The sequence below is a fragment of the Ammospiza caudacuta genome, chromosome 3, assembly GCF_027887145.1.
Source record: "Ammospiza caudacuta isolate bAmmCau1 chromosome 3, bAmmCau1.pri, whole genome shotgun sequence".
NCBI classification, from domain to species: domain Eukaryota; kingdom Metazoa; phylum Chordata; class Aves; order Passeriformes; family Passerellidae; genus Ammospiza; species Ammospiza caudacuta.
Genome location: NC_080595.1, coordinates 53,402,373 through 53,474,461, shown reverse-complemented (window position 1 = coordinate 53,474,461; position 72,089 = coordinate 53,402,373). Strand labels below are relative to the sequence as shown.

Here is a 72,089-nt window from a genome sequence, read left to right as displayed (position 1 = left end):
AGGCCTCTGGTCACACTGCCCCAAGCAGGACAGGGGTACCCTTGGATTTCAGGACAAGTGAAAGTAAAACAAAGATTTTTTTTTTCTCAACCACTCTTTAAATTCAGAGCCAGAAGGATTATGAGTCCACTTGCAGAATAGGTAACACCAAGAGACTGAGAGATGGGCTTTGTTCCATCCGAGTTTTTATACTTTTCCCTGAACTGCTTGTGAGTTTAGTAAAGACTCAGCCAGAAAACTGTCCATGGTGCAAAAAGGGAATCATGTCACTGAGAACTTATATGAAGCAAATCATGTCACTGAGAACTTCTTATATGAAGCAATCTGTTGAGGGTGAAAAAGCACATGCAGAATTACAGGTCAAAGCAACTGCAATATTAAGGACTTGGTGACTGCCACATTTCAAGGCTTTTGCAGTAATGCCTGAGAGCATCAAAAGAACACATTTCTAATGTAAACCTGGACCCTAACCCTAAGCAGAGAAGGAAAAGAAGCCTTTTCCTGAGGTTCTCACCACATGGGTGGTGCCAAGGACCAAGATGTGGAGGGAGCAATGTTGTGGCAGTGCCATGCTCCCCTTGGCATGCCTTTTGCAGTTATAATGTCCCTGGAGCTTTAAATTTTGTGGGTTTTTTTCAACCCTAATTGTAACCCTAAGCCTAAGCCCAAACACCTCTGAGACCTGGCATACATAACTTCAAGGACTCCTTGCAAAGCTTTTCCTTTCTTCTTTTTGTTACCTACATGAGAATCTTTCTCCAGGCTTCCCAACAACTTCCCCACCAGCACATTCAAGGGAAGAATTAAACCAGCAGCTGGCAGCTGGACTGACTTACCTGTCTAAACCCACAAGTCAATGACATCTCCTGGGGCTCCACAATTTTGCAAGCCAGGCTGATGGCAAGCTTTTAGCTGGGGTGACAGCTTTCTGCATTTCAGTACTTTGGTGTGCCAGTTATTTAGGAGCAGATGAGGGCACTGAACCCACCAAACTCCTGGAACCCATTTGTCCCCCCCACACCTCTGCTGTGGCACACAGAAAGGCCTGTTGGTGCTCCAGCAGTGCTGTGCTTCCCCAGCTCCTGCAGGCAGGTGGGAAAGGATGAGGAGTTTCCTTTGTATTTCTTTCTTTAAAAAGGAGTCAATGTATTTTTGCTTGCTAAAGTGCTTAGTGTGGAGAATGTTACCCTCGATCAAATTGTGGAAAGTGATAGTGTTATTTTAGCACATACCCAAAATACATATTTAGCTTGTTTGGGATGCCCTGAAAGGCACAAATAACCACAGTCTCCGGTGCCTATCTGGAGCATTTGTCACTGACAGCTCTGTAGCACAAGACGTCTTTTCCTCCGAGCATCGCACGGATTACGTTTCCCAATTTTTCCCGTTCCTGATTTTAAGGCGGGGCTTGGCGCCGCCTGGAGGTCACGGTGCGCCCGGCTTTGCTGCGAGGCAGAAGTGAAAGAAAAAAGAGAAAAACGTGATTCCTTTCCCCCCAGTTTCTTAGTTACGTGCACTCGTGTAATTTTTAACACTTCACTTTAAAAGTTCTTAAATACAGCACCAGCTGTGCATCCTTCAAGTGAAATAAAATATAGTCTCCCCGTCCTGATTTCAGCTGGAATAGAGGTAGTTTTCTTCCTAGGTGGCTGGTAGAGTCCTGTGTTTTGGATTTAGGATGAGTGCTAACACACTGACATTGCTGAGTGCAGTGCTTGCTCTAAGTCAAGGACTGCTCAGTTTCCCATGGACTGCCAGTAAGGAAGTGCACAACAAGCTGGGGGGGCCCATGGCCAGGACAGCAGATGGAAACTGGCCAGAGGGACACTCCATCCCAGGGAACATCACGGCCAGTATAAAAACTCTGGGGAATTGGCTGGGAGGGACCAACTGCTGCTTGGGGCTGGGCACATCATTTGCTGGTGGGTGGTGAGCAACTGTATTGTGTTTCTTGGGATTTGTATCTGTCTTCTTCTTATTACTATTATTATCATTATCATCATCATTATTATGTTTTACTTAGTTTCAATTATTAAACTGTCTTAACCCAGCATTTTTATTTTTTCCCCCTGATTTTTCTTTCCATCCCACCGAGGGGGCAGGGGGAGTGAGTGAGCAGCTGTGTGAGACAGTTGCTGCCAGTGCCCCCAATACACTGGAGTTAAACCACCCACTCCTTTTGCAGGTATTTTAACTGCATGAGTGCATCTAGGTTCAAACAAACCTTAGAGAGGATATTTTTCTCTTTATTCTTTTCACAGAAAGGATTCTGCGACAAATGTCCTCACATCAACGACATTTTGGAAAGGGAAGCAGGTTAAATGCAGCTGTTTAAAAGCCATCATCTCTGCCCAAAGTTACACACAGTAACCACCAAAATGCTGGCCACAGAAAGGCAGGCTCTGTAAAGGAACATGTATTGTGGCTCTTTTCATGTGTCTAGAAGCTCCCCATGAGGCTCTTCTCTGAGGGTTGTCCTGTCTTACTTTTTCCAAATTGTGGAGTTGTAGCCCAAAATCTTTCTAGCAGTTCCAAATGCAGTTGATCCTCACAATTCTCTCATTATTTCTGAAATGTATATTTCCCAATTTTTCAAGAAATGGTGAGAGCAAAGCAAAATTCAAGAAAGATTTTAAGTGCAGGAACCTGCTGTGTTAGTGCATCACCACCCTCCCCTGCGCTGGCCTGTCCCTTCTTAAAGAAACCTAAAATATTAGTTCATCACACCAGCCCCAGAGTGGACTCCAGGCTCTGAATTGGTGCCCAAGTTTGTTACTGAAGGACAAAATAGGGACAGTCAGACATCCCATGAAGTGCCAGAGCATTCAGGGTTCAATGGATCTTATGTCACCAAGCCTAGCCACCAAACAGGAATGTGCAGATGGAAATCTCGTGCATTTCTAGGGTGTCAGCACCTTGTGCTAAGTGAAAAGACAGGAAGCTCCTACACTCAGTATCCGGAGCCCTGAAATAATACCTTTTGAAACCAGGTATTCTCAGCAAGAAAGGCTCAGTCTTCTCTTGAGCATGATCACTAGATGGTGAGGGGATCACCAGTAAATTTGAAAGGCTGGATCATCCACTCCAGAAGTGGGTCACAGAAATTAACCTCTTCCTCTGCCCAAGGAGCGATCCAAATCCATGTCAGTTTGAATATCCCCCACACCAGGAGCTTTTAAGCCTATATAGAAATTCAAGAAGGAAGACATTCCACCTCTCTTGAAGAACACAAGAGGAAGCAATTGTATCTTTTCTTGTTAGTAATGGGAAGTCATTTATACTTGTCTCTGCTCTCAATCCCAGTTATCTAATTTATGCACAAATGTAAATGCTGCCTACAGAGGAGAAAATGACACCTCCTCTTGATGTCCTGTAGGAGAACACTGCTGCCAGAATAAAACTCGTACAGAGATCAGACTTGTCAGTGTCTATGAGACATTCTCAGGGTAGACAAATTGATAAAGCCCTTAGGGGGATTTAGGGGAAAAAGTTATTTCTGAATCCTAGTCAGACTGAGACATAATTGAGATGTATCTCCTGCCAAGACTCAGATACTGCCAAATCTGAATTACCTTTATCACTATTTAAATAACCGAGTTCCACACACCCCAAACCTCCAGATACTGAAGAATTCTTTTCCCCAAATTGTTATTTTTGTAAAAAAACCCTCCATACTATTGTCATTTGAGAGACTAGAAGCACTTGGATAACTGGGCATAAACTCAGGACTAATCCAAGGATGGTAGCAAACTTTCAGCTTCAGTTGTTACCAGTGAACATGATGAAGGACAGGACGAGCAGGTGGACACAGAGGCACAGAGATGCTAAACTGTAAATTGCTATCCATGATTTGGAAACAGAATTTAATTACTGAGAGAGAAGAAGGGGGGAAAAAGCTAGAAATGAGAACAAAGTTTCTCATAATTGGAGACCTGAAGCTCTGAAAATCATTTTGGTAGCAGCAAAGAGCCCAAACCTGGAGCTTCATAAATTAGTGAAGGGGACTAAGGACTAGACTGAAATAATCCCAGATATCCTTAGCAGTTCCAGATTCATCTTTTTAAATCGTGGAACAGAGAGTCAACAAAATCCCTTAGAGCTAATCACAGTGACCCTTCTGTAGAACTAAAAATACTGTTAGAATACAAAAAAAAAAAAAAAAAAAAAAAAAAAAAAAAAAAAAAAAAAAAAAAATCATCCAGATCAAATAATAAGGCAGATGAAGCCAAATTTTGCTTCCAGTTCTTCAGATTTCACATTATCTATGAGTGAAGCTTCCAGTCTTGGCTGTAGTCTATAATTGACATGTTTCAAGCAAGTTTTGGACCATCTCCTCGTTTCCTGCATGGTCACATAGAGGCACAAGTCCTCAAAATAAATGGGAACATTTTGTTACATCTTACTAACAAATGGATGCTTACAGGAATCCTCCATGTCCTGTCCTGCCACTCTTACAAGGAGAAGGCATGAGGCTGCAAAGCCAGGGAAGCAGGGAAGTCTCACAGGCAGGGATGAGAAGGATGACTTTTCTGCAGTGAGTGCTTCCTCTTTCTGCCGAGGCAATGCCAAAAAAAAAGCATTTGAAACATAATTTTCCTTGCACCAGCACTAAGGCACGTAGCCAAAATGTGGTTCTCTTGACTTCTGTTCTGGTCCATCAGGAAAAATGAATTATGGTGTTCCCATCTTTTTTTTTTTTTTTTTCATAGAGCTGCTAGAAAATGGCAGATTTGTTCCTGGAAGGGCAAGTGTTCTGAAAGATAAAGCTGGTACTGCCCAAGCTTCCTGGAACATTTTCAGGTCACTGTAAACAGCCTGATAATACTTTGAATCAATGACTCAAGATTAATAAAATTTCAGCAGGTAGGAACATCATAGGTAGAATGACCATGTGAACCTGGTAGCAATCCTGCAGGGATAATAATACCAGAAATTTGTATTGTGCTTTGAATTTATTTTCTTTTTTAGAATTGCTTAAATAATAGCAAACCCTTTTACAGGGAAAAAAAAAAATCAGGAGATCTGTCAAGGCTTCTTGATTTTCTCTTTGAAGATAAATAAGGTGCTTTTATGGTCATATATAGTCTTCTTCTAGGTAACTTCAGCCCATTGGAGACACTGACAGTCTCTGGAAACATCCAAAGGGACAGGAGGCCAGCTTTAATCATTTGCAGATAATACACTGTGCAACATAGAGAGACTGGGGAGAGCAATTCTACATGAGAAGGAAAAAGTACTGTATTCCTTACAATTACCCATCTTCAAAGGAAATAAAGGCTTTGGTGGTATAAAAAAACAAGTAAGAGCGGTGCTGTAGTTATGCCATATTTGCTGTATCCTGTGTGAATTAATTTCATTCAAGTATGAACTGTGCTTGTGGCTCTCTAATTTACATGATGTTGCTGAACAATTTTCTATAGCGCCTTTTGAGAAGAACTTGGGGTTTTGGACAAATTGAATATTGTTCTCTCTTCCATGGAGACCATCCAGAGCCAATGACGCAGTTTTTTATAGCCCTTTTAAAATTTCATCTTATTTTTAGAGTGTAGAACTTTTTTTTGTTGGTTGGAACCTATTCTTTTGCAGAGACACATTGTTTGAGAAATCACAAGTGGCTTCACATAAGCCACATAAATCAGGAAGGATCAGAGACTGGGGAAGCTGTAGAGACTGTAGGAAAAGCTGAGGCTGGAGCATGGCACCATACTGCAATGCAATAGATTGCAGCACATATCAGATGAGGTGGAAGAGCTACCTGCGGTTCAATATACCACATGCTTTTGCCTTGCTTGTGGTGGAGGGAAGGAAGGGAAGAGCTGGGAGCTGCATTTGCTGCAGAACACAGCAGCAACAGCAGGACACAAAGAAACAAATTGGCTGCGCCCAGCCATGACAGAGCAATACTGCTGCTTCCCTGGGCAGAGGACAGCCATCTGCTGCCTCTCACAAAATGCAAGCCCTCCCATGTGGGCTCCAGCTCCAATCTTTAAATTCCCAAACCCTCTGACTCTAAGGACTGGGAAATAGAAACCTTAAGCCTGACTCCACTGAGGTCAGGCTTTTCCTCTCTCATGGACATCCCCAGATGAGGACCACAGAGAGAGTCCCTGGAGAAGGCAAACTTGGTTTGTTTGTTGCAACTTTCTGATGGCCACTATCCCATCACTCTCCATCTACAGCATATGGTTCTCACATCCATTTTCACTTGCTTCTCGAGAATAAACCATTCCCTGCTGTAGAAGCAGTTGTCTGTGGCAAGGACAGCAAGTGTACTGTAATAGGTGTCTGGGTAGCTGCTTCTACAGGTCTTACAGCATGCCCTCTGGTGTCAGGAATAGTAGGTTCCTGGTACCTGATTTAAAAATAAATAAATAAACACATTACAGAGGCACAGAAATCTGCCTTGCCAGGGCTTCTGAGGCCAGACATGTGAGTTGGGCAGCTCAGGAGAAGTGCAGCTCTGTTCACATGGTGCTACACCCATGTATATCAACCCAAGTAATCCAGTCTGTCTCTGCACCTAAGGCAATCTGTACCTGTGATAATCTTCCTAAAAACAATAAGGAGCTATTGAGAGTAACTCATACACTAATCCCCAAAGGAATGTTACAACCCAGTTTGTGGAGGAGGAGCAAAACTTGAAAGCCCTGCAGAAGGCTTTGGGCAAGGCAGTACCTGTTTCCAAGGCTCCCTGCTGCCTGTGGAGCCCTCTGCCCCGAGGAGGGCTGCAGGCCTGGAGACAGCTCGGGAGAGCAATGGATGGAGCTCTAAGGGCAGGAGCTGGAGGGTCAGGCTGCCACCGTGACCTGCTAACATAGTAAATGCTAATCAAGGCAGTGTTTCTGAAGACACTGTTGTTTCAGCTCTTTTGTTTGTTTGGTGCCCATGGTAATTTGTCTAAAGTCTGAAGTTTGGCATTTGGTAATTTTTGCATAGCTAATGAGAATGTACCCAAGTCCCCAACATCTTGTAGCTCTCTCTCTGTGTTTAGTCACCCCAGAAACTGTCTTCCAAATGTAGATATTAGCCTCCAAAACACAAGAGATTTACAGTATGTGAATACAGCATAGGCTTATACTTACCAGTGAAATGAGTTAAACATTTTTTAGTGAAGCATGAAATTCAGATTTCTTCAAATGACCCCTCATTGTTTGTCTGTTTGATCCCATTGGAGTAATCTATAAAACTCCCATAAACTAAACAAGAAGCACATAAAAAAAGCTGCTTACCACTCACTCTCCACTTATCTTCTGAAGTAAGTCATGCTCATACATGCTCAAGCCCATGTCATCAGTAGCTCCACAAGCAGGAGTGTTTCTCCAAAGCATGTTAAAGAACACCCCACACTTTATTCTCTCTTACTTGGTTCACAGTCAGAGGCAGGTTATTTTTTTTCCTCTACCAAAGAGTAAAAGGAGCTGTCAGAAGTCCCAGCACCATGTTCTATTTGCAATAAATTTGCTCAATTCCTTGCAGCAGAACCCCAGGCAGTACGAACCTGATCTATGGCTCAGCTGAGCCTTTTGCTGCAAACAATACCCCATGGGCTGGGAGGGCTTTTCTGCACAGAGTAAAAGAACATCTGGTGGCTGCTTTACAGGGCGACTCACTGCACCTTCTTTATCACACTTCTACACCTGTGATCTCTCTTCATTACTACTTCTTCCTCTCTTCAGATACGAGTTATTACGAATTGTTAATGAGTATTGCATAATGTCTTCTCCTAAGAAGGATTTACCCACAGATGGAACCTGGTATTAGATGAGGCAATGCTATCTGTCTGCCCTGACAGGTTTGTGAAGTGCAAGCACTTCTATTATGCACTTGATGCAGTTTTATCTTCTAGCAGCACATACAATTGCAGAGGATCATTCAGCGTTGTATTTTGATTGCCAAGTCTTTGGCCTGAGACCATCTCTTTTATAAGCAGAGCCTCATGCACTAGGGACCTCTTTTTGTCTGTGTCCTCCAGATACTTCTGGGATGAAAATTCTAAATATTATCAATCCACGAGACTGAACTATTCCTGAGCCCTTCCACTCCATAAAGTTGGCATAATCCATTTGGTGTTGTGCCAATTGCTTTACAAAGTTAAATCTTTGTACTTTTACTACAAAAGCACAAGGAAAATGTTAAAACTACATGTCCAAGGACAAACACAAACACACAGACATAGTATTTACAGAAATCCTGAGCTGATAAAACTCAGCTGCTGCCTGTCTCTAAAGTCCACAGTCTTTGAATCTTGTCTCATCAGATCACCAACCACCTATAGAACTCCAGCCCTACTCCCAGTTTCCATCAGTGCATCCAACCGTTGCAGCACTCAGAAATTTGTCATATTGTCCCAGTTCTCTTCAAGGCACAGGAGAAAGGGTTGAGCTCTGAGCTGGCTGGCCTAGCCAAAGGGGGGAGGATTGAGCTCCTAACATCAAGCCACAGATGCAACACACACAGCCCCCATCCTGCTTTTCACAGCCCTGCTGTCTACACACAGCTCAGGGAAATCTGTACCCCAGCTACTCAGCATAGATACTCCTTGGGCTCCTGGGAGGGGCTGGTCACCTTAATATAGGGGTGGAGAGCTCTGCAACTGGAGGAATAACTAAAACCAGGTTTTGTACCACTGTTTTTTTTTTTTATGCCTTTGGAGTGTTCAGCCCTGCCTCTGTTCAGCTGTTAGTGCTTTAAACAGATATTCCAGCCATGTGAATGAAATTATCATTGAATGCAGTGATTTCAAATCAGATCAAGCATGAGTCATTAAATTAAAATATATACAATCAATAGAAGTATTTTACTATTGTACTCTTGGGATTATTTCAGAGATGCAGTTACAGATTTCCATTAGATGTGGCTAACCTGATTTACTAAAGAATTTTGCTGGTTTAAAACTCTCCTCTGTTGCCATGCATAAGACCCAGCTATAAAATCCTGCAGATCCTAATTTTCATCAACTTCAGAGTACCTTCTGTGCCACACCCTGAAGCACATCTATCATCCTGCAAAGCAAAAAGGTGATACTTGCAAAGGATGTGGAAGCAGAAAACAAATGGTGGATACAGCAAAGGAGAAGCATTTAAGACCACTGCCTCCTATAGCTGCAAGCATCTCTTAGTGCTGCACTGCAAGACATCAGCCCAGTTCCACACAAGTTTCATAGAAATGATGGATGGAAGTAAAATGGAGGTTTTGATGACTATCTGCTGACACAGCTTTGTACTGTGCTTGTAAACTGGAGTTTGTCTAGTAGCTCCCCGAGAGAGTTGGACCAGGTACATTATTCATTTATAGGGAATACTTGCTCACTCTTAGGGGCACGGTGTAAGTGGGCATTGCCTGTAATAATGACAGATACCACGTGTCCCTTTGTGATTACTGTGGTGTTTTATAGCAGAGGAGGTGAGAGAATCCAGCAGGTCATACACTCAAAAGCAGTCAGTTCTGGTGAACTTTTTCAGCAGAACTCAAAGCCTTTGCAAGGACCTTTCTTTACTTCTAACTGTGTTGAGTCACTATTTTGGTGCAGCAGGGTAAGCAATTTTCTGAAGGATAGGATTTATAAGACTTTTGAAGATGGAGTGTATCTTGAAGAAACTTTTATTAACTGCTCCTCCTCAAGAATGCATTAAAGAAAACATACAAATTACCAAAGGTTTATCTTGCCTGGTATCCCATTCTCAGCAGCACCACAAGCAGGTTCTCGGGATGAGAGCAGGGGGCTGTGCATGGTACACCCTCTGAATACTCTCCCAGGCTGAACATATTTCAATTTCAAAGAACTTCTTGATGTATATGAGGTTTTCTGTATTTATTGACCCTCAGGTACCTGGAGTACATGGGTGCAAGGAGTTCTCTTCACTGTGCCTATGACATAAAGGAAAGTTTCAGCTTCCACTGCATCCTTTGGCAGCAAGTGCCACCAGTCTAATGCTTCCTGTGTCAAGGACATGTCTATTGCTTTGAACCCAGAACTACAGCACAATCCTCCCATTATATCAGATAATTCTTCTTGGAAAAAAAAAATATAATGAGAATTACAGTTGTACATGAGACCCAGAAAAAACTCAGGGCCAAACATGGAAGAGGCCAGTCTGCCCTAGATGGCACTGAGTGGTCATGATAATTCTGCACCACTTGCAGTGTAAATATGGCTGGAAGGGTCAGCAATGCAAAACTAGCCTGGGATTTGACATTATGAAATGCAGCAGAAAAGTGAAGGATAAAAGAATGTAACTTCTAGCTAAAGATTAATAATTTCAGATGCTGCTACAAGGAAGATGGGATGAGGAACCTGTCAAAGGACAGTCAGAAGTAGAAGGGCATTTATTGCCTCAAGTGGTTCTGGCACAGACTGCGGAAGTTTTCAGCCCCCACTGAGTTCATCCAATCCCCATTTCCTGTGCTGGACATTCCTGCCCCTGAATTTTGCCAAGTAGCAGATTCATGACTTGCAGACTGCATCTGAACTCAAGAGGAAGGTATCTGCACAATGTTTGTGGACACAGATAGTGGGGTGAAAATTAATGTCAAAATCACAGCAAGCCATATAGCACCAAGAGAAACAACAGCCAGTTCAGTCTCTCAGTTTCTGACATCCCTAAATGCAGGTAGACAACAATTCCTACAAGGAACAGTTCCAGAACGTGGGACATATGCAACAAACAAGGCAAAAATCCTGAGCTGCACCTCAGAAGCCCCTAAGACAGGTATATAAAATCACACTCCCCTCACAGGAGTTTTTATGCTTCTCTCTTCTGCCACAGCAGAAAAATGCAGTTTTATGTGCAGCATTTCCTGATCAGGAGAGATGCTTATAGATCATGAGGGACCTATTTGTCCTGAAACAGCTTTTTGCCAATCAATTTCATTGGCATCATTGTGGGACCATGTCAGTGTAGCAGAAGACAGCCAGCTCTTTTCTTGTTTTGAAGACCATTGATCTCTGCAAATATACAGAAGTAACCCACAGTCCAAAATCGATGGATGAAACCCCCAAGTACTCATGTGTCCTCTCACAAGAGTGAGTGACAGCAAAATTTCAGAGGGAGTGCAATTCTATATACAGCTGAAAAGGTCCCAGCAATGAAAGACCTGGCTATAGTCCAAGTCTGGTGGACTTTGTTTAAACATAGACACCAGCCCTGGAACACAGCAACTCTTGTCACAAGTGGTGTAACAAAAATGCCAAATTTGATGGATTGTCTAATCTTTATCTCACATATCAGATAGACCAAAAGCAAATGGAGTGGTTCATCTAAATCTTCACCTTTAAGAAAGCAAGTTAGCAGAAAAAAAAAAAAAAAAAGATGACTAAATTAACCTGGAGGCTGTGGTAAAAAATTAATCTACACTTCTGGGTTGTTCTTTTCTTTTTTTTTTCCTTTTTTTCTTTTCTGCTATTGTTTTGGGGTTGGTTTTTAATTTCCCCCCACCCCCGGCAATACTGTAATGTGAATGCCAGTTGAGGCATTGTCACAAATAAAAAATCTGGGTAGGGAGACATTTGCTCCTGAAGGAAAACAGTAAGCAAATGAAATGGCTGTAAAGTTTTAAATTTTAAAATTTAAAATTCTATACAAAGACAAAACAAGGCAGCAGATATATTTATTTCCAGCCTCACAGATCCCTGTATGTGGTGGGTTTCTCCAACCTTGAAAGTACTGTGATGCACTGGTATGCTCATGGCTCAGACTCTGGTGAGCTCCCTGCACCTGCATTTGGATCAGATAGCAGCACTGGATTTAAAATAATCAAAATTATTTATGTTCTTCTTGTTATTACTCAAATGTTTACTCATTATTCTGATTGAAAAAGGCTGAGTAACAGCACTGTAAATCTTTGGAAATGTGTCTGTGGGACTCTAGGTTTCTTTGCTTCTTTTGGCTTACCTTCTTCCTAGATAGCTTATAATACTTTATAGCTTATATTGCGACTCAAGCTTAGCATTTTTAGTTAAAATGAGAGCAGTTTTTTGCATGAATCTGCAAAACTGCTCCTGTGTGTCTCTACTGGCAGCCACCCACAATCAGACTTTATGCACCCTAATGCTGGAAATGCACTTACCTAAATTAGATGTCCCATTGCAGCAGAGCTCACCGATGGCAGGGTAGATCAGCGCTGCCTGCACCCTGGGAATCAGCTGGCCATTCCTTATCTAGCAGCAGATTGAATTTGTGGCATTTTTTATTCTAAGGCTCAGCTGTCAAGATGCCAGAATTGTTTGTCAAGTCAGCTTCAAGAATAATGGCAAATCCCTGACATTCTCAGACAGGCTTGAAGGTTCACTGTAGCAAAGCTGCTTTACAGAACTCATTCCTTATTACAGTCCTTACCTTCACATCTTCTTTTTCCCAGCCACTTCGAAGGCAATGAAAATAAGGCAGCCCCCAACCTAATCCATTCCATACACTGAATGATTTTGCAAGCTCAGCAGGAGTTGTACTGCCTGCAGGACCTACCTCTCTTCTGAAATAAATCTTTTCTTCTATAAAAACTATTAGTGCATTTGCATATTTCCTTTCAGAAGCACAGAGGGAACAGTGCCTGGAAAAAAAATGTAATAAAGGAAGAATTTTGCTGCAGTAATATCTGGACTTCACAGGTAAAATTTGTGCTGTTTCTTTCCCTTTCCATGATACCACTTTGCAGCTGAGCTGACCTGTTACCCTGCACGGGGAGGGACTGGGTTTTCACGTGTCAGCTCCCTGTAAGGAGCTTTGGAAAAGGGGCAAACCCCCAACCCCACAGGAGAGCACTCACCTCTGCAGCTGTAGTGTCCACAGCAACTCTCCAACAGCCTCTGCAGTCACAGCTCTTCATGTTTGAGGGTGCCAGCAGGGCCCTGGCAGCTGGTGGCCCTTCCCTGATGCCACAGAACACATCAAACTGACAGAAACTCCTTTCTCCTGCAGCAGCAGCTTTTACCGTCAGCTGTATTGCCACAGCAATGCCACCTAATAGATTTGGGGCAGAGGGGCTCTTTCTTTGGCTTTGCATTGCTGGAATTCTGAGTGGCAGCTTTTCAAGCACAGATCTCTGCTTGGCAGGATAGAAAATAATCCTAAAATCCACCTCTAACACTCTCCTTGGCTTGGGGAGGTAGAACACCAGACACTAGTGAGCCCCTAATACAGCAAAATGCTTTCATTTGGGCTCATGTCCTACTGAATGAAGGCATGGTCAAGGCAAAAAATGCAGAAATGTTTTAGTGCAATGAATGAGAGCATTCCTGAATGCAAGGAAGGGCTGTGGTGACTGCTCTATATTGCCACCTAGGAATCTGTTCACATCACAGCTTTTCTTTAAAGTTTGCCAATTTATGTGCCAACATGTTGGATCTATACAAAACACAAAGAGGAGCCCCACTAAAAAAATAATCTCCGTTTTCATACCATGCTTTAAATGCAGAGATGCAGCAAAGACTTCTTGGCTGTGAAGGTCTTACTCACTGTGCTTTTCATGATGAGTATGAATCTCAAGTACAGAACAAAGCGTCCTTATTTTTGACCCTGAAAGTGGCATCTGACATTTTTCGTCCACTGGCTACTAGTGTGTGCCAGGCACAGGACTCTGGGTGTTGCGCCCTATCTGATCAGTGACAGGGAGACAGGCAGTGGTGAAGTTTTCAGGAAGAAAAGTAAAGAACAGAAAACTCCATCAAGACCAAAATCAGCAGATTTTGAGGAAAGGCACTGAAGTAGATAAAGATGAGGAAAGACTAAAACTTGGGTAGCAAATAACCCAAACTCCTTCTGCAAAACCTTCTGTTGTCATCATATTGCAAGGCTCCCATACCTTCTCAGTGATTTCTCAGGGGCATCTCCTCACAGCACTGACTCCTTCTTCTTTATTGTACAGCCAACAAACTCCAGCTCTCTTCACAACACAACCAACAAAGCCCAACTCCCTCCTCACCCAGCTAACCCACTTTTGTAGCACACATCTCCTTATTGGACACAGCTGTGGGCTGTTAAGGGCAGGCCTGTTCCTAATCTCTGGTGATTAGTACAGCTGCAACTCCTCAGGGGTGAGACCACCTTCTGCACTATTCTCTTACTTTCTATCCCTCCACAACCTTCCAATGAAAATGCAGCTCTAGCTGTCATTTTCCTCCCCTACATCACTTAGATATTGCTTAGCTTCTTTTCTGAACTGTGGCATTGAATATTTGGAGCAGCTATAAAAGATCTTTATGGATATACAAGCAAACTTAATCACTGTTAAGTAGATTCCCCAGACAGAAAAACAAAGTGTTCTGCTTGTGTTGGATGACAGAGCTGGATACAGCACGAATGACATTGTACTGGTTTTATCAAGCCACTGCAACATGCAGGTGTTGGATGAAGAGTTCAGCATTTAGAATGTACCCCAGGACATAACCAGGTATTACAGATGATTCTGCTCATTCATACTATCTATCAACAAAACAAAAACAAAAACAAAAACAACCCCCAAAAATAAACCAAAAACACAAAAAACCACAACCTCCCCCCCCCCCAAAAAAAAAAAAAAAAAAAAAAACAAAAAACCCCAAAACTGAGCAATATTGAAATATTGAAAATCCAACCCCATCTCAGGAATCCTGTTGGAAATGTGCTGCTGGCTTGGCAGTGATTCTTCACAGACCTGCATCCCAGCTTCCCTAAGTCAAGAAATTTCTCCCATAGCTCCAGGCAAATGTTTCCCAGTCTCTTTTCTTTCAGAAAATGTTGTAAATCCCAGAGTCAAAACTGTGTGGCTGTGCACTCAGCTGTTTTGTGTGCATCAGCCTTCTGATATTCAATGAAGAATCACTCAGTGGCCTCTTGGCCACTATGCTTAAGGAAACCTACTTTTGTTCCTGCAAAATTGTGATAAGGGAATATTTAGCTGGTTTTCATATGTTTGTAGCAACATATATTGTTGAACATTTTATCTGTTCTCATGAACGTTCACTCACTCAAGAAGATGCACTGACAAAGGGAACCTCTCTGCCCTTCAGACCCCAGGTTTGCCTGTGGCTTGAGAAACAGAAAGAAAAATTCATATTTTACATTTTAACCAGTAGCACGTTTTGGAATTAGACTAACCATAAGGACAAATTTGCAGAGATACTCTGCAGACAAAAAGTGCACTTAACAGAATTAAGACAATTCAGGACATGAGGAGTTAATGGTGATATACACAGCAGCCTTTAGCTGTTTTCATCTACTGATGATACTGATCATTATTTACAGCAGCTGGTAAACCTGCCTGGTTTACTATATGGCCAGTTCCAAATCATTATTCTGTCTCATTTGACCCCCGTGTCAGGCAAGAAATGGTCTGTGTCTTCAGAGGTTATTGCTGTTTATCAGAGAAATCCTGAATTCTGTTAATAATTGTTGGCATCTTCTTGTTTTGTCAGGAACAAAATCAATAGCACCTAATAAAACAAGTACTGTAATTTTGAGAACAGAGCTGACATTGCTTTTACTTGATAGAAGACAAATTTATTAACAAGATACATGTGCCCAGAGCAAAATTTCTTACAACTGTCCAGTAAAAAAAATAATCACAGAACCACAAAGAATAGATGCAGCCATCTTTCCCCCAGCCAGCTCGCTCACTCTGCCTCTCTCCTTCATGTCCACTGCTCTTCCAGAGTCCAAATTCAAGTGCATTCACTGCAGATTCATCTCACTTTTTGGCCATTGGTTTCTAATGCTGTCACTTTTTTTTTTTCATTCAAGAACATTTTTCCTTTCTGCAAACTATCACATATTCCCCATCCATCCTAATTTGTAGCTCACATATTTTCCCCATCCATCTTTATCCTATCCCATGTACCTCTTTGAGCACTGTTTTCATGCTCTCTACCTGGGTTTTCAATTCAGGCTGCCTCTCTTCTGTTCAAACACAATATCCAGCACTGAAGAAAGCCAGTGTGACTGGCTTTTTAAAGTCTCAACCTACAAAAAAAAACAGAGCCTGGCTCAGCAGCAGGTTTATAGCCTTATTACTTAAAATGTTGTTACTACAAGAAGATCTCCTGGTTCTGTGTGTCTAATAAATGTCCCCAAGGGCAGGCCCAGCCAGGTTTCAGTGCTGGCTGTGTGGCAAAGGGGGGGCCCTCACTCCAGAACCTGTCCCGTGCACAGCCCAGCTCCACAGGACACTGGGACACAGCCCAGTGGGCACCGCTCCACGAGAAGCTGGGACACAGCCAGGACTGAGCTATACTGGGATCTGGGATGCAGGGAGCTGGTGGGCAGAAACATGCACAAAGGTAGAAAGAAGCAATCTGGACATTCAAGATCCTGCTGGTCTATCCCTTCCTTGCCCTTCTAGAAAAGAAAAAGCAGGAGAAGCCTCTTTGGCAAGTCCTCCATCACTAGCAGTGATTTTCAGGATGGACACGGGAAAAATATTTGGGAAAAACAGCAGCAACAAAAGAAGAGAAAAGAGGGCATGTGCATGCTCATCAATTCCTGACAGAAACAGGGTTGAAGTGAAAAGCTTCCCGACGACCTTCAACAAGCAACTGAAGCATGAATACAGCAGCTCATTGAGAGCAGAGCTGATTGCCTCCACTGCACTTAGAGACTCCAGTCAGAAAAACACAGAAGAAACCTCGAAGTAATACATGAAATTATACAGGACACAGGCAGAGAGGGATAAGGTGTTAACCCTTCACCATGATTAGCAGCAAAATGCTCAAATGTTAATTTAGAAACCAGAACTGAAGGCCTTGCATCTTTTTGCCTACTAAAGCCTTTGCAGCAAACAGTCATTTTTGCAGCAAACAGAATTACAAGAGGCTATTAAAGACTGGCAATAAACTATCCCAGAACGTATGCAGGGGTCTGAATTGTTGGTTAGTAAACTGTAAAATTTCTCTCATTCTCAGATGGCTCTTCGTAGGTTGCTGCATATTTTCCATGTGGAAGTGATGGCAAATACAAGATTAGTGACGTATGCAAATTTTTAATTTATCCTTAGAAATTTTAACTGTACCTGCCTCAAAATAAACCGTCGTCTCTTTAATTTCTTAGAGAGAAGAATGCATTTCAAAAAAGACAGCCAGTCTGGCTTTTGTTGTCCTGCTGCCTGTGTATTTGTGTGCGTGCATGTGCGCGTACGTGCACGTCTAGGAGTGCTACAGCAGGTGTTACTCAAGGATGTGTTGACACTGAAATTCCTGTTTATTCTCAAAGCAGTCATTGTGCATCAGGTTCATTTATTACCTGACAACAAGGATGGTCTCCTTCTCTAAACCAACCTGCAGGCACATTTGTGTGGAGCTCTAAGATGTATTCGGCAATAACCACCGACCGCAGCCTGGTATGGCACAACCCAGTTTCAGCCACAGGCGTATTATGTACCTTCCATCCAAAGCAAACAGGTAAAAATTAATGCTTGAGTCATCTCCTAGTGCTGCCGTGCGACATAGATGATAATACAAATACTTAACATTGTAAAATGAAATTAATATTATGTCCTTTAATAATGCTGTCATTTTATAATGGAACTATTAATAACAAGCTTCATCTTACTTTTATTAATTCTAGAGTTATAACAGCTACACCAGTGACATTAAATTATCTTAAATATGTAACCAAAAAAAATCACCACTGAGAACCACTGAAATTTTGAGCTGTACCGAGGTTCCAGCACTTCAGAATCCTGTGCTCCTTTGTCTGTCCTTAGCCCCTCTGTCCGTGACAGTATTTATAGTGTGTAGTCACATGTTGAGGAAACTTGGATGGTATAAAGGCACAAGAATAACTATAAATGAAGCAAAAATGAGCACCCTGGAGTAGCAACAATAAGAAAAGCAGAAAGCTTTTGGAAAGCAGTGCATTTTATTCCCACATCTCATTCTACCGTCTTCCGCTGACGCTATTAAAATACCTCAGCACGAGGCAGTATTTTCATTTTATTGTGCGACAGTGTCTGTTACTGAAAAACTGAATTGCATTTGCCAAATTCCCATTTTAATTTAGGGAATTTACAGGTAAAAACAGAATACAATATAATCACATTTCGACTATACATGCAAATGTACAACATTGTAACAGCAGCTTTTTTAATAGTCAAAACTGTTTGAATTTCCATAGATTTCTACTAATAATTTAACAACAGTAAGTGGCAAAACATTTAACCTCCCCACAGGAAAAAGTCCTGAAACAAGAGTCCAGTGGGAGAGCTTCCTAGAGCACATGTCAAACACGGTATGTGCACTACAGCATCTAAGACTGGCATCCAGGTGGTAAGAAGATCCACATTTTTTGTGGACAGAAAACACTGAGCACAGTGAGGACAGATCAGAATTGTGTGTTTCTCTCCAGCCATCTGTATGATTACAATGCAGTTCAATATCGCAATGAGTTCGGTAACACAGCGACTATAAGTAATAGGCACAAACTTCTTTAGCCTAGGATGCATTTGAAAAACTAACAAAAGCCCGATTATATTAGCCTAGAAACAATAAATAGTACTTTTATTGAAAATCTCCCATATGGAGCTCGAACAGAAGGTAAACGTATTTTGGCAAACAGCCAGTTCCTCTTAAACACAAGCTATACATAACATGTGATGTACAGAGCTCCCTGCCCTGTCCCCCAGCTCAGCAGCTCCAGGCTTTTAGCATAAATGTCCTTTTAGCCTTCTCTTTCAAAATTCATGGGTGATGCCAGGAGAGCCAACTTCTGCAATCATTCTGAAAACACACTGCCACAGCACCTGATGTTTCTGCCTGCATTTATTGACAAGAACCTAAAGCTCCCCCAGAGAGCAGTTTTGCAAATATTCCCTGCTGGGCAAATTGCTCACTTCAGACTGAACACGCTGTGAGGCTAATGCTGCCTGCTCAGCTGGAGAGAGCACTGGGCCAGGCACTGGGTAATTAGGGCTGTGGGAATAGCTGATTTTCAGTTCAGTGGCTTAATAGATAATAACAAAAAATTATTAATAACAACAATAACAATATTGAAAACAACAACAACAACAAACGTGGTTCATTTTTTCAGAAAATGGTAACAACTTGTTTCAGTCTGTTGTCAAGGTGGCCTCAATGGCTGCAGCACCCTTTTGGGGTGAGAAGTACTCCCAATCAAATCTCTTCTCTGTCTAGTTCCACCCAAGTACTCCCACCTACCAAACGGGTATCTTCAGGCATAGAAACACTCAAACATTTTTTTCCACAGTCCTCTCAGTTAAACAGATGTGGGACAAAATACTAGTGTATTCAGCTGAGCCTCGCTGGAGTGCCTGCTTCCCGCTTCCCACACGGGCGCTTGAGTTCCCAAGGGGAAAGGCAGCTTGCCCCTCACAGCCCATGGGGACAGGGACAGTCAGGGCGCTGGGGAGCTGCCTCTGCCAAAGCCATGGGTGTCCCTGTGCCGGGCACACTGAGCATCCCGCTCCCCAAGCACTGGGCTGTGGGATCTGCCGGAGCCCCGGGCAGCTCCTGCTGCCTGCCCGCGCTTTGTTCCACAGGACAGCCCAGCACAGGGACAGCGAGGGAGGATACACACAAAGCCATGTACCAGCACGTGGCCAGGATGTAGCACAGCTGTCCTGCAAAAGCACCCCTGGGAACTTCAGAGTTGCTGTCCCCAGCTCTGCTCTCAGCCTCTGCTTGTGACAGAATGAATGGAGAGGACACCTGGGTTCCAGTCCAGGCTCTGATTCATCTGATTTTAGGGTACCAGGAGGGATAACACAAGGCACACACTTTCTCCTTAAATTTTTATAGCCCTCCCAAATCCAATCAATACATACCAACATTTCCAAACTCTTTTATTTGAGTCAAGCTAATATTCCAAATGCTACTTATAGTTAAAGCTCATAGACAAACATCCTTTTTCTGCCAGCCAAAGCTTCTCAGAAGCTCAGATCTGGTTCTGCTTTCACGTACACCACCACAAGACTAAAGGATTTCTACTGAAGACACAAAGCACCCAAGGTAAACCAGGTCCAAGGCTTAGCCCGGAGGGCTTCAATTCATCAGAGAAAAGAGTGATTTCACACCAATATAACTGAAGTGGCACAACCTCTAGCTCTGTTGTAATTGTACTGACACAGAGGAGCACAAAAAAGTACAGTTAAATACGAGTTTATATTGTAGGAATTGGTTACGTAGAGTACCTATAATTGGATGGATACAGATACAGAAGCACACTGACAGAGGCTCCAAATGTGTAAAAATCACTAGGCTCCAGACACAATCTAAGGTATAGACCACTGCTGTGTCACTGGTACTGCCAAGTATCCCAGTGGCACTGATATCCCTCATATTCCCAGCTGCTGAGCAAGCCCCTTCCCCTTCCCCAGCTCTCTCTGTGTCTGCAGCAGAGTGTCAGCACCTTAGCTGAGGTGGGTCTAAAGTGACATACTGAAAGCAGCTGAAAGCAAGCCCAAAGCATGAGCAAACTATGATCTTTTGCTTTTTGACAATGAGGTAAAGTCATCCTGAATGATCTGGATTTGTAAGCATTGATGTGGAAATGTATGCTCTGCCTTCCCCCTGTACAGAAAACCAGGTGTCTGTCCTCAAACAATAGGTTTTCGAATCTGCTTTTTAAGGGTTTGGTAGCTCTTCATTTTCTATCAAATAATCCTTCTTTATATAATTAGCACCCCTCACCAACCTCCATACTCCAAGATAGGCTTCTTTCAGCGAGCTTCTGTTCACTTCTTGTGTGACGGTGGATTTTCCCTGAGCCACAAGTGTCGTGGCTGATTTCTCAGTGACGTCCTTCTCTTCCTCTCCACTCTGTCTCTGCCCTGTGGATGGTCCTTCCACCGCTGCTTCCTCGGCCCCCTTCCCCTGGGAAATTGTCTCCATGGCAAACAGAGCTTGGTCCCCAGCCTGCCTTTTCCCCTCCTCTTCTCTAGCTTCTTTCTCCAGGTCCTCATAGTTGCTTTGCCGCCTGGTCTCAACGTACTTGGCCACGCAGTAAATGACAGACCCCAAGGTGTTGACCACAACCCCAGCTATAAATAACTTTGTGGGCTCCACATCATTGAATGCCACCATGCCTACCGTGATGGTGGCTATGCTCTTCACCACCCCTACAAAGCTGGTGGTCACAGCCGAGTTAATGTAGGTGCAGTGAAGGGTGGTGAAGTTCATGGCACAGCTAATCAGGACACAAGCAATAAAGATGCATACCATGGCAGGGTCCTTCCAGCCCGGGAAGGACCAGACATTGATGGAATCCATGCTGGCAAAGGAGCAGATGATGAGGAAAGGGGTGGCCGAAACAGCGATGGCATACTGAGCTGTCAGGGGTCCATATTCACTGTCTACACTGGTTTTCTGAATGAGCACCAGGTAGGCAGCGTGTATCAGCACGGCCAGCACGCCTGTCACATAGCCCATAGCGTCCCCAGTCAGGTCACCAGCTCCTGTCACGAGAGTCACAGAGAGAAATAAGCATAGGTGGTGTACGGAGAGAGCACCGTTCTGGACTAGAGGGATATTTAGGAAACAGGCATTACTGCACTTTCCATAACCCCTAGGATTTGTCATGCTTGTCCAAGTCTTGCCTCCCAACAAATCTCTTATGCATTTTTTAAAGCTGCAAACATACTGAGTGTTTTTTCATACCCCCTCTAAATCCCCAGCCAAAATCAGATTGCCTTCTCCCTTTTGTGAAGACACTGTGGAAGATCTGTAGCTGAAACCACACACACACACACACACACACAGAGCGACCCTGAGCATCCTCTTGCCAGCACAGACACATGGCAGCTCTGGCTGCCTGGGCTGCCTGCCCTCCAACCCACTGGCCATTCTGCACCCTCTAGTCATGAAGCTCTGTGGGATTTCTGAAAGAACACCTCCCTCCCGAGCCCCCTGTCAGTCTCTTTGCAGATTAAATTATTCACTGTGCATGTGCTCTGCTGTCCGAGGCAGCCGCCAGCCCAGGAGTGCTGTCGGGCCACAAAGTGCCAGCTTTGCCTCCCACCCCACCCACCCCTCGGCTGGACAGCAGCACGGGTCCTGCTGGCCCCAGAGGGCTGTAGCTCACCCCTAAGTTTGCACCACACTTGGCCCCAGCAAGGCAGAAGTTGTCCCACGGGCTTGCGGCTGCTCTCAGAACATTACATCTACCCCTGTAGGTTCACGCACCCGCCATAAGGCTACAATTCCCTCCATAAGGTTGCACTTTCCCTAGTAGGGTTGCAATAAGGTCGCAGCTACTCCTGCACGGGCCCGCATAAGGATGCACCTATCTCCAAAAGGTTGTACCGAGGCCTCCAAGAATGTGCCAGTCAGAGCGGGGCTGCATCCAGCTCTGCAAGGCTGCACCTGCCCGCCCGTGAGGCTCCGTGGGGCCGCAGCTGTCCCCCAGCACTGCACGCACCCCGTATCCTCGCGTCTTTCTCCCGGTCCGGCGCCCGAAGCCCGGAGGGAGCGGCTACCGCTGCGGCCGCCCGTCCCGTCCCGTCCTATCCAGTCCCGTCCCGTCCCGTCCCGCCCGGTGCCCTCGGTGCGGTCGCGGTCGCGCTCACCGGCCAGCGCGGCGCCGCAGGTGGTGATGAGGACGGCGACGAGGACGCCGGGCGATGGCATGCCGTCGCGGAGCACCAGGGCGCCGGTGACCAGCGTGACGAGGGGCAGGCAGCGCTTGAAGACCACATACATGGGGAGGCTGAGGCCGCGCAGCGACCAGAGGGTGAGGGTGGACTGCAGGGTGGCCAGGGCGGCCACGGCGGCGAAGGGGCGCGCCAGGCGGGGCCCGAAGGGCGGCAGCGCCGCCAGCCCCCGCCGCCGCAGCGCCTCCAGCCCCAGCGCCGCCGCCGCGCTGCTGAGGCACTGCAGCAGCGTCAGGAAGGCGAAGTGGTAGCGGGCCAGCAGGAACTTCAGCAGGATGTTCAGCGAGCCCGAGCACAGCCCGTGCGCCACCGCCACCGCGACGCCCCGCGCCCGGCCCCGCCAGCGGAGCATCCTGCCCGCGCCCGGCCCCGCCGCCGGGCCCCCGGCTCTGCCGCCCGCCCGGCCACCCGCCGCGGCGGCGGCGGCGCGGGGGGACGGCGACGAGCGGAGGCAGGGGGCGGGAGGAGGCAGGACGCGCTCCCGGCAGGGCGGCCGCCGCCCCCGACGTGTCCCCCCCGCGCCGCCCCCAGCGTGGCTCCCCTCCTATCCGCGTCCCCTCCCCGCCCCCGGTGTGTCCCCGCGCCATCCCCGGCGTGTCTGCGTCCCCGCTCTCGGTGTCCCCCATCCGGCCGCCCCCGCCCCCCGCGTTTCCAGGCTCGTCCCGCGGTGTCCCCCGGAGCACGCCCGGCTCGGCGGGATGGGAAGCCCCCGCTGTCCGCAAGCCCTCCCGACCCCGCTCGGGTGCAGCAGGACGGGCAGCGGGAGCGGGCGCTCAGGTGCTTTCCCTGCCCAGAAAGCCGCGGGGCGCCGGCAGATCCGCAGCCGAGTGCCACCGGCCCGAAAATAGTGTGGAAGAGCCGTGGGAAACCCCACGTCTCCCGGAGAGGGGAGATCAGTGCAGGTCCGCGCATTCCCAAGCAGGGAGTACCGCTTTTCCTACTCTCCAAAAGTATCCGGCCTCACGGGAAAAAGCATCTACCGAGCCTGCCGGCAGCATCCCTCCCACTGCCACCCTGCTGGCTCGGCTTCTCGGGCTGCGAACGGCAGAGACAGGGACCGCTGCTAAGAAAAGCAGGGAGAACCGGGTTCTAGCAGAGGGAATTGCCTTGAGAAGTCACCAAAACCTGGTAGCCACACAGGTTTCAAAAGTGATGTTTTAAAGCCTGGTAAAGCTTAAATAAGCTGATGGTTTCTCCCGACTTTACAGATGAAAGTTTTAACAGGAGATGGCAATAGACCATATCGACTCCAAGGGAAAGGCAAAAGCAAAAGCAGTTCTCACGGGCAGCCAGTCCCCTCCACCACTCTCCTGCAGTGTCAGGCAACACAAGGAAAGGAAAAACTACAATTTTATTCAGAGCTACCTTATAATCATCCATTGATTTCTCTCATCAGGGCAGGCAGGGTAAAGGACACAGGGCAAGGTTTATAAAATGAAATAAGGTACACATTAAGAATGAATGTCTGAAGATGAAAACTGGTAATGCAGGAAAAGAAAACGTAGGTACTGGAGACCAAGCCTGGTTTCAGAACCCAATGGAGAAATGTGCCAATACATTTACATCAGCCTCTATTTGGACTCACCCCAAGCCCACATGCAACACAATTTAAAGAAAAGTGGGGATCACCTTGACAGTGTTTGCACATGTGATAAAAACAACTCCTTCTGCCAGGTAAGTGCAGATGGAAAAAAATCAGACTGTGCTTTCGGGAAATACTGTAGTAATTTGGACTATACCTGAGTGCACCCTCTGGCAGAAACCATTTAGTCACCTCACTGGTGAAATTGTCACGAGAAGTGAACGTCTGACATTGCAGAGCATCAGGCTGAAAAACTGCTTTGGGGGCTAAATATTTCCTTGACTGAAACACAAAAAACAAATGTATCAGAAACAAAAATTTTAATAGACTATTTCATTTGTATGGACTGTAGAATGATCATCCTAGTCCAACTGCCTGACCAATTCAGGGCTGAACAGAAATTAAATCATGTTGTTAAGGGCATTCTACAAATGCCACTTAAACACTTAAACAAGCTTGGGACATCGACCACCTCTCTAGGAAGCCTGTTTGTGTTTGAATGCCTGCTTAGTAAAGAAATGCTTCTGAATGTCCAGTCCAAACCTCCTCTGGTGCATCTTTGAACCATTCCCACACATTTTGAGTCCCAAGGGGAAGAGATCAGCAGTTCCCTATCCTCTTGCCCTCCTTGGGAAGCATCAGAAAGTGATGATGTTTCCTCTCAGTCTCCTTTGCTCCAAACTAGACAAGCCCAAAGCCCTCAGCTTGTCCTCACAGGACATGCCTTCCAGCTTTTCATCAGCTTTGAGGTACACTTCTGGATGCATTCAAGGACCTTCAAATCCTCCTTATTGTGGGGCCCAGAACTAAATGGAGAACTCAAAGAGCAGCTGCACCAATGCTCAGTTTGGAAAGTCAATTGTTCAAAGTGCCAAATCCTATCTTTTGGATCTCACTTGTGCTATAAGGGCAGCTTCTCTTGCAATATCTCTCATGGTACTCCTAATTTTGTCTATAGACAGGAAAGGGAGGTGGAGAGGAAGCTGTTGTCCCTTGCCAAACCACCCTTTTCTCAACATGGATGGAGGCCAGGTTCATTACTAGTCTTCCACTGCCTCTCCACCACTCCACAGTCACACAAAGCGTTCTCCTGCTCTTTACTGGGGAGGAACTGAATAAAGCAACAGGGAGGTGGCATCAGAGGTGACACTGCAGTGAAGGAACTTTCCCCACACTGGCTGTTCATGTGTCCAGAGGGAACAGTGGCTGCTCAGTTCATACATCAACTCTGTTAAATTTTGGCCTGGCAGTGGGGCAGTTCATAGCAATGAATGGCTCTGTGGTTCCTTACCCTAATGAGATGATTATGATACCTTAACTCTCATTGTTTAAAGGAAATTATGCTCAGATTTGCATTTCACCTAGCTGCAATTACACAGGTGAGAGGAAAACAAAAAATGCAGCAAATTGGTGTCTTCCTAAGGGCATAGATTTTTTATAATGGCTTCTTGGATGAAAATGTTCAAGACCTCTATAAAATGTTTTATGGGAAATTTGCCTTAATTAGAGTCTAATGCAACCATCAGGTCCATCAGGGAAGAACTGTGTAGAGTTGTATCCATTCCCCATTCCATGACCCTGAGCACAGCTGAGCAGTACTACTGAAAGGCACAGAACAGCCTGCTTATGCAGCAAAATTTGAGGCCAGCACTATACTTAGCCAGAAGAAAGAGATCAGTTCATCACTGACACATACTCTGCACAAGCAGACACAAAGAATGATTTAAAATAGCTTTCCTTTATGAAAATAAAGATGGGGCACACAGCTAGGAAAAGTTGCATAAAGTATGGTCTCTACCAGTACAGGGGAAAAATGTGACCATCACCCAGTATTCATACATTAAATAAACCATGGTTACGATATTCTTCTTAGAAGATACTCTCAGTATCTTTCACAGCACTTACTTTTTGAACAACATTTCTTAATTGGGGAAGTGAACACAAGAGTATAGCCAAAGATATTGTGTGCAATTAATTTAATAGCATTATAGAACAACAAATCCATGCCTTTAGAACTTGATTAATCAAAACATTTCTTAAACCAAAGAGAAACCCAGACTTAAATAAAACAAAATCTTTCACAGGAGCAAGTTTGAAAGCAGAACACATTACAGGTTTTAGATTGTTGTTGTTAACTGTTTCAGTAAATGAAAAAAAAATTGGAAGCTAGTATTTTGGTCATAAAATAAGTATTTTTTCAAAACAACTATAACAATATTCCCTGAGAATTAAGAACCAGCAACAACTATTGCCAAATTGTTTTTTCTGTTACAGTGCAGAAATGTTACAGCACATTCTCACCATTCAAAGATCACAGAGCAAGAATAAAGGCCACAGTTTTTATTTACTATGTGCATCTTCTGGATGCGCTCAGCTTTCAAGAGAAATAAATCTGGATACAGCAACCCTCAGCATTGAAGTTAACCAAGACATAAAGGGAGAGAAGGCAGTTGAGGAAAGATTTAATCCATGTGCTGAGTGTGCATGTTCAGAATTCCTAATTTTTCCCCCTGCACTACATTTTCTACATTTTCCCTTCCAACTGATAGGCTATGGCAGCATTCTAGGATAACCCACTCTCTCTGTCCCCCCAGAACATGCATATAAAATACACACCTGCCACCAAAATGTTCCACTCAGACAAGCAACTAGTAATCAAAGCAGAAAAGGGAGATAAAACAGAAGAGTGGAGGAACTATTGAAGTTGAAATAATCAATTTTAATGCCTAAAATTAGATTTTATGGCCCATGGTACTGCTGAAAGCTGCATGCAGCACAGCTTTATTTTGCATTATTCCTCAGCACACAGAATTAAAGTGCAGTAAAAGGTTCAGATTTGGTACAGCACACTGTCATAAAAAAAAGATAAAATCTATTTTTGTTAATAATTCAACTCAAAAAGATGTAAGTCTGGGGGCAGTTTGCATTTGACCAAGAAAAATACAGGATCCAAATGGGATCCAAATTGTCATGTTGTAGAAGAAAGTTTCTTCCTGTCCAGCCCTATATACCCCATCAATATATATCACATGTCTCCCTGTGGCTACCTGTAAGTTTCCTGGCTCTTTCTCCAAGATAGAATAACGATTCTTTCCTTGCAATTTGCGGGTCTTAGCTCAGCTGAATTCTTTCCTTCATGGCTTCAAAGCACCCAGCAGATCTGTCAGTGTCTGCTATTGGCTGATCTATGAGTGCTGCAACCCAGAAGGGTACAGCATTTATTAACACCACTATGAAAACCTGAACAGAGATCTGCAAAGACCCAACCTGCAAAGAGCCTTTTGATGGTAGTGTAGTTGAGATGGACTAACAGCAGAAAGGAGACAGTTTAAAGAAGGTAAAAAAAATGGCTAGCAGGAAATGAGGAAAGGCTAACACATACCAATGAGTGCTGCAATACTAAAACACTATTCAGAGATGTTTGCATAAACAAAACATCTGAACATCTCTACTTGCCCCAGAAAACTTAGATGGAAGTACCAGCATGTGGGCTGAGGGGACAAACTGGGAAGGCAAAGTATTCAACATCCCTAGAACATGTTGTGCATATTGTAGTGACTGCAATAGTTTGGCCATGCTGGATCTGTTATGCTTATATCATGCAACTAATCTGCATGTATATAGGTCAACTGGTCTGGACATCACTTCTCACTTTGGCCAGGCTATCACAGGTCCTGAAACACTGGATTTATGGCCACTTTCCACTTCTATTTCTTGGAAGAACTTTCTAAGTGAAAATAGAAGACAAGTCTAATAGAAGAGATGGTTGCCCTATCTCTAAATCTTGAGGATTGTGATCCAATTAGTTTTGTATATATTTCATTTTTTCATAACCATTTTCTCTATTATCAGAGCATCTTTCTACATAACTTCATCAACTGTTTTACTCAAAGAGATATGAAGGAAAAATATATGAAAATAATCTTTACCATCTTTGTGAAGCAGCAATCAAAAAGGTCAAACAAATCAGCTGGCTACAAACTATGACATTTACTGTCGATCAAGAGTAAATGCATCATATTGCAAAAAAAAAATAATGCAACATGACTCACAGCAAAACATAAATGCATCTGGGTGATACAAACTTCAGTTGACATTACAGTACTTTACAGTAAAAAGTCTTTATTTTCTTTTCCTTTCTTTTCTTTTCTACAGTGACATCTCAAAACACACTGCCAATTTTTTTTTTATCTTTATAAGGAACAAGAAGATTCAGGCCTCTGCTCTCATCATTAGCCAGACAGATCACAAATTCATGCTGGTTATTCTGTTCTGAAGACACCACTGATATCTGCTATGGCCACTCTTCAGCCTCTGAGGAGCTGTGGAACATTTTGCTACTCAAGTACTACCTGCACAGCCGACCAAGCCCTGAAGTCTCCACATGTTCAAGGGCACAACACTCCATTCAAGAAGTTCTGCTTGTAAAGAGACACTGAGATTAGTGACACTGTGACACTTTAGCACAAGTCTGGTTGTGGGGGGAGAGAGAAAGGTTCCTGGCGTGTCATATCATCTCTTCTAAACAGGAACTGCCAGACACGATGGAGTATAGATCTTGACTAGTTCATCCCAAGCACAGTCCACCACCTACAAAGCAAACAAAATCTATTTAGGTCCTTCACAATTGTCATTTTTACAAAAAACACAGGGAACTTAATGCATATTGTAGATTTAGTATCAGTTGGTACTCTGACTTAGCATGCTTAAAAATTATAAAATAACTAAAATGGTTTTGGTTTGGGTCTTTTTTTTAAACTTTAACTTTACTGAAAAACATGAAAATTAACAAACTCCTATTTTTCATGCTCCTCATGAGGAAAGCAGGGAAACGTTTAGGTTTCAATTGATTGTTCCAAATAGGCAAAAAAATGTAACTGAAAATTAAATTAAGGAAGGACACACAAATGTCCCGACCCTGCCATGTTTCTTCTCTTTGCAGAGTCATAGGATCCTTTCACCATAATATCTAAATATTTCATGACCAAATCTGAAAAACCTTCTTATACTTGCAGATACAGAAATTTCTTATAGACATTTTCCTAATGTCTAGTGCTGAGGAATGGAAAACCAAAAGAGTTCAATGAAATTATACAGGAAGTTTCCTGAAGAATTAACCCAGAATTTCAGTCTCACGCTTGATAAGCCATGAGGTCACTGTCAATTGTTGAGAAGAGAGATGTGTACTTGCTGATCATTGGGATTTGGGGGCCACAGTGTTGCTTCAAGCACTACCTAGACCCCCACTAGTCTAGTAAGAAGTGGTGCCACTTGTGACAAAGGCATCTTATAAACACAGTGACTGATTTGAGTATAACCACAACTTCTCTGAATTCATCATCCCAGGCTCTATCCTAGATGAAGGCTTGAACTTAAAACCAGAAACCCAGAAGGTTAACCTGAGTCTGTAGTGCTTAAAGATCTTAATAAATAACAAGACTCCAAGGAAAAAGACTACAGAATGCTTTAGGTTTGAAAATTAACTGAAAATGCACTTTAGAGTCTGTAACAAAGTGAAAGGGTTAACCGCACTGACAATGACTCAAGAAGATGACCTAGGTATGATATATATTCACAAAATATTGTAGGAGACAAGAATTAAGGCAAATAGAACAAAGAGGAGAGCTAAAGAGAAAAACCTCAGGAGGTCCACAAATAAATGCCAGCAAATCTGGCTGAAACCATATTGCATTATCTTTACAATGTCATTTCCAGTTGGGATTACAAAAGATACAGTATTGGATCCTCTGCACAACAAGCTTCCTTCTGCTGCAGCCTGCAATTCCTGTTCTCTCCTAGAGCCAGAATGAACAGCTGCACACTAAAAATTTGGAAATCCAACTACAGTATTTGATTTCAGACTATAATTAGCCCATTTTGTGTTTACTATACTGCACTATTATTCATTTTCATTGCTTCCTTAGCTGGTTCTACTTAGTTATTTGAAGTGCTTTCCATATACATCTAAATGGGTCAAAAAAACTCTTGACAATATGTCTGTCTATTCATACAACATAATAGAGCTTTCTGTAGCAAATGTTCTTTCTGCTGCATTGCAGTCTCTCAAATCATACCAAAAAGAAAATTTGAGTTTTCCACTAAATACTGTGTAGAAGCTGGCAATCACATAAACTGCAGGTTTTTTACTATTCTCCACAGCTACAGATCAATGCTCTATAGGCAATATTTTCTATTTTTGTAAAGAAACAAGAAACAAAAATAACATTTGGAAAAAATCCCATGGGAATTCCCACCTGTTATCAATGTAATTAGCATCCCTGAAATTGCCTCTGAACAAATATAGTTATAAAACCATTTAATCTAGCAACATTAAAAATAAACAGCGGATATTAAAAGAGTTTGAAAAGGATCACATGCGATAAGTTGCCCAACTCATTGACTTAATGATACCACGTGAAAGGAGAAAACACAGCCAGCCAGCAAGAGGAAAACAAAAGCTACAGTAAGTAACAGTGAATCAAGTTCTCCTGTGCAGCAGGAAGTGTATAATGAAATGCTGATACCAGAAACCTTGATGAAAATACACATGTGAAGTACAGAACACAGGTATCTATGGGAAACTGGGACACTGCAGCATGGCAGAACATCAAAAAAGGAATGACATTGCCATTTCTCCTTACTTTCTCCAAAATACAGGCAAGACTGTCAGAGAAAGGGGCAACTGTAGGCTAGGAGTGCTGCAGCCAGTATTTTTTGATGGAGAGTGCCACGTGCCCTTTTGCTGTAGCTCAGAGATTGTCACTGCCTCCAATACAAATGACTAAGATGAATCCTAAGACGAAGAGAAGGACTTGTTCATACAGCAACTGCATTCGTTTAGAAAATGTCTTCTCCCTGCATTTTGCCTTTTATCTTGTGACCTGTCTTATACAGTGGTCTTAGAACACTTGTACAACAGTTGTGTGCCTTTCCCCAGAAGAGGAGAATGTGGGATATTGAATGTAAGTGCTTTAAAAGTATGTAGAAACGTCAGTTCTCCTGTGACATACGACCATTTGTAATATATACTTCAAAGCAATTTAGTCTTTTTTTAAAAATAAACTAAATGGTACTTCATTTAAATATTAAAATAGAGGTAGAAATTTCATTGGGATGAAGGCTCATCCAGCATACCATGGTCAATAAATATAGCATACAAAATGGGCAAGTTCCTGGAGTTTATATTTTGATCAATGAGATGATGTTACTGACAGGTGAAGAAAGTTCTTCTGTGGTGGGACGAAGACAAAGGAAAACTGAAAATGGACTCACACTTGATTTGCGAACCTGATAAAAATCCCTCCATTAGGAGCATGAAGGGATGGAAGTTTGTCATCCTGTAAAAATGTCTGCTGTTTTGTGGACAAATTTTACTCTGATATTCAAACAAATCTCACGGTATTTTTGGGTCGTTGAACTGTATAAATTGCAATATCCTTATAATATTGACTATTTTGCACGGCAAATTTTGTATATCATGCAAGTTCCATTATCATTTATGAATAGCCTTGTAACTATAGAATGCAGTTTTACCATGGAAACTTTTAACTATTGAAGAGCAGGGAAAAGCAGAATAATTAGAGCTTAACTGTAAAACAAGAATATTCTTTGTTTCACTGACTGGTAAACTATATCAAGAGAATAGCACAAATAGAAGAAGCATTCTAAGCCTGGTAATTTTCATTGTAACTAAAGCTACATGGAACAAAGGCAGTCTAACAAAATTACATTTATTAATTGTCTTTATTGCTTTTATTTCAGTAGCAAAGTTATGGCACCAGCATATACACTAAAGGTATTATACTGTTGTTACTGCAGAATAAATATCTTGCCAATTTATCTGCCAGCAAAAATACAAAAACAAGTACAAAAAATGGGGATCACTGAATTTTTTTCAAGTAAAGCCAGAAAAGCAAGCAAAGAAACAAAAAACCTGCAGTCATCCCAGAAAGCTAATTGCTTGACTATAAAATCATAGTTCAACTCCGCTAAAACAGCTATCCCGTATTTTATTGAAATGTTTATCCTTGTCCCAGAGTTTAACAATGTTTTCCACCAACGGATTTAATACTGACATCCATTCATTTATCAGAGCCATTTCCATTGACTCACTAACTGATTTACTCCCTTGACAGGCCCTCTGTTTCCTATTCATCACAATCATCTTGCCTTGCAATAGACTTAGACCTTTGCCAGCACCCCAGGGCAATCCACTCAGTCTAGTGCAATTACCTGCATGACATTCGGCCTCTTTACTCTTCAGAAGAAGCAAGAGAACAAGAGAAAACTCCCAAGTTTGCCACCAACTTTTTTATTCACTACTTGAAGACACAATAAATCTGCTAGCATAATCAAAATTAAAAATATTCAGAAGAACAGCTAAAAACTAAAGAGTTCAATTACCCTTTATGAAAGGGTTTAATCAGAACAAAGCACAGACCTCTCTAGATTAGTATCTCCAGAACTATCTTGGTGCCACTAAGTTTCCAGAGCACTCATAATGAATCATGTGATAATATGTAAATGTGCCTGAGAGAGACCCATTTCTCAGCTTCTCCCCATCCCATTTTCAAATAAGATCTGTCTTTTCTTTTTTCTGTACCGGAGCCAGCAGAAAAAAAAATTCAGTTCTTGACACTCATTAGTTGTGTTTCCTTTCCTCTTTTAGTTTCTTATCTTCTGTGTCTTCTCAAACATAACTTAATGGTCTATTTAAATCATTATTACATGTTTTTGAGGGATCCTGAACATCCTCTAAGCTTGTGGGACGGAGATTGATTGAAGATAAAGCAAGCTATTAGGTTTGCTACTCAAATGATTTTCACAGGTGAACATTAAAACTAATTGGTCAAGTCCATAATGGATCATGCATGAGTTTAAACTCATTCAATACCTATTTTCTTCTAGAAAATCTGGACCACTACTGTGGCCTGTTTGGTTAGCAGTTTCCCGAGTGAACTGCATGATGCCAACCTTCACATGAGACTGAAAGTGATGGGAGTTTGCAAATAAAACTTCTTATTTTCAATGTTCAGTAACACCAATATTTTTTAATTTACTTTTCAGAAAATACACCTTGATTTAATTATTCTTTCCAGTAAAGACAAAATGAAACAAACCCAGAACAGAACTTCTTACAAAGGTCTAGGTTAAAATTAGAGTTATCAGAAGCAGATGCCCCAAATGCTGCTTAAAAAATCCATTTATTTCTTAAGGAAAAAAAGAGATAAGAAACTTGAGGGGCATTATTTTTCACATTGCAGAGATACATCATAAAGAACTGATCTAAGAAGCCAAGAGCTGTTTCATCATTTGTTCTGTCGTTCTGACATGGGTAATGGGAAGATGACTTGGAAGTTAAGCCACACACTCCTGAATCCAAGTCTTCCAAGTAGGCTTTCATCAGTAAGTTGTAAAGGAAATGGAGATGCGAGTTGCAGGTTAGAAAATAATCCTTGAAATCTCCAGATTTGGTAGCAATTCCTCTGTACTCTAAAAATTAGGAGGAAGACTCAGACTTCCAAGAACTGGTTTAATTGATTAGTCAATTTTAAGTTCTGTAAAAGGTACACTGGAACTGCAAAATGCCTTTCTGTGCTGATACTGACCTTGGTGACCCCAAATGCAGTCAATTTCTACTAGTGAAACTGTTTTCTAATGACCCTATTTGACCTTCAAATTCATCCTACAGCTCAAAGTTCAGTTCCTTCCTTTTGGGATATAATTACAAGTAATCATAAGCCAAACAGTATTTTCAGTAACAGCTGCATCATTCTGCTGTCTTCTCCTGAGTTTCACTTGTGCAATTCCCTGGGACTTCTCAAATGTTTACTGGTCATGAGGAGAGTAACAGAATCCACTACACTGAGTAAAAGATGGGGCTCAAAGAAGTAGCAAGTATTTGTAAGCCATTGCACCAAATAAAATGCACAAGCAATACATTTACTGAGTAAGAAAGCACCGTTTCCCATCCTCCCCAGTACTTCAGTATCAAAATTTATTTTCCTCTCCAAACACTTGCAGCATTTACAAAATTGTGATGCCTGACAGAAACCTTTCCAAACACCAAGAAACTCTTGCTGATAATGGCAAATAGTGACCATTACTCATGAGTGCCTGGCTTTGACTTACACAGCGAAAGTTTAATTTTCACAGTTTGGGAAAGACATACAGTAAGCACCACTAAGAAATATCTCCTTCTTTTAGCCCCTCCAACTCAGTAAGGTGTTCAGATTGGTTTAACACTTGCAGCTGTGAAATCTGAGTGAAATCTCATATTTTATGGAAAAATCCACTCTGAAATTTGGTAAGTAGGTTCTTTTTATCTCAAAGAATCAAAGAAACTGCATAACTTCAGTAGGATCCTAGAGAAGGACCATAAGGAGAGACTAAAATGAAGTACAGATAATGTTATAATTATAGCAGTGGCTTAGCCACAACAGCTGGGTGGAAGCTATCAGGTCCTTAGTAATTAAGTGTAAAAGATAAGAGCAAGTGATCAAAAGAAAAAAAGCAGAGAGTATCTGTTCTTCTGTACATTTCCACAAGATGTAACTCCACTTTTACATGGAACAATCAACATTTCTGGGCCTCTTGAGCATCCACAATTACTTTAAATGAACAGCAAAACACATAGCCAAACAGCCTTACTAAAGACATCATCTGCATTTGTATTTGGCTATACTGGTTAAGCCAGCTTCTGCAGCCTCTCCTGTCCCTTCTGTTTCCTGTGTTGGCACAGCAAATGCAGCACACTGCAAAAGCTGCACAAAGAAAATGAGTCAACAAACCTGCACACCAAAACTTGACAATGATCAAAAATTCCCCCATAAAGCTGGATGAATTTAGAACTAGATTTCAAGCTACCTTCAGGGCATGCAGGTCAAGTGTATACAGTTTGGCCATGACCTCCCTCCAGCTAGTAAGGAATTACAGCTTTAAAATTTTAGTGACTCAGGATACCATCAGTTTCACTGGATCAGCACACCAATGCAGGCACCTCTTCTCAGCTCTAAGTACCACTGGCCAGGTGCAGGGAAGGAGCAGACAGTGGTTGTGCAGAACATGCTGGTGACACCCCACAGCTTTAGGAAGAAGAGAGTGGAAGTTCAGGAGGGCCAAATCACGAAGCCAGTGTAACACAAAGCACAAGAGCCATGGGCACCACACTGGTACCACCACTGTCTCCATGACACACACACAGCACCACTGGGGTGCTGTGTGTGTGTCATGGTTCAATCCCCACCAGCAACAGAGTACCACACTGCTGCTCACTCACCCTGACCCCACCAGGTTGGATGGGGAGGAGAATTGTAGCCAGAAGGTTAGAGAAACCAAGTTTTCTCCCAAACTTGTTGACAGAAATAGCTATTTACACAGACAGCTGCCCTTTTGTAGTGCAATTATGATCAAAACACACAGTAGAACCACAGGAGAAGCAAATCCTAAGTGATCACTATTGGTGTTGTACACATGTTATTCTAAAACCTAGACTTCAGCAAGCATTCAGGTAACAGATGATTTTGAACTAGAGAATGGACACCTGGTTCATTCTCATTTGGAGCTGAAAATTTTGAATTTCCAAAAGGAGCACCTCAGCACAGTACACTGTGGAGTCCTGTTCTGATCTGGCATGTCTCAGAAGTCTAATGTGCTTCTCACATACCAAGTGCTCCCTCCACCACTTTCCATCACTCCCACTGAAAATTACGTATCCTTGCAGTTTAGGAATGGCATTGTTCATAGCACAGAAGAATAGAGAAATTTAAAGATTCCTCTCCTGTTCCCATTAGATACTTAATCTGTTCTCAGCAGCACAACAGAAACCCTGACTCAATGGAAATCATTAATTTATACTTTCTACTGCCTGCGTTACAGAGTTCAGAACAGATGTGAGGTGTAGCTAAAGAAGATTTTCAGACAAAATTAGTGTCAGGTTTTTTTACATTTGTGTTACGCAAAATTGTTTTAGAACTGCAACAGAAAGGGCTGGGTATCTTTTGTCCATTATTTAAAGAAATTCATTATACATGTGTATTTTCCATTCTTTACACACTTATGGAAATAATTTCAGAATCGAGTCAAGAAAGGAATGTTTAAAGGATCTGTACTTTTATCTGTGTCATTAATGGATTGCCTGAAGATATTTAAAAAGCATTCATTACTTCCATATGGCATTTAACCTACAGCAGAAGAAAAAGGCTGCTTTTAAATAAAGCTGCACAAGTAACACCAAAGGAAGTAACCTACAGCATGTAAACATGAATGTAACACAGCAAAATCCCAGGAAGAGATGGCTTAAAGGAATATGATATTTTTATTATACAGAGCACAACTCCACTACATGGTCTAGCATTACCAGCCCAAAACAACGAGTAGTTTATGGCTGATAACCATTTTTTAGTCCTTACATACATCCTATGTCTATCTAGTGCATATAGAGGGAAACAAGCTTCAGTTGTTTTTCTTATCCTTAAACTTTGGAAAGAACTATCTGGTTTTAAAAACTGCATACTCTTAATGTTGCTGACAGGGTAAAAAGACTTTCTCAGTTCTTAATACTATACAACATCACAAATTTAACAGATTTTTGGTGCTTAGGGTCTTGTCACTGTTCTCATGTGTGCCGAGGTTGAAAGCTGGAGTTCTCCTGGAAAACATGCCTGGCAAACTCTCACATCAGGACTTGCAGTTTAACAGAGGAATACACTGAATATCATAAGGATCATTTCTGTTAATGCTTTGCACTGCAAAATGCACATTTTTCTATGCACCTGAAAGTTTGTTTGTTGTCTCAAATTTCTATGAATCTGATACTAACATTATGGTGGGGGGAAAAACCCCAAACCAAACAATATCTGATTTTTAAAATTCAAAGCTTTCAAAAAACACCTACTTTACATAGAGGCAGATAATCCAAAACAGATACTAGAATATTTAATCAAGCACAAAGGAGTTTACTGTTTCAGATAGCTAATACTAGTGGGTCTCTTCACATTCTTTATGACCAGATTCTTTTCCACGTTGCCTCCCTGAGCACAAGAACCAGCTTGAACCTCTCTGCCTGAGGGTTCTGTTCAAAGCTCAATCAGCTCCACAGGAATGTCTTGTAACTCCTAGATTACTAGCTACTTAATCCCAATATCTATTCTGAACACTTTCAATAATGCATATAATTTTTTTCCTTGATGCGTAAAAAAATGCTTCAAAAATGCTGAAGTTCATTGTGCAAAGCCAAAGAAAACAATCTGTCTAGACAACAAAAGATATCATTAAGAATGAAAGCAAAGGTTAATGACCAGAATGGTACTTAATTTGAGCATAAATGAATAGCTTCTCCATTATAAACAAAATACCCTGCATTCTCCCTGGATCCTTCTCTTTTTCCCTGGAGGAGAGAAGCAGTTCAAATCTGAAGTCATAACTCCTTATAAAGCAAACGGTGAAAATCACAAATCATGCAAATAAATGAAGAAAACAAATAAAGGAGGTCATCATCAGATTTATAAAGAACAGACATAAAGACAACCTACTTATTGGGAACAGCAGCATAAACTTTAAGCAAATAATCTTTGTTGGATGGATGCAGAAGCCAGGGAATGACTCCAAGGGCTCATACTGAAAGCAACTATTCAGCAGGTGCTCATAGAATCATAGAATGGTTTGGGCTGGAAGGGACCTTAAAGATCATCTAGTTCAAACCTCCCCCCAACATGCACAAGGATACCTTTCACTAGACCAGGTTATTCCAAGTCCCTCTCAGCCTGGCCTTGAACACTTCCATCCACAACCTGTTCCAGTGTCTCATCAAACTCACAGTAAAGAATTTCTTCCTTATACCTACCAATGATCTCTCAGTTTGAAGCCATTACCCCTTGCCCTATCACTACATATCCTTCTAAAAAGTTCCTTTCCAGCTCTCTCCGAGGATCCCTTTAGGTACTGGAAGGCTTCTACAAGGTCTTCCTGGAGCCTTGTCTTTTCCAGGCTGAACAACCCCAATTCTCTCAGCCTGTCTTTGTATGAGAGATGTTTCAGCCCTCTGATCATCTTCATGGCCTTTCTCTGGACTCATTCCAACAGGTCCATGTCCTTCTCAGAGCTGAACAAAGTATACTCAAGGTGATATCCCATGGGTCTTCCTATAAAAATGGGGCTATGTTTCCCTTGTGTTCACTCCTAAACTTAGTGAGAGTTTAATTTTATCACAGATTTTTAAACTTCTTTTAAAAAAACCCATTCACAATTTGCATTGCTGTGATATCCAACCCTTTGAATACATTAAATCAACTCAATGGAAAAAAACAGAGGAATATCAAAGCTGCTGCAAATGCCAAACTTCTGTCTGGAACGCACATTGGCACTCAGTAAATATGGATATGTACCCCAGATTTATAGATTTTGTGCACTAAGTCCAACATCAGACTTGCAGAATTTCTGTGTGGGAAAAGAAGATACCTGAATGCACAAATGTCCTAGTGTTGATGGCGATGCACACCAACATTTTCCTTTTTTCAATGTAAAAGTGCATGTGCGCTTTTCTTTCAATTAATTATCTACCATGAAGCAATGGGCTTGTAGTCAAAGTAATCACATTCTCAATACAAAATGAAAGAAAAAAATCTTCTTTCTTCATTCAGACCAAATGCAAATCCACACCAACTCCATGGAAAACTGAGCTGGGCTCAGCACATGTGGGACTGTGAAGCCTAAATGCACTATGCTATGCTTGCTACCCCCTCTGGACCCAGTGCAGCCCAATCACATATGTGCAGTCACTCGGGATGAAGTTTCCATCCCCAGCAACTGGCCCTTAAGTATTCTTGCCTTGCACTGATGAAAAATAACCTGAACCTTGAAAGCTTTTTTGAGCCTTACAAATTTCCCCATGCTCACAGCACAGCCTTGTGTACAGTAACTGCAGCCCCACTGAAGCAACAGAATTTAAGGAAGAACAACCACACAGAAAACCCATCAAGCTATCATTTAACTAGAATCGCTCCATGTGCAGTAAGCTAAGTATTTGGCCAAACTTACACCTTTCTCCTGTGTCATTCTACCAGCAGAAATGGTTTTAATGACAATGGTTTTAATTTGCTTTGTCCAAACAGAATGTGAATGCAGATGTTACAATTTTTATTTGGGGTAAAAAAAAAATCATTTGACTGTGAATTTGAGAATAATCTAGATGTAGATTATATCTCTGGCATGTTAAATAGTGCATTAGGAACAGTTAATATCTTGACAGTAATTTTTGTGTGGAAAACTAAAGGCTTTCTCATTTTGAAGTAAAAAATTAAGTTATGTTTTTCAAAGTTTCTTGTCTAAAAATCATTTCGTACTACAAAGAAAGAATCCTCTGTTTACAAAACAGAAACAACTGTAGCAACAGAAGGAGAGGGGAATCCTTACAGAACCAGTACATAAATAAGGGCTACTGATAAAATAGGTTCTACTTCTTCACTTTAATAGCTGAGGGTTTTTGAATTTCAGCCAAGATTAAGCCTCTCCTAGTCCTCTAGACAGTATGCCAAACCAGGTCTAGGCATCCTGTGTGACACTACCAACATTTAACTTGACAATTTAAGTAGATGGAAGAAAGCTCTGTATCTCAGCTCAGCATTCTAGACTCTTCTCTACTATTCTTCCTTCTGAAACAAAATACTTCATTTTCCCAGAGCTCACCATGGCTTTCTGCTATCTGATTTTGCAATCTTGTCCGTTCTGCCCTCCTGTCCTACCCAATGCAAGGAACTACTTCACAAAAAAAAATGGACCCGAAATGAGGCTTATTTGATAAGCATTCAGCCAGACTCACTTCCAGAAGCTTACTGCAATCTGGTGACTTATTCAGGATCTGAGTCCTGCAGCCCAGCCATGACCACAGTGCCTATAACAGGCAAGGGAACAGTAAATGCCTCCCAGCTCTTACCTGACCACGGTTGTGAAGACTTAAATCGAGACCACATGTAAATTCAGTGTGATGCTCAACTGTCTCCAGCAAAGGATTAGGCTTGGAAAAGTCCCAGAATCTATAGATAGAATAAAGGAGGGAGAGAGAAAGGGAAAAAAAATCAAACAAACCACAATTAAAGTAATTGAAAGGCCATTTCAAAAATATAATGCAAGATATTGACAAATCTGTCGCTGTCAGGGTATTTAAAAAAGCAAACTCATCCACTTAAGAAACATAACAAATCATACTCCTGGTAAAGCCATCTGCTGATTTGCATAAATTAAACCCCACTGGGCAAAGCCATCTTTGTGTCCTGTTGCAGAAACTGAGATCAAAATTTGGCACCAAGGAGCAGTCATTGGGACATCATTAAAAGAGAAGAAAAAATGTAGGCTAGAATATTCTTGTTATATTTCTTGATGGCTGGGGAATTTTATCCCTGAAAGATATTAGCACAATTTGTGATTTTTCTCAGTTTTTGGCATCATTAACTATGGGGTCTTTATTTATATAAAAATTACACAATCATTTAGAGATCTCAGTCATGCACATTGTCAAATTTGAGACTGTGTTCCTGCAAAACAGAATTTAGTTTTATAATTTAGTAACAAATTTGTGCTATGCTGCCTTACACAGTTAATTCCACTAGTTCATACTTTTAAAGTGAGTTTTTCTTTCGAGTCTTGGTTATTTAAAAAATACCTAGAAAATAATTCTGAGGTCTTCTACTTCTCCCAGCTACTGTCCCAATAGATGCAGTGTCTATCAATGCAACTAACAGGAAGTATGAGAGATGTAAGAGTAGATGGGATTAAAACAGAGGTAAAAGGCACCTCAGCCATGAAAAAAAGGATTCAGACACAGAACTTTCAGATCATAACACACTGACAAAAACCTGTATGCCAGCACAGAACAAAGATTTATTCTCTTTCTTGTGTTGTATATACCACTGAGAAAAGTCCACAGACTGCACAGCACGGCACATTTTGTGGGCTGTCAGCTGTAATCAAATTTTTTACAGCCCACATTTTCACACAGGGGTCAATTATATGCTTTACTACTTCTGTAACAATCATAAAGGTCTCTTTGCCTTGTCTTTATTGGGAAAAGTGATAATACTTAACAAGAACAGCTCATTATCAGACCAACTGCAGTGGAAGTACTGTAAGTTCAAACCAATTCAGGGAAAATAGCAAACACTGGAGCCAGCAGGGTCAGTTTGTTTAATATGTAGATGTTATCTCCTTCATAAACAAGGAGAGTGGTATCAGCACAATGGCTATGCCATAGCAACAACCCTCTTAATTTTTTCCTAGTACCTGAGATCTAAAATAAACAACTTATTTTGCAGGAGAGAGGAGCAAAAGACCATTTCAGCATTTTCATCCTCCCACATTTGTTCAAAAGAAGGCAAGGAAACAAATATTTTTGTTACTAAGTAATAGTGTTAGTTCTTAGTAATAGTGTTAGCCTCCACGTGAGCTCTCGAATATTAAATTCTTGAAAGATAAATGCTCAAAACTGAAAAAGATTAAAGGAGATAACTTCAGATCTACATGAATAAAGAACCTAAAAAGACCTTTTGATCAATTTAAAAAATAGCAGGACAATATAGTGCTTGTTATATGGAGTCATGTTGTAAAGAAGCAGTTTAGAGATTAAGAATACTGCAACTTAGTTCAAGTTCAACAGACTGACTAAAAGCTTTGATACATTTTTAAATATATAAATAATTACTAGTGAAAGCTCAAAAAAATGTTCATTGTCAGGACTGATAACCATTGATGACAAATTAATGACGTTTCTCATAACAATTTTGCACTTCAAAGTGAGAAACACTGGTCTATTGCACAGCTTTCAAAACCACCATGGTGACAGCAATGCTTTGCTCAGAGTCGACTTCCACCACATTCTGCAGACTGAGAGGGCAATGCAATTTTTCTAAGACACTGTTTACCACAGCAGGAAGGCTGTACAGAGAACTGAAGATGCACTCACAGCACCAGTAGGTGGGCTTGCATAATTTCAGTTGTAAGTGTATCTACAGAGTTAGCAGCATTAACTTAAAACACAGGCCAGACAACCACAGAGGCTTTTAGGGTCCCTTACAGGTTTGTACAGCCTGTACAATCACAGGTGTGTCACTTAAATCGTTATTTTTACCTATGTTATGTATGAAGCCACCACTTCAGTCACATCTGCACAGATCACAAAACCCCAGAACCTGTATGAGTGCATCTTCTTAAACTTTTTAAGGTTGGAATTGTTAAAAATATAACTTCTCCCTCATTTCTCTACAGTTTCTTTGTTTTACATGTACCTGGCATGCAGTTAATCGGCTGCACATATATTGCATGTGCAGAATAAGTGGACTGCTTATTCTGAACAAGACATTATGAGAAGAGAAAAAGCCTGTCAAGTTATGGATTTTATAATTTGTACCACCCACAGCAGTGTCACAAAGACCCGAGCTCCCTGACCAATTCACTTTTGCCAACCCAAATATAGTCTGTCCTGCATTTCTTCTACCTTGTCCTCACCCCCACCCTACCCTTACCAAGTGTCCCTGCACCTTCACTACTGGCTGGGAAAAAAGAGGTAGGGAGTATCATTCCAGGTCCAGTGTCTTTACAATGCCTGTGCTGTGGCACCCTGGTGCTGCACGGTGAGGAGCTAGCAGATCAGTAGGAAGGTTACTTGTGGTGAATTCATGCTACGTCTCTCACCTTCCTTAAGGCAGTACTTGGGGTTCCCCTCTCTTGCATGCTCAGGAGTTTCCATTAAATTTGTGAAAACTTAAAGCTTTGTAAATTCAGACTACAAGTTTCCTGTTAAATCTAGTTAAGTTTTCAAAAGGTTCAAAAGCTACTCCAGGAAATGATTCTATGAAAATGCACAGATGGAAACACAAAGAACAACTCATCAAGTCTACATCCTCCTGGGTAAGAAAAAAATATTATGATAAATATTCATGAAAGCTTTACTAATGTTCTTAGGCTACATTATGTCTTCATACATAATATTTTTAGGTGGGTGTGAAGCAGATGTTTAGAGGGTGCTTTCCATACAAGCCCACTCAACAACTAATGCTAGCATTCACACACAACCACACCAGACACAAGTCACAGTAGCATGTGGATGTATAAAGCCAAGAACCTTTCAAGGGCAAGACAGAACTCAGTGCCAGCTTACTACAGGTGTATCACACAATTCATCCCCCTGCTCCTGTTATCTAATTCCTGCTCTGACTTGTAAAAGTTCTTCCTGCAAACTAGAAAAACTGTCAGAGGAGAGCTTAGTGTCAAGCTACTTTTGGATACAGGCTGATCAGGGCAATGATGTTACTTCAGGCATTAACTGGGAACATCTAACTATTTACACACTAATATTCTAAAGAGATTATTTCATTATAGTTCCAGTGAAGTATCAACATTATGAAGCAATTTGGGTACAGAAGGACATTTTCCATTTGAGGAAAATAAGAAAAAAAAGAGCAAATGAGCAAACACCCACTTTTTTCACCTTGAACGAACATACCAGAAAAAGAATACAAGGATAGTAAGGATACCTAGATGAAATGAAACACAGTTTATTTTATGATCAGCCTTATTCTTTAAGATTTATTTGTGATCTGAGTTACTAAACTTGACATAGTGATGGAGAGCTGGAGATAGTGGTTTACCTTACAGTGTGTTGCAGAGATGATGTCCAATATAAAAAGTACAACTTTTAACAAAAATTGCCTTTCTGCCTTAGGGATAAGCTTCTGTGAATATGATCAAAGCTCTGGCCTGATACCAGCTTAATGAAGCTCTATAATTTATCAGCTCTTCTGTTTAGATTTTGGTGAGCACTGTCTGTGACTAATGCACCAAGATTTCTTCTTTATATGGAAGAGTCCAAAAATACAAAATGGTGATTCCAGTAAAAGATGACACTGGTGTTATTCCAAACTTAATTTTGACAGCGATAGCATTTAAGAATATGCATGCAGACCTAAAGTAGTTCTGGAAACATTACAGTACTTTGTGTATTTCCTGGCATTTTAATGATTCATTTGTGTTCAATCTGCTCTTTAATTAGCCTACATTTTTTTCTGAGCTCTTCCAAAGAGTAAGGAAATGGTACAGAAAACATTTGTCTAAATGAAGCATTTACTGGACAGGGATTATAAATCATTATACCAAGGTATGTAAAAACTCAAGTTCAAATCAACATCCTCATCCTCTTTTTCTCAGCTCCCAGTACCAAGTTGTGAACTAGGTTTCTTCTCAGTAGCTTGACTACAGTGCTTACATTCCATGATTATACTATTTGCAAAGTTAACAAAGCTAAGCATTGTTAACTTTGTTTTCAACCTATTTTTTTCTTTTAGATAACCAGTCGTGATTATGTGCCAAACTAGCTGTATGACCTGAAATAAATAAAACCTCTGCTTTTTACATGGTAGTTTGATAATCTGAACTAATACTTGCAGCTGTTTAGTTAAACTATAAAGCTTCAGTAACTTTTAAGTTTACATAACTCTGACAGTAAAGGATTGCTCCAACACTATGCTGTATCTGTTATCTACTATAAACTAATGCTTTCAGGTAATTCTGAGCTTCAAACAGACACACCAAAGAATAGAAATGAACAATATCATAAAGTGCTATTAAAATAACACTGCAATGAATCTGTTTTTAAGGGGCTGCCATACCATGCTGTTCTAGGAAACAAAATTCAGCAACCCCCCACCAAATGGGGCTAAAATGTCACAGGCCTTGAGTAGATTCAACAAGATCCATAATTAAGTCCATGTACTAGAATCCCTACTTCTCTTCCACCTTTTATACACTGATCAAGGATTTTTATTCTTAAATTAAAACGTATGCGTATGTGTGCATATATTCACATCCATGTGTGTGTGGGGTACATGGATGTGCACATATGACAGGATGTGTGCATGTATGTACCTGTGGAGTCTATGGTGCATCTAGTAAAATGAGCCTATGTGGTAGAGGTACAATATAGCCTTTAAAAGAGATGTTCCCAAATTCTTACGGCAACAATTTTCCTCCATTATACAGAATATTCTGCTTGTGACACCTTTTCCAAAGACTTTCACTTAGTCTTCTCTGTCGTTTGTTCACTCATACCAAATCCAACAGTTTTACTAAACTGTTAAAAATCTTTATTTGATCTCTTCGAGTATGCTGTCTCCCCTTAGTAATGACAAGTAAATCTTGGAACAGAAAAATTATGCCTAGAGGGAATTTTGTGAAAAGGTCCCCAGGCTCTACATTTATAGACATGATGCTTTGTGAGCTAGTAGCTCTCTCTGCCTTTTCTGACAATTTCCACATAGGAAAATGTCAGAGATGAAATTGCACTACATTTCAGTACTGCATGAAGCACATTAGCACCAAACCTGAAGGATATATAACTGGTGTCAAAAAGGGGAAGAGCATGACAGCACAATCAAGTCACTTCAATGCTCAATGGGTTAACTTCATGATGCAACTTTATATGATGCTATAGCAGAAGACTGGATAGATTTATGATTTGGCAACACATAGAGGCACTGAGAATTAGCAACAGAACCCTTTGGCAGCAGAACCTCTCTAGGTCTGCTGTCAGACCAATCAGGACACAGCCAGAAGTGACATTACTTGAGATGATGTGGACAAGTGGGATAACTTTGCAGTCCTTTATGAGGACATATGAGGACTATGCAAGAGGGCCTCTCCCATTTCTTAATGTACTGCCTATTACATTCAGTCCATGTTAGAAAATTAAAATGTATATCAAGCAATTTGGTTGAGGTATTCAGGAATATTTCATAGTGCATTGACTTGTGATACCATGTATCTTAGAGAAATCCCAGTATCAAATCAAACTTATTTAGGACCTTAAATCAGCTTTAAAACAACAGTACTACGAGATCCTCAGCAGTATCAGATATACTGAGCAACCAGGGGAACTTGCAGAAGTGCTGTCTAAATTCAGCATACCCATTATGGAACACTACTAAAGCTTCCTCAGATACTGGTAGGACAAAAACATTGTTCATAAAAAGCCTAAATAAAAATGTGCCACAGAAACATATGAACTCACCTAACTAATTTAATTTAGGGGGGTATTACCTTCTTATCAGACATTATCCCAGCTGGATGCAACTATGCTCAGCAGAGTGATGTGAAAAGGATTGCAGAAAGCATCTGACAGAGCAGATATTGCTCAGCAGAGTGACTGAGCTGGGCTTTAAGTGACAAACCCATGTGTTTTCAACATAGCTTATGAAGCATCTGACAGCAACATTAACTGCTCTCCAATATATCCACTCTGGAACTGTTTTCTATTGCAAGCCATATTAAAATACATCACTTTTCTGTTTTTATCCAGTTAGAGAAAATACTGTACCTTACAGTAAAATCATAGGAGCAAGAGGCCAATATAGTTGCATGGAATGGTGAAAACTGCAAAAAAACAAAACAATTTTTAAAGTTAAAACATTGTGAACACATACAGGCTTACTGTAAGCAGCAAGTTATCAAAGTTTAACTACTTAAATGGTTTTGGTTCATATCACATCATGCTGCAACAAAACAGACTACATCAATGTATTTCTCCCCCATGCTTCTAATTACAAAGAATCACAGAATTAATAATCACAAGGACTGCTCTGTGGGATCCTGTTTTGCTTAGATTTCATTACAGCAGTACCAAATAACTCTGCTGTAAAGTTAAGAAGTTCTGGAACAGTCATATAAACTGTCATTAAGTTTTGCTTTTGGCTAATAGACTAAGTTTCATCTTGTTATGTAAATCAAGTTTCAAACCAGCTATGTGACCAGTTAATTATTTTCAGAGAGACAAAATCTGTGCCATACTTCAGAGAATATAAGATATATTACCATCATTATTCTATATCCCCACAATTTTGAAATGATTTATACAAATGGGAAAATTGGAGATAAGTGGAAAAACTGAAGGCAATATAACATCACTTCATGATTTCCCCCTCTCCTACACAGCATTTTACAGGATACACTCTTCCATGGACTCTTGCAGACTGGTCTAACAACTGCAGCATAAAAAGGATGCAGTTATGCAAAAATTATTCATCTCAGCTCCAGTTTTTTTGCAACCTTCAGTTTCCAACTATTTTAAAATCTGTACTTCTCAGTAAGAAATACAACAAGCCACTGACATAACTTGAGTTTGAAATGCAGGTCCCCCACATTGTGGTTCACAGTTAAGTCTTCCTGCAAGACTTCTAATATTATTCACAGCAATTACAAAGTCAAAAGTTAAGTCTAGGCTATTGCCACAACCACCCAGCTTGTCAAGAGAGCAGCGTATGTTGATGGCTGCTGAAGTCTGCTGACAGAGCTCTCTTTATTATAGCAGAATTGAGGAATGTGCATGCTGGAACTTGAACCTCTGCAGAGTTCCTGCCATTTTTTTTGAGGGGAAAAAAACCCCAAAACAAAACAGGTTCTGCACCTCAGGAAAATGAATACTAGAGGGGAAGAAGTCTGACGGGCAACAAAAAGCAATGGTACAATTCCATAAGCCCCTTTTGCATATTCTCATAGTTTAAGATAAAGCAAAACCATACTGTCAAAGTTTTATTTAAATCTTAAGTATCCTAGAAACTTACCTAAGCAAACTCTATCAAAATACTTAGCAGAGTGCTACACATGTAAGTTGAAAAAATTTGCATAATTTCTTTCTGCTACAAGAGAAAATTCTGTTCAATTTAGCTGTAAGATAGTACAATTTTAGCATCTGCCTGCTATACAGGCAGAAGACCACCACATCATCCATCCTGATTCCAACATATCCAAATATCTTTTTAGGTAAATTTGGAAACTATAACTGTATTTCAGTGTAAGACATTGAAGCCAGCTAAGAACGTGAGGATCAAATGCACCAACATCAAAATCACCCAAAAAGGACTCCAGATGACCTCAGTGCACTGATAATGCCCTGTACTGCAGTGAAAGACCAAAATAAATCTGCAGGAATCCTGACAGTTTTGTGTTGGGTAGAATTCCTTGCCAGCCTCAGATCTGCTGCCAAGACTTGTGGTTTTCACTTTCTTTTCCACTTCAAACTGTGTGCTCCTGTACCCCTCCTTTGTGTCAAGGCTTGCAATTGTGTGGTTGAGCAACAAATTGAAACAGCTTAATGATCCAGACAGAAACTAGTCACTTCCAGGGACAGGGTTTTCAGTCAGAGCCATCAGCTGAAGCTTTACAATTGCTTGTGTCAGCACAGCACAGGGGAAGGGATATCAGTAGAGGCAGCTGCCTCTATAGAGGCAGCATCCAGGTCTCTCTCTCAACTCACTGTGACTGGTGAGTTACACCACACAAGTGGAGATACTGCACCACCTCGAAGGGCTGGCCCACACTGTCATATCTTATGTGCTCAGGGACCATGGCTGTCTTGAAATGGAAGCAATGAAAGCCTGGTAAGATGGAATAGAAGTCATGTACTCTCAGTGAGCCTCCTTTGTACATGGATGCATCTTCTCCTATGAAAAATATTTTACAGAGCCAGGTTAGAGAATAGCCATGCAGGCATTAAATTAGAAAAAAAGACTCAGCATCAAGCACCAGTGAGGAGAGCAGACCAGGAGTAGCTGGGATAAGTAGAGCAGGGGTTTCTCATGTTGTATGACCATGAAAAGGATTTGTGATACAGAATGACTACCTGAATCACACCCTTTTCTGACAAATTACAGACTAAGCACAGTAACTTCTAAATATGTTAGAAACAAATCAAGGCCATGTGAAGCAAAAAACCAACCAAGGATAACTTCTTCTGCCAGAAAAAGTTTCTTTCCTAGAAAATATTAATAAACATACCTGTTCTAGAAAGGCTTTAAAAGAGTTAGGTACTATCTCCTTTTCCAGGAGACTTAGATATTGATGTATTTGACCCTCACACTCTTTGCTAGTTTCAATATTTCACACTGAAACACAGTTTTAGATTTTGAGCTTACCTAAAAAGATATTTGGATACATATTTTTATACAACATGATAAAAATGTCATTGTGCATTGAAAGCAAATTCTTATTGGTGGGTGTTCTAGCTGTACACAGATCTAGTAAAGTCATCTGTAGCCTTTCAGGCATAAAGTTTCAAAATCCCTTTGAATGCATTAATATTTTCTTTGTATACACAAAAGTATATATTCACAATGTGTTTTGTATCTTGTTTTCTGTGAATACAGGCCCTTTGTGTAGAAAGAGAAAAGCATAATTTAGAAATGAGTAAGGGAACATGTTTTCCCCATCTCAAATTTCCCTCATAATTTAGCTGAAAGTAACCTTCAAACCCTCTCCCAAGCCCTCTAACACCCTGTTGTTTTTTTCCTTAGCTATTAGATAACATAAAATATTAGTGGCTTACAGAAAAATCTGTGTACTAATTCAGTGATGGTCACTGGGAAATAAAACACAACTTACTTTTACTCTTCTGATGGCATAGGTATGACCAAGCAAGACGAACACTGGTTGCCGGATGTTTCTCAAATCCCAGCCTTTTAAGCTACAGTCAACTGCACCGGTCACCAGCAAGTTCTGATGATTTCACAAAACAAAGATATATCATGACAATTTAATTACTAAATTGTAGCAATGTATATGTTGGATACAAAAGTTAGATAAATCAAAAAATACAGATTCATAAATCATAAATGAAGTGACACCCACAGTATGTAAATTAAAGAGCACAGACAAACACAAACTGGTCTTCCACTTTTGACTACTCTGCTCGCTAGAGTTAAGCAAAATCTCTGATCTGCTTGGGCTGACCATCTCTTAGAACAAAGCTCTTCTGGAGATGCAATAGTGAATGAGAGCAACAATGCAACTAGGCATGTTTTCATAAAGAGAAGATGCAATAATGTTGCAGTAAAACCCCCTGCTATTTAATGAGAGTGGTTCAATTAGCAAAACAGTGGGATGAACGGTTTTATACCTCATCATATTTGCACCAGTCACAGCTCAAGACCTCAGCCTGGTGGGCTGGTATCACAAGTTTGACTCCTGGAGTTTTCACATCCCAAATTCTTAAAGTCTGATCACCTGAAACAAAGAGAAATCGATCCAATGTTGTTGCATCAGTTACAAGTTTCAGTTAATCCATTAGTACTTAGCAGACAAGTGTTTCTTAGCTTTCTCATCTACCCCTAAAGACCTACAGCATTTGTATACACCCTTCTTACAAATTCAGTTCCTAACAGTTTGTAAAGATATTGAAAGCTGCATCAGCTGACAGGACAACTAAGCTTTTCAATTTTTAAAATTGGGATTTTAAAGCCCTGAATATTTAGCTTTGTGTCAACAAAAAGAGATTCTCTAGCTCTCTAGCTTCCAGAGAGAGAAAATTAATTAGAATTTATTATTACTATGCTTATGTTCATTCAAGAGACAAGTTTCATCACTAAAAGATGATTAAAACACTCATGATTTCTATATCAATAGAATCAATACTTGTATCAATACTACCTAAATTTAAAAAACACCGGTTTATGCTGCTACTGAAGAAATTATTGATAATTCTGTATAATGATTGTTTTCATGCCCTTTATATACAAGCACTTTGATGGTTTTAGTGCCCTGTTGGTCACTGGCTATAAAGTATACAGCTGGGCACAAGAAAAATCATAGCTCTTTTCAAGAAACTGGCTAGAGATCAAACCCACTCCTAGAGCCACAGCAACACTCCTAGCTGCACGAACCACCAGACTCTGCAGACTTCCCAAAACAAAAATCTCATGAAACATTTGGAAGTTTAAATAAATAAGGCAGAGAGAGCTTAGTTCACTACATGTCACAAGTCCAGCCTTCTGACCACAGAGACCATGAGGAGCTTGCTCTGGTGTTGGCTGGCTCGTCCTCAGCCCTCAGGACCGGGAGAGACACTGCACTCTTGGTGGATAAATTCCCCATCTGTAAGGTGGGAACAACACCCAATTTCTCCCTGTTTTCACTGCCCTCCCCTACTGTCAAGAGGAAGACTGCTGCTCAGTACAGGGATAGCACTCCTGACAATGGCACCCTGCAGGCAGCTGAAGCCTCAAACATCGCTGCAGAGCTTATAAAAACAGGGCAACATATGGAGAGGAAGAAACACGAGCAGCAGGGTTTTGGCAAAAGAACAGGTAGCATGCCCTGGATCCACTCTCCATTAGCCTTGCTAATCTGCTTGCCTGCAGAGGACAGTTCAGTTTAAGTCTTTCTGAGATATTATAATGGACTTCTTATAAAGCTTTTATTTTAATTTCATCAGATAACATAGATTTGAAGGGGAAACACATATTTCACGACAGACAGGATCATTTTCCCCAAGCAATATATAAATTCAGGTGAACTAGAATGAACTGCTACAGAGATGCTACAGTAGCATTATAAGGGCCAAATGCATTTGGAAAAGTAAGTTAATCAGCCAGTATCAATTTTGACACTAAATGTAAAATTGCCTCAATTACTTCTTTTTAAATAGAAAATGCTGATGCATGAGAAAATGAAAAAAATTGTTATTTTTCCATGGTTTTTTGTTGTTGTTGTTGGTTTTGGTGGTTTTTTTTAAATTTGAAAATGCTAGAGTTAGCAGTTATAATTCTGGCTGGCACTATTAGTGAAATGTTTTTAATGGAGTAACACAACATGCAAGTGAACCTTTCTGTGAATAGAAAAGACTGATTTAAAACCAAACAAAAATCCAATTTTTCCATTTAAGTGGAAAAATCAGATTAATAAAAACCCCCCTGATAAACAGTGTAATCCTGACTCAGTGCGCCTTTTAACAAACTTTTTTTAACCTCAAGCTTATTTCCATTCATACATATATATTTACATATAATTTCAACAAAACCTGCAGTAAAAAATTTGCAATTTCCACATTTCAATAAGTACTACAAATACTGAGGATGCACTTCTCTCACAAGATAAAGCAAAAGTAGGATAATAATAATAGAAACTACAAGGAAAGCACACCTAGTACAACCATATCTATTAACAGACACTTCTAGCTGACACACTAAAGTAAGCAACCAGAAAAGTACCCACCATTTCCCCCCTAAAATATTTCTATTTTTGTAAGAAGCAGTTTCTCTATGGCAACAGACTTTTACTGGTCCATTAGATAATTTATTATGATTTCAGAATTGTTTATACATTGTACTGCTTTCTTTCTTTCTAATGAATATTTGTTAAATCTTGGACGAATCAATAAAACTACACAATGTACACTCATCTATTCAAAACTTTTCAATTGATGCTAATCTACAAGTACATCATTCTTATACAGAAGATAAAGATTGCTAATGTGAATGACAATGTCTAATAGTGAAAAGATAAAGTATTTTCAAGATTTAAATTTCATGTAGGCTTAATACTATCTTTTATTTTCACAGATATATTTTACCCAAATTCATAAATCATCATCTCCAAAGTCCTGTGAGAACAACTAGCTAAGCAATCATTTCTAAACAGTGCAGAGGTATAACAGTAACTACAAAAAATAGCTAGGTATTTGGGAGGTTAATAAAACCCCATGAAACCTTAAACACTATCTGAAGGAGAAAAAAATTCTAACTAGGACAGGTACAATGTTTTTCAGGAACCAGCTTCCACTAGACCAGGTTGTTCAAAGCCCCATCCAAACTGGTGTTGAACACTTCCACGGATGAGGCATCCACAGCTTCTCTGGGCAACCTGTTCTGGTGCCTCATCACCCTCCAAGTACAGAATTTCTTCCTAATACTTAACCTAAACCTACCCTCTTTCAGTTTAAAGCATTACCTCTACTTCACTACATTCATTTGTAAAAAGACAAAACCATCACAATTAAAGCAGTGCCACTGAATGATTACAAGTTTACATTACTTGCTACCTTACATGTATTTTTAAATACTGAGCCAGATTAAATTATTTAGCCTGAATTAAACAGAAAATCTGTGGGAAAATAAAAAGCAGAACCCAAATCTCATGACTCTCAAAACCAATCTTTTTATGTGTATTAAAATGATTGTGCTGATTGCTTCTATCACAGATAATTGTTCTGATTTTGGCTGAAATATTTTTCTTCCAAGTAGCTGGTACAGTGCTGTGATTTGGATTTAAGATGAGAATGATGTTGATAACACACTGATGTTTTGGTTGTCACTGAGGAGTGCTTACACTAAGTCAAAGACCTTTCATCTCGTCATGGTGCCCTGCCAGTGTGGGGCTGGCGTTGCACAAGAAGCTGGAAGGGGACACAGCCAGAACAGCTGACCAAAGGGATACCCCATAACACAAGGCATCATGCTTAGCCTACAAAGCTGGGAGAAAATAAAAGGAAGAAAGAGATGTTTGGAGGGATGGCACCTGTCTTCCCAAGTAACCATTATGCATGATGGAACCATGCTTTCCAAGACACGCCAGAACACATGCCTGCCCATGGAAAGCTGTGAATGAATTCCTTGTTTTGCTCTGACATTCACAGCTTTTGCTTCACCTATTAAACTGTCTTTACCCCAACCCATGAGTTTTCCAGCTTTGACCCTTCTGATTCTCCCTTCTCCCACTGTGGGGGAGTGACTGAGTGGCTGTGTGAGGCTGAGCTGTCAATGGGGGTTAAACCAATACAACAGTACAAGAAAACTTAGAACAGGAATAATAAAGCTCATGGAATTCCACACAAAGTGACAGATACAACAGTGACACAAATAACAGCTTCAGTTAAATCATCCAAGAGTACTACTGAATACACAAAATTATCACCATGTAGCACAACTTACCCAGCAAGTACACATAATTACCAGTGGAAACATACTCTCCAACTGGTCAATTCTAGTCGGATACAAAATGCCATCAAGCTAAAAATTACAAGGGTATTAAATTACTTTAGGGAAGAGCCCGACTACTTCTTTTTCTAAAAAGAATAAGAAAAATGAAATGAAATGAAATGAAATGAAATGAAATGAAATGAAATGAATAAAATAATTACTTTTTTAAAAGTTAGTGATATCTTTATTTCAGTGTTGCCCAAGAGGATTATACATAAATTTTGGGACAATTTTTTTTTTCAAAATTGACCAAAGTTAGGATTTATGATTAAGCCATTCTTCAGTAAATAGCAATATCTGTTAGATGCCTACCTGTAACCCAAATGACACAACCCAGATTAATTTACTGTAAAAAACTGTTACTGATTATTTCTTCTGAATACTAAAGTGTTTCATAACATGAATATTTTATATATAATATATAAATATTTTGTATTTTAATACAAAATATTACAACCTGAAAGTGCTTTATATTATAGCATGTGCTACATACAATACTTTACCATAGTTAGCACATAGTATAAACTGAGGGATAAACTCATTTCCTGAGAAACACTTCAGCTTGTGCATTAGGGAATGACTTAGTAAAGCTTATTTGATGCACTGGTTTTGGCCAGGGTAGGTTTAATTTTCTTCACAGTGGCTGGTATGGGGCTATGTTCTGGATTTGTGCTGAGCACAGGGTTAACATCGAGAAGTTTTGTTATTGCTGAGCAGGGCTTACACAGAGCCAAGGCCTTTCCTTCTTTTCATACTGCCCTGCTGATGAGGGGGCTGGGGATGCACGGGATATTGGGAGGAGACACAGCTGGGACAGGTGACCCCAACTGACCAAAGGTATATTCCAGACCTCTGACAGCATTCTCAGTATATAAAGTAGGGGAAGGAAGGAGGAAGTGGGAGGACATTTGGAGAGATGATATTTGTCTTCACGAGTCACCGTCACACATAATGGGGCCCTGCTGTCCTGGAGATGGCTGAACATCTGCCTGCCCATGTCAAGCTGTGAATTAGTCCCTTGTTTTAATTTACTTGTATGCACAGCTTTTGCTTTTTTCCTATTAAAGTGTCTTTATCTCAATCCATGAGTTTTCTCACTTCTATCCTGCCTATTCTCTCCCTGATCCTACTGGTGGGGCTTGGTGGCTGGCTGGGGTCAAACTCCAACACTGGAGCACAAGACTTGGAGGAATTCAATAATGTACTGGTAAGGCATGAAATAACAGATTACAAGTGAAAACACTCCCCTCACATCACTACATAAATCTGACATAACAAACTAAGCCAGTAAATTGTATTTCAAACACTTCTAGCATAAACAGCAGCCACAGTAACTCCACAGTCAGCTTGCTCTCTAGATGCTTGATTTGTACAAGCACTTGTACAAATTGAAGCATCTCATTCTTTTATCCCTTTAGGGTTTGGTTTCAAAAATGACCATTTTTTTGCAAAGCCTTAAACCTTTTTCACTATGACATTTCTCCTAACACATTGAACAGGAAAATAACAGGAGTCATAAGAAGCAAAAAGTGGACCCACACTGCATTCAAACAGATTGAATATAAGCCACTAGAAAACAGTGCTTGGAACTCATGAGAAACCAATGTCATAGCCAAACAGCAGATTATTTCTTCCATTTTTACAGAACCTCAACAAACAAGCATTTTTGGAATTACTTATCTGCAAGTCCTACTCTCCAATGGCTCCTTCTTTTGCTCAGTGCTACTTCTGAGGCAGGAATGTGAACTGAAACTTTAGAAAACTGATGTCAAAAACCTGACAATCCCAAATTTTGATCCAGAAACACAAAAAACACCTCTTCTGAGAAGCTGCACTAATTCAGTAAATGTTCTCTCACTACAACACCTAGTGTACACCTTCCCCAGCTCATTATTTCATGCAGTATGATTTGTTCAATCATAGATGTGTTTACAATTTGAATACCAAACACAGAAAGGTGCAGCAAGACTACATGCCAGCCTGATCTATGAAACTACAGCTTGGCAATCCCCTTACTACACACATTTATCACCAAGAGACCAGTAAGCAAGAAGAGACTTCTTAAAAAGCAACTCACTAACTCAGGGCTGGCAGTAAAACAGAACGTGAAATAAAAAATGGGTTTTAGTTTCAATGTTAAAGTGTAGCACTCAATGCAAGGACTTACAAGAGTGGGATCTGGATTTACAGATTCATTTGTAAAGTAGCAAAGTTACAGTCATCCAACACTTTTGTCAGCATAATAAAACTGTATCAGAAATTATCACATCTTGTTGTGATACAAGAAAATTTTTTGCCCTGGGCTTTGAGTCTGAAAAACAAGTCTTTGAGCAAAGAATACAATTAATTGATCTATTCTGATGAATACACACATTGTCAGGCAGATTTCAAAAAAATTTCTTTCCCTTATTAATGAATTAAGATATTATTAAAATTATGTACCTGCCCTGATCAGTAAACTTAAAGACTGATTTAAAAAGGAAAGCAGTATTAAAACTAAGAGCCCAGTATTTAATAAAATAGCTATCAGTCATTCTAAATCTGGGCTTTGTTAAATCCAAAACATCCATATTTTTATTTGTCAGTGTTGTATCTGTATCGAAGAATACTTGCAGATAAAGTTAAAATGGTATTTATTAGGTACTTTATATTGTTAAAGGACAATAAACCAAATTGATACTAAAAAGGATGCTTTCTTTATAAACCACAGGACTAAGCAAGGCCTATTGCTCTGCAGCCATGGAGAATCATTTAGCAGAACTGATTAACATTTGACTAAATACTACTGTTGTGTGCATTTCAAATGTTTTTTATAAGATTCTTACCAATTTGCTCTCTGCGTTAAAAAAAAATAAAAAAATCTAGGCAAATGACATAATGACTCATTAAACCCCTTTAGCCATGAGGCTGCTGTTAATGCTGTTAGTGGCTTCATGTCACTTCTTTAATGACATTTTCCACATCAGTGTGTTTCCAGTGTAAGGCAGACATTTACCAGGGCTCTGGTTTGGTGCCACACGTACACCTGAACACCCTGCTTATCTGCTCAGAAATTGTTACTGACATCACAACAGCACTTATTTACACATCCAGAATTAACAGTTTGCTCTGTTACTATGAACTCCCAATTTAAAAAATAACAATAACAAAAAAAAGATAAGACATTTACTTTCAGGTTTTGAAGTACAAATGATTGTGAATGAAGACAAGAGCATGGTAAAACACCTCACATGTCCCTGTAAATGTTAAATTGAAGTTTATTAGATGCTGAATAAAACCTAATTTGACTGAAGCATGAGACATATATATCTTCTGCAATTCAATTGCATTTTATTGTCCGCTGCAGACAAGCTCAGTTTTCTTGTATGTATTCAGAATGGAAACTTAATGAAGCAAAATAAGCTATACCCAAAATCTTAATTGCTTTTTATTGCCATCTTGGATTTCTCATTTTCTTCACTTGTATTCCTCTTCTAGTCTCATAATAGCTTGGGAAAAAGCCATATTTCAAAATCAAATATAAGCTTCAGGCATAGGTTGATCCTTTTGAACAGCTATTTTACTGTGGTTTGCAATTCTGTATGGTTTTCTGTTTTCAGTGTTCACAAACTAATTAGTTACATGGAAATTAAACTTCTGCAGGATTCTATGGGGATTCAAATAAAGGCAAAAAATGGCAGGGGTGTGGCATGCAATATGATTTTAGATCTTCTTTCCCCTTGCTCACATCCTTTAAAAGAAAAACAAGAGTGCATTGTTTTACTTACATTTAGTTTAATCTGAAGTATTTAAAGAGCAACATTTTTTCCAATCTGTGGTTCACAACATACCTAACTTACCTTACTCATACATGCAGAATTGAAGATGCTGCCACATGAAACAGTTCAATTCTCAAGCATTACAACTTCACTATTAAGATAGCAGTAAGTACATGGTTGTGAGTAGGTATGTGTGAGGTGGGATGAGAAAGGAGACAAGTGGGGCAAAAGAGAGAAAAAAAAAGACACAGACATACAGATATCCTACAATCTCAAAGCAGTACAGACTCCTTCAAGAAAAGAACGGTTCAATAATCTTTAACAACATCCAAAAAAAGCTATTGTTTTTAAAAGTGAAGAAATACAAGTGAGATGAAAAGAAGTATGAAAAGAAGTGCATAAAGTTTCCCTCCAGATGCATTTCAGTTACTAATTTTCAAGACAACAAAAAGTTGCATAATAAGAGACCACAGAACTGCAGGTCAACCTTTCCAGCAAGCACATCCCAAAGAAGGGAACAGCTCTAAATTTGACACAGTACTATCACATTGAGATTCAAGTTTCTCTCCAGCTCCAACTTTAGCTCAATAGAAGATGAATCATCAGTGAAATTTAGCTTTCTGTCCCATGATTTTCTGTCATCCTCATAGAGTATGCAGATCATAGCAAGTTTTAAATGAGGACAACCAGCCTCCTTGAACAGTTCCGCTTTACTCTCATCACATACCTTGACTGACAGACTAGAATGCCATTAAGCACTGAACAATAAACTCTCTGAACACCAGCTGTGTGATGTACGTTTCTTACAAGGAACTGGCCTTTACACACAGAGCTAGAGGGTCATGAGTCCTTCTACTATCCACAATCCTGACCAAAGAAATGACTGCCAATATGTATTTTCTATAGTAAAACAATCCAATCAAACCACAGGAAAATTACAATGCAAACACAAAACCTTTTCCACATCAGCATGTCATGATTTCTATGTTATTTCATCTAGAAGTACACCAGACATTTTATTTTGGAAACTGTAAGAAAGTTCATCATCATTTTGAAGACTTCTTCTAAAATCTAATCATTTTATACCCAGAATTACACTATCAGTGCACCAATAGCAGATTTTTATTTCACACCCAAGTGAGAACTTCACACTTAGAGAACAAAAATAATGTGTCTTTTGTGCATGTTGTTTTTCCATCAATGAGTGAAAACTGACTGCAATTAGCTTTAGGCTCCAATAGCGTAATAGTCCCTTTCAAGCATCAAAGTAAAAATTCACAAAAAAGTAGGAACTCTGTAGTGTTCTAGTCAAAACTTCCAACAGCTGCACCCACTGAGTCACTCAAAGATCAGATCAATTGTTGTACCAAATTTAGGTACCACAACATACGGCATCTAACAATCAATGTTTCCCAAAATTCTTCAAGGGGCAATCTATTAGAAGAAAGTTTGGCTACATATCCTAGAGGTTCAAATATGAAGTAATTAGTTGTATCAGCAAAGCCCTTTTGTTCATCTAGAATGCCACAAATTTTGTATGGCTAAGACTACCATGGACAGGAGGGTTCTAAGCAGGACTTTGAAGAGAACATTCCTTAGAACTTGCAAAAAACACTTAAGCACTTAACCTTGACCAAATGGTACTTAGGTACTTATTTTGTTTGTAGTATATAGATAGTTGCATTTCAGTAGAACTGTTCATACAGTGTACAGGCCTCAATCCCACAAGTTTCTGCACATCATGCTAGACAGGTATCCATCACATAATGTGGAAAAACCCATGCTCCAACATTTGGCTTTCAAGCACTACTATGTAGAACAAATAAATGTTACTCATTCATCATTCTAGCTAAACTCTACAGGCAGAATCAGTTGGAAACAGCCAGACTGAAATTTTATGAAAGCCACATGTACTTTTTCATCTGGCTTCCCACAGAATAGGAAAAACTAGTATCTGTGTGTACATACTGCCTCTCCAACTTCAGCAACAGGAACATAGTTATGTTTACCCTCTCAACATTAGAGCCAAACAATTTCTATTAAAATCAGTACAGAAGTACAACAGATATGAAATCTGAGAAATTTAGGCCACCAGAGTTAATCTACCAATATTTGTATTAAGACAGTTCCTTATAGCCCTTTTAATTCCCAGGCAAACTCTGTGGCTCACAGCACCTCTCTCCCAGTTAATCATCAGCAGGGCCCTAGGTTTCACTGCAGAGCTCTCCTTGTGCCTCTGAAGCAGGAGCAGTGTTTGGAAAACACTACCATTTCACCTCTCTCTGCCACTGTGTACACCCAACTCAACTGTGATTGTATTTACCAGCAAGACCCACAGCCCCTGCCAAAGCAGAGAACAAAAATTGATTGAGCAAGGCACAGAGATCTACAGAATTGCTTAAAAAAGCTCAGTGGGAACTGACTACATTTCTCACAGAGTTAACAGTCTACCAACACTTGAGATAATTTGAGCAAAAACATAAGCCAAAACACAAAATAAATTATAAAACATGATTTAGCGCTCAATAACAAGAGTGAGAGGAATGGAAGAGATATACATAAAATAACAGAAAAAACTGCCACAAGGTCACTGCTAGAAAACTGCTGAGCCCCATTTAAATGGCCAAGAGGATGATCTACTGACTGTAACAGAACCTACAAATCCAGCTGCAGAAATACATTTACCTTTCCTTGTTCCACTTTTATAGAACAAGCGTATATGACACACACTACCATCTGCTGGAAAAAGTGCTGAACTGATCCACTAACAGAGAAGGCAGCTTTTGGGTTTTTGTTGTGAGAACCTCTTTACCATCATGCTTACCTGAGGCAGATGCAAAACAACCTGGGATGTGTGGAGACCATATAGTGCTGTAAATTACTGCTTCATGGCCTTTAAAAGTGCATAATGACTTCCCCACAGCTGGATCCCACTGAATAAAGGAAAAAAGAAGATTGTTGAGATATACATTTAATAAGAAATGAAAGGTTTCATACATTGAAAAAACCCCAGCTTTATACATACAGAAAGGATTAGATTAATGTTTTTTAAAAAAGGCATTTTTAAGCTTAAACTGGTATCATCTCAAAGTTTAAGCAACCTCTCAATTAAAGCAGAATTTCAGCTGCAGAGTAAAAATAAACAGGAAAAGAGAATCCATGTTGTTTCTTAACACAAAGGACTATGAGATCCAAAAGAAATCACACTTTTCACCTTCAACAGAAAACCAACATACCAGCTTGGCTGTTTGATCCCATGAACCAGACACCACTAGCTGCTCTCCTCTAGTTTGGCTCCAGTCAACACTATATGCCTGTAAATGACATAAGAGTATAGTTTAGAAGGAGCATTAGAATACAAGTTTCAGGCTGTAGTTAGCCAGAATTTCACAAAATAAACTGGGATTTGCAGATTGTATTCTAGTCATCTGAAGTACAGCAAAACCTCCCAACAATACCATTTGCCTGAACAAAAATCAAATGCAGCCTCTCAGTCAGACATTAAAGGTACATACAGGCTAAGAAAAGTATCTGAAAAAGCAAAGATGGGCCAAAATGGAGGAAAAAGAAAAGTTGCAACCACATCCACATACATCTACCATCACTAGGAGTCTACCACTTTAAAAGCCATAATTCAGACTTGATTTCTTATCGCTGATCCAATTTTATTCAGAGATCTACAGTTTCCAATTGCTAGCCATCTCTCATTGTAAATGCAATCTCTCTTCACAGGTGACTTTGAGATTTTGACTGACTAACAATAAATGCTTTTTTATTATATTTTTATTATATCTAGCTCTCCTAAGAAATATATGTCATAAAATACTCCTGGTTACCATATTTTCTAGGTTCTATGGCACTCTTTTTTGATCATCCAAATCATCAAACAAGTAAAATAAGATAAATTTAAAACTCACTTTCCCTCATAACTACCCATTTCAGCTATTAAGAAATTACTTTCCACCGTGTAGTTGAAATAAGCTCCCTCTTCCCTGACAGCATATTCTAATGCTGGCCCCTGCTTTGACAGAAGATACCTTACCTCCACCCTTCACTGCTGATTTTTCAGCTCTGCTGCCTCACAGAAACAAATGCACTACGGTAGTTCTTCAAATTATTTAAAATCCTCAGGTGTCAAGTACATGTACAACTTCATTCTTCAAATTCACATCTTTACTTGATGGTACATTCTGTTTTGTCTGGTTTTACCTCACACCAAAGTGATTCAATAAGCTGCACTGGGGCACAAACCATTTCAGTGTAAGGTGGATAAATATTACATAAAACAGTTCATCCACTTCACCTCCTGACCCAATCAGAGCTCCCAGGACACTTCTCAGAAATGTGGTCGTTACCTATGAGTAGTAGGTGGCACTGCCCTCAACAGCTGGGTCACTAAACCACCAAGGATTTGTACTCCACCTGGGATAATCTAGTTCTAGCACAGCACTGGTCTGCAAGTCAACAAATGTTGGGTTTGCCTTGGATAGATGGAACTGTGCATTTAATAACAGCAACCCTGTTTTGAAGGTGGAAGTGCTTGGATCTGTGTCACCAGATTAAAAGAGCAGAGTAGCTGAAAGGGAAAGAAATCCAGCAACTGTTTGGAAGTCTTCTATGGAAAGCATCCTGTGTGAGAATGGAAATTGAGGCAATATTTAGCTATTTCTAAGCATTTTCATTTCTAAGAAATATTTCAGCCTATGATAGATCCAGCTTAGATGAACTGGTTTTCATCGATTTGCTTATCTTCCATAAGTCAAACACAACCACTGCCCAGAGAAAAACAAGCTGCTTTATCTGCAACTCTCCTTTTTTTATTTGACAAAGTCCTACTTTCCATATACTGAAAGCCAAACTGCTCTAGAACCATTTTGTACTGAACTCCCTTTCTTGAGGAGCGTACAGCTCAAATGTACAAGACACTGGGACAGTAGTTAACAAAAGCCATATACCCAACTGAGAGGTAATTATTTTGGGATTTTTTACCAACCATACTCTTGACTTTTCTACTTTTGTTAGCTAACTAATTATCCTACAGTTCATTAAAACATGCTCCTTTCCATTCTAACTCTTCCACTAAAATAGTGGAAGGAAACACATCAGTACCTCTCCATAGATTCTAAGAACAGAAGACACGACACTTCTCCAAACTAGCTCCCAAGCTCCTCACAAATATTTCTCTCTTTGCCTTTGAACCTCTGTGATGGCCTGAGCTCAACTCCTAAGCTGCTGCTGTTTGGAAATGCCCCTAATTGCATCACTACACAGTATGCCTCACTCACACAGCAGCTCAGTAAGTATTTGGTTCTCATATTCATATTGAAGATTTTCCAGAGAGAAACAGATCTTTGGGAAACATGCACCTGTGTCACACAATCCACATAGCTGGCATTCAATACATGGTACGTGGGATGTATCAGATCTGCTGCAGGGATAAGGCAAAGCACACATAGGGCTCCCAGCTCCCTCACAAGCTATCAGCACGTAGATCTGCAGAGCAGGTGCTGTGACACAGGCCTGGGCACATATGGCACACAGGGCTGGCGCTGCTCAGCGCTCTGCAGCTGCAGCAGAGGCAGCAGCACCTGGGCGAACTCTGCTTCGGGCAAGAATTACCAACAGAACAGACAACAGGCTCAGGAAAAGCAAGAGATCCTGTCCATTTGGCATGTGACAGGTCTAGCTAATAGGGAGAGGACGGAAAGAAGACAGTGGGACTAACCCAGTAAGGTTCACTTTTACTCTTCTTTCTTTCTCATGCCATCCTCCAACATAAACGTAAAGACACTTCAATGGAAGCTGCGTTGAGCAACTGGGAAAGACTAATAACACAGCATAAACCTTAGCTGTTAATCTTTTAGTGCTTTATCTTCAATCATAAAATAAATGAACCCTAGCTTATTCCTAAACAGCAGCAAGAAATGCCTCTGGCAAGATGAAAAAATGAAGGAAAAAAAGATGTAAAAACATAAAAAATAGCTTAAAATAAATGTTCAGGTTCACTTTACAAGACAAATTTAATTCAAGCATTCTATTAGCTCACAATCCAGTGAGATTTCACCAAAACCAAAGGAAATTAGACTAATTTATTCATAAGATTCAGCAATTGGCTAGTGCTGGAATAAAACTCATCATCCTTTGATAATACAAATTCACTTTTAAATTAAAAATGCACATTCTTTTTGAGATGGAACAATGATCTCATTTAGAAAAAAAAAAGAAACAGATCCCTGTCAATCATGCATTAGAAATAATATAAAATGCAGTGACAAAACTGCCATTAAAAATGTCAGATAGGGATTAAGGATTAGGAAGGTAGTGAGAACACTGTCTGCACCAGTGTTTGCCAGAAATTGCTAGGTAAATTCCTTCTGAAATCTATCCTCTTAACACAAGTTCATAAAGAATCAATACAAACCTTTCATATCTCACAATAAATTCTCACTCAGCCCATGTTTCCTATTCTGTCTTTCTGAGCACAGTTGAATATGCCCACCTCCCATGCTACCAGCTCAGCTAAGACATAGACACAGAAATGTTTATTTCACAAACAACAGATGGTGTAACAGAACCAAATAAACTTACTGACGCAATTTCAATGAGAAAATGGCAGAAACAAACAAAACAAAATTTTGGTACTATGCTTCACCTACATCTTTCTGTAACTACTATCAGCCTTTGAATATTATCAAAATCCTGATCACAACTAGAAACTCCTCTCTCAAAATTCTCAGTTTATCCAGTAAGTGTATTAAACCAAAGTAGAAAAACTACCAAGAACTAAGCTATAGAAGATGGGCTCTTGTGTAACTACAGTCACTCAGCTTTTAGCCTAGTGCTTCATATCTGAAAAAATCCTGAGATTTTTGGGAATTAAATTGAATTCCCTCAATCAGTTTTTTGACTGCATATCTACTAGATTATTTTATTAAGATCGATGTGCTTTAGATAAAGTATCAGTAAAGTCCAAGCTGAAACTCATTGCATCTTAAGTTCAAAGACTTAACAGAAGTGAGTGGAGGGTCAGAAGGAAAGCTTAAAAGAAAAGGGAAGAAAAATCACTTTAGGGAAGATAGATGTAGTACAGAACAAATAACCTTAAAACTATGCAAATGTATTTATGAACCTGAATATAATATTCTTCTCTACCCATACACCACTGCACAAAGAGACTGAGATTTTAAGAAAATCAAATGTAACAGTATCAAACCAAGGCTAAAAAAACATACACACTGGCCCAATATTTGACTGCTGTTATTTGAGTAGGAGCTCACAGATGCTAGGAGGTAAAAGGATAAGCAGATCTGAGTGCAACCCCCTTGCTAAGGATGTGCATAATGTGTATCACTCCACAACCTCAAGAATAAGACTGATATATCAGCTGTCTGATTTAGGCCTAGCTAATAAGGCTCTCTAAAAATCACAGTGTAACTGCAGTAATTTCATACATCACAATGATTACTTAGGCTGTAAGGAATTACAAATGCTATTTTCTGAATATATTAGATTTGTGTAATCAAGCAGCACCTACTACAGTGTATGAACATGCACAAGAATATGTACATCCACTTTATATTCAAGTTATTAATTCAAACCACAGGCTCAAAAAAGTTAGAAAATAACAAGCTACTTTTGATTATAAGACTACAAATAAATATTTTAATTATTCAAACATAAGAGCATCCATTACATTTTTTAAGTTTGCCTGATTTACCTCCAGAGTGTGTTCCTTATAGACTTGCAGCGGACCTTTGGTTTTAGCCATATCCCAAACTTGCAGAGATCCATCTCCACTACAAGTGATCAACATGTTTTCATTGTTCTCACTCCAGGTCACATCAAACAGGCCATCATTCCAGTCAAAACTAAATTGGAAAAATGAAGATATTTGTCTGTGAGAAAGCATGACATAAAACATGGACTAGTTCCATGCAAAGAAAGTCTTTAAATTGCCTTTTTTACCATTCTAAACAGCATTTTTACATATTTGAGTTTCAAGTGAACTTCCTATTAATTTACTTGTTTGAATGTCAATTTCTACAATCCTATGCCAGAACAGATTGATTAACTTAAAGCATAAGTGAGCCAAGGACATTCCACAGACAAAGAAGGAACTCTGATTCCAGTCTAAAACTTGCCACACAAACAGAGGTACAACATGACTCAGTCTGATTTATGGTTTCTCCAGAATGCAAGAGGCAGTTTGTTTCTAACAACTGTGATAAAGAAAGAAATAAAACTGTGTTGGAAGAGCCTTATCCAATTCACACCATTATGAATCTGAGTCACAATGAAAACTCAACAGAAGCTCAGTCATGAATTTACAGAAGAACTCTACACACCCTTGAAAATGCTCCCAACACACCTACAATTCACCATATGGTATCTGATGCCATACTCTGCAACAGCTTCCAATTACTGCAATATTATCTGATGAGAAAAAAGAATTTCTTTACCCCCTTTTCACTGAAGGTTTAGCTAAGCTTAGGTCAAATTTGATGGCATCCTGCAGCAATGATCAGGTGCACATGGAACACTTTGATAAACCACACAGTCTGTGGGTCAGGACTTAAGAGGACTTTCTACCACAAAATAAGTGGAGTCCCTGAAAACAGAAATGAACTGTACTAAACCAGAGTACTTGCCAGAAGTAACAGAGAGTTGAACATCTTCAAAGAGTATTGCTTTACAATTATGAATCAAAAAAGGTTTCTTGGAATATGATTAATTATTTTTAATCATTTCCACATCAGCCACCTTAATCTAAACAAATACTGCTTCAAGACTTTCCTTAAAACATTTTAGGTTAACAACAGACAAGTATTAAACCCTCTCCTTTCTAACCTTTCTCCCTCTTCTATCCACAACAAAATCAATCTCCTTAAAACCCCTAGAAAACTGTATCTCCTAGGAAGGACCTCCATGACTTGACGTAGCTTCCTGCTCTATTTTCAGTATAAATCAATCATAAGGGCATAAATCTAGGTGTCAAGGCACTATTCCAAAAAAGGTAGAACTTATAATTTCAAGCTAGGGCAGAGAAGCTGCTCTTAATTCACATTGTCAGTTTTCCACAAAATGGTTTACACTATGGAAATGGTGCAAACCAGATGATTTCCCATAACAAAATCGATGCAATGTAAACACATCTTTTGTACTGTATGTAAATACAAATACATCAATTTCTATGTAAATAAAAAGACTGCATCCAGTAGTTACTTCAGAACTGAAAAGATACTTTATATCGCCAAAAATAACTAAAAATATTTCAATTGTGCCTGGTACTCACAAGTACAAAGTACAAAGTAAGTTTTTATCTTACAAAAATAAAAGATAGACCTGCATTACCTCCTGAGCAGAATAATCCCAGCTTCGTTTTGTTCCAGCACTGCCAGAGTTCCACAACCTAAACCAGTAAAACAAAACAAAACATCACAACTAATTCCCCAATGCCAATGAAAACTGGAGTGGTTCTGAAGCAGCTTCAGAGTGCAAACACAAAGGGCACGTGAACTTTAGGAAGCCTAACAATTACTTGCATAATTAAACATCTTGTGGTCTCATGCTCTCTAAAACAGTAATTAATTTACATCACATTCTTCTGGTTCGATTTTGGTTTTTTGGTGGTGGGGTTTTTTTTTTTGGCTTTTTTGTTTCTATTTTACTCCAGTGTATCTGTCGGTGAGGTTGAAAAAGACTTGCTTATAAAGCATAAAAGTGCATTTTCCCCATGGGCCTCACATGACAGACATACCAACAAAGAGTTCCCTTTTGTCTTTTTGATGGCACAGGCGAGCAAACACTTTTTTCATCCCTTCCTGAATATAGTAATACAAACACAGCTCACCAGAAACTAAATGAATAATTCAGTTCTGATAAAACACACATCGGTTCTGCTTCCTCATCTGATGGGGATATTGTTAAAGTAATTCTACACTTGGAATTTTTTCTTTAAATTAATGTTTTGGGGAGCAATATTCCCATTGGAAATGAAAAAGATGCCAGTATTGAAGAGTGCCAGACTGGCTCTTCCAAGAGACGGGGTCAGCAGGGCCTGCCTGGACGCTCAGGGACTAAAACAAGAAGAGCTCAAGAAGGTGCAGAACCACAGAATAGGCTGAGCTGGAGAGGACCCACTAGGATCCAGTCCAACTCCCGGCCCTGCACAGCACCATCCCAAAGAGAACATTGTCCGAACACTTCTTGAGCTTGTCCGACTTGGTGGTGTGACAGCTTCCCTGGGGAGCCTGTTCCAGTGCCCAACCACCCTCGGGGCGAAGAACCTTTTCCTGATATCCAACCTAAACCTCCCCTGACGCTACTTCAGGCCGTTCCCTCGGGTCCTGTCACCGGAGAAAGTTACCTTCAGACATTTTATTCACACTGTGTACGTCTTTACTGCCACATTTATTCTCGACCCTGACAAACGAGCGCTCCCCCCGAGGGCGCTGTGAGAAGCACCAGGGCAGCGGCGGGCTGGGAAGAGGCGAATCCCGCCGGGCTGTGGAGGGCGAGGGGCAGCACCCGCGACACCCCCGGCCCGCGGTGGGCACAGTCGCCGTCTCACGGCAGAACAAATGCAGCGGAAAGTGAAGCCGTCCCCAAATGCTCTGGCATTTGACAGACACCGTCTGTCCTTCCGCACACCCACGTTTCCAGCCTCCTCCTGCTCAGCCACGCTCCCGGTCACCCCCGCCGCGCCGCCCCCCGCACCTGCCATGCCGTAGTACTGCGCGGCGGCGCAGGCCACGCGCCCCGGGCAGTATGGCGAGAACTCCACCGCGTACCCGTGCAGCCCGGGCAGCCGCAGGGCGCCGGCGCCCGCGCCCGCCGCCGTGCCCATGGCACCCGCCCGGGCCTCCGCCGAGCCGCGGAGGAGCCGCGGAGGAGCCGCCGCGCCCCCGGCCCCGGCGGAAGCGCCCGCCCGCCGGGCGGTGCCGGAGCCGCGGCGCCGCCACCGCCATCTTTGGCCATGGCAGGGGGCGGCCCAGCGCTGGCAGCGCGGCGAGCCGGGCAAAGCCGGCCCTCAGGATCGCCTTGTGCCCAGGAGGAATCGCTGCCAAACTGCAGGAACAATCCGCTCTGTTATACGCCGCATAGATCGGCTCGGTGTGCGTGCATCAGCTTGAACACATGAGACGTGTCAGTCATAAGTGTGTGCGTTAGCTTTCATTTTTCCTTTTAAAAAGACCTTCTAAGGTTCTCATTCTAATTTCTTGAATAGATCTGCATATTTTATCATTCTTCTCGGTATGCAATTGTTCTTTATGGTAGTCCTTTTATGAATAAACTTCTTACACCTGTGACAACTTCTGTTTAAGTCAGTGGGAATTTTGCCTTTGAAAGAAAAAGGTGGTCAGGGGGTGTTCAGGCTTAGAAAATTAATAGCAGAGCAGCAGCAGCAGCTTTTGCCATATTATATCCTATATATATCCATATCTATATCCTTTAAAATAAAGACACTGAGATTATTCCAGTTGGACACAGACCACCCTTATTAGTAACAATGACCCATCTATTTAAAGACAGATCCATCTCTTTAAAGATAAAAATGCAAAAGTATCGCTTTACACTTCCAGAACTTACAGCAAAGGCAAATTAAATTATTTAATCACAGATACCTCATGGAACTTGGACCATAGTTATGTACTCCTGCGACCTGGCCTTATACTTAAAATAAAACCTCAACTACAAAATCCACTGTAAAGCCACAAAGTATCAATTTTCTTAAACTGGCACTCAGATGCAGAATTAGGTGGTTCTACTCATTCTTCAATTTTGTAATAAAAATGAAAACAAGTATGCTTATTAAATAGCCTCCAGGATTTTAGAATAAAATCAGTTCACTGCAAGTGAAGCTCAATTTAATGTATCCTTTGGATTACCACAGCGGTTCTCAAAGCCTCATAACTGGAAATTTATAGGCTTCATCATGTAAAATCAGATTTTTTAATCCTGGGGCAAAGGAATACCTTACAGAATTGGCTGCTCCAGGCCATATTCAGCCAATTTTAGCTTCAGTGGAATCTTTTTACATCAATTTATCTTTTCAAAATATAAGTTACAGGACAGTTTTCTGAGCTAGTGTTTTTAAAATAATTGCCATTTATGACTGTGATGTCAATAGCAAAGCTTGAAAAGACATAAGGCCACCACTGGGGTACAGTAAGTAAATTTGGACACTGTCATTTGCAAGGTGTCAGGGAGTCAGATGCTTAATGGTGTAAAGTCCAGTTACTCTATAGATAATTTATCACTGAATTGGAAAGATTTCATCAAGTGCATTTTTTCCAAGACAGATCTTTCTTAATGAGTAAAATTCTGCAAAGAGGTTATAAGCAGGAACGAGTTCTTATCAGCGGCCCAGCTTTATTTTAAAGACACCATTAAAAGAATTTTCATAGACATAAAGATCAAGAAATGGATGAAGGGTTACAAGGAAGTCCTGAAAGAAGGACTAGTTCTCAAACTTTTTTTCCCACAAACTTGTGAATTCTTGTTTTGAAGATCCACAGAAGTAGAAAGCAAAATACTACAGTTAGTGAAAGTATTTGAATAGGATGGTTTCAAGGTAGAATAACAACAAAAGAAACAAAAGCTGTTTTACAGGCAAAGAGAGAAGGTCCCAAAAAAATGAAGTTGCTAAACATGACTCTACTTCCTCCTCAGCCCCTGGGCTGCTGAGCAAATGCAAGAAACACCAAGGACTGTCAATCATAGCAGCATTTTATATGCAGCCACTGAAACCAAATGATCTACCAGCCAGCTCCTTTCAGCTAACACCAAATCACAGAATCACAGAATTGGTCAAGTTGGAAAAGACCTCTGAGATCACTAAGTCCAACCTATGACTGAACACCACTATGTCAACTAGATCATGGCACTCAGTGCCATGTCCAGGCTTTCCTTACGTACCTGCAGGGACAGTGATGCCACCACCTCCACAGGCAGCCTATTCCAATGTCTAATCACCCCTTCTGTGACGAAATTCCTCTTAATGTTCAGTTTAAACTTCCCCTGGCTCAGCTTGAGACCACTTCCTCCCATCCTGTCAAAAATTGTGGGGGAGGAGAGGCTGACCCCTACCTGCCTACACCCCTTTCAAGGTGTTGCAGAGATCAATAAGGTCATCCCTGAGCCTCCTCATCTCCATGTTGAACACGCCCAGCTCTTTCAGCTGCTGCTCATCAAACTTGTGTCTCAGAGCCTTCACCATCTTTGTTGTTCTTCTCCAGACTTGCTCCAGCACCTCAATGTCTGTCCTGAACTGAGGGGCCCAGAACTGGACACAATACCCGAGGTGTGGCCTCATCAGTGCAGAGGAAGAATCCAGACAGATTCTTCCAAACAGACGGATCCCACTTGCAGCAGTAGATGGCAGACATGTTCTATGCAAAAAAACGAGAGCCCTCAGTTGAAGGAAAAAAATCCCCAACTACACTGAAATTGAAAACACAACATAATTTCAATTAAAAACGGGAAAGTTGTTTAGTATGCAGTTTTAGGCTATCTTTATGCAGCTGTCACTTCTCTGGCTCAGCTCACAGACATACCCCCTCGTTAGCATTAGAATAGGTGCTTGGGATGCTTACTGCAGTAACTCCATGCTTTTGGACCCAAGAGCTCTGCTCTGTTACAAACACATGTCCCTCGTTTCCTCAGCTTGCTAGCTGGCAGCTAGCTTAGGTGTGAGTTGAGATGGTAACCATCACTAATGTGTGCACAAATCCTTCCAAAGCCCTTGCTGGTCAGCAGGAACAGTAATCAGAAAGGCTCAAGTCCAAGAGTTTGAACAACTTATAAAAAGATCTTTTCTATCAGAGAAGGTGGTATTGTGAGCTATTTCCTCATGTGCAAGGGCAGGTAGCTTAAAACACTTGAAAAATATTCCAGGACTGCAGTTAATTTTTGTCTATCTTTTAACTATTGAACCATCCCCTAGGATCCATGCCATGAAGATTTTCTTCTACAAGTGAATGCTTATTGCCTGATAGAAGCATAGAGATGTTTCCAGCTGAAATCCCCATATAATCATAAAGCTGAATGTGTTGCAGCTTTAGAAAAAGCATTTAGAATCCCAAGGTTCATTTAAGATTGAAAAACTGGCAATATTGAAAATAAACAAATAAAAGTAACCAAGGGGGTTGCAGTAATGAATGCAAAGGGAAAAGGCTCCCCTCATATGGCTAAACTGAGGGTTATGGCATTTGGAAGGAAGAGGCAGTTAGCATGGAGGCTTTTCTGGAAGCTCAAAAGAATAAAAGAAGCAAGAAGAGGGAAAGACACTAGAGCAAATGAAGATTTAGACATGGAGATTTAGAAAGAAATGTGAGAATTATGAGGAAAGAGTATGAAGCAAGAACAGCACAGAGTCTTCACCATGCTCATGAG

The 72,089-nt window shown here is 40.7% G+C and overlaps 2 protein-coding genes across 2 annotated transcripts; both read right to left on the bottom strand.

Annotated features, from left to right (window-relative positions):
• Positions 1–20,545: 20,545 nt before the first annotated feature.
• Positions 20,546–22,921, bottom strand: SLC35D3 (solute carrier family 35 member D3). The gene is made up of 2 exons (XM_058802739.1): positions 22,486–22,921; positions 20,546–21,375 (listed from the first exon to the last, which is right to left on the bottom strand). Exons 1-2 carry the CDS (start codon positions 22,919–22,921, stop codon positions 20,546–20,548), a joined length of 1,266 nt encoding a protein of 421 aa, XP_058658722.1.
• A 3,189-nt stretch (positions 22,922–26,110) lies between these two features.
• On the bottom strand, positions 26,111–68,573 carry PEX7 (peroxisomal biogenesis factor 7). The gene is made up of 10 exons (XM_058801618.1): positions 68,412–68,573; positions 67,047–67,104; positions 65,413–65,563; positions 60,932–61,009; positions 60,520–60,628; positions 50,082–50,188; positions 49,568–49,681; positions 46,509–46,564; positions 40,083–40,182; positions 26,111–28,741 (listed from the first exon to the last, which is right to left on the bottom strand). Exons 1-10 carry the CDS (start codon positions 68,539–68,541, stop codon positions 28,673–28,675), a joined length of 972 nt encoding a protein of 323 aa, XP_058657601.1. The 5' UTR covers positions 68,542–68,573; the 3' UTR covers positions 26,111–28,672.
• Between the last annotated feature and the right edge of the window lie 3,516 nt (positions 68,574–72,089).

Bases quoted from the DNA above. Each gene is read 5' to 3' on its own strand.
- PEX7 (XM_058801618.1), bottom strand. From the start codon at position 68,541: ATGGGCACGGCGGCGGGCGCGGGCGCCGGCGCCCTGCGGCTGCCCGGG. The intron at 46,565-49,567 runs GTAAGTTGTGTT...GTTTTTTTGCAG, and splicing joins ATGCCATCAGAAGAGTAAAA to TTTTCACCATTCCATGCAAC. The intron at 28,742-40,082 runs GTAAGAGCTGGG...TTTGCTTTGTAG, and splicing joins GTCTTCACAACCGTGGTCAG to GTGGTGGACTGTGCTTGGGA.
- SLC35D3 (XM_058802739.1), bottom strand. From the start codon at position 22,921: ATGCTCCGCTGGCGGGGCCGGGCGCGGGGCGTCGCGGTGGCGGTGGCG. The intron at 21,376-22,485 runs GTGAGCGCGACC...CTCTCGTGACAG, and splicing joins CTGCGGCGCCGCGCTGGCCG to GAGCTGGTGACCTGACTGGG.